Here is a 71,005-nt window from a genome sequence, read left to right on the forward strand (position 1 = left end):
GGTCCCTCCCAACTCAAGGCATTCTATGAGGGACATTCTATTAAGGGACATTCACTCAGTGCCTTTACAGAAGGGAGGGAGCTCCTGGAAAGTGACACATGATGCCAGGGGAAGTTTGAGCTGGAGGTGAGGACTAAGTTCTTCACTGAGGTGTTAGCCATTGGAATGTGCTGCCCAGGGAGGTGGTGGAGTCCCCATCCCTGGAGGGGTTCAAGAGGGGATTGGATGTGGCACTTGGAGCCATGGTTTAGTAGTCATGAGGTGTTGGGTGACAGGTTGGACCTGATGATCTTTGAGGTCTCTTCCAACCTTGGTGATTCTGTGTGATGCTGTAACTAAAGGCTGCATTCTCCTGCACAGGACAGAAGAAACTAAATAGAGGTTACAGAGATTGCCTGGTTTGTTCACAAACCTTGCCCCCCTTTAATAATATCCTTCTGCTGCAGTGTTCTGAATGCTGCTCTGTGATCTAGGTGCTGGTGGGAGACGAATCAATGAGAATCAATCTGCATCTGAAGAGGTTGCTTTCTCCCAGCTCTCTATCTCCAAGATGCATTTCAGGATCAAATATTTACGTCCTAGGGGGACTCTAATTATTTCTCATGCTTATGTCACAGTGAGGTATCACAAGCCAGAGAAATAAATGGGTTTCAACCTCTCCCCAGTTCAAAGGCTGCCTTCCCATTTGATGTGAAGCCTTTGCTTTTATTTCATACCAGCAATGCAGACTCTGCAGAGCATCTTCAAGGTGAAAAAAACACATCTGTGCAACCCACTTAAAAACAAACCCCCCAACAAAACCACACAGCATTAGGCTGCCCATTAATTCAAGAAGTAGGTTCTGAACCATATCCCTTGGAAAGGAGAAAAAAAAACCCAAACACATGAACCATTTCCCCCTGCCCCCCCCCCCCCCAAATGTCAAAGGCATTGCTTATTCTTCACTGCTAGCAAAATGTGACACAGAGGTTTGCTAATGTAATTTCCAAGCCATTATCTCAACAAACAGCCTAAGAACAAAGCAAGAAAAAAAAGGGAGGGGAAGAGGGGGGTGGTGATAAAAACAACCTCCACAGCTTATCACCTCCAGCTTCAGAGCTGCTGCGAGTTCCACCACCCAAGTGCCAAGCTCTCAGCAAACACACAGATGAGAAGAGCCACTCTGGATGGAAATGAACCTTTCATCTTTCTTCAGAAGGCACAAAGCTCAATTCCCAAGGACAACAAAGCCTACGTCAGCACAAGTGCTCCCCGCAAGGCAGACCTTTCCCCCTGCTCAAGAGTCTCCATTTATATGCAGGCACTTTCTTCATTTATTGCAGTATCACCAAGGTTGGAAGAGACCTCAAAGATCGAGTCCAACCTGGCACCACAGACCTCATGACTAAACCATGGCACCAAGTGCCACATCCAATCCCCTCTTGAACACCTCCAGGGATGGGGACTCCACCACCTCCCTGGGCAGCACATTCCAATGGCCAATCTCTCTTTCTGGGAAGAACTTCTTCCTCACATCCAGCCTAAACCTCCCCTGGCACAGCTTGAGACTGTGTCCTCTTGTTCTGGTGCTGATTGCCTGGGAGAAGAGACCAACCCCCACCTGGCTACAACCTCCCTGCAGGGAGTTGCAGAGAGCAAGAAGGTCTCCCCTGAGCCTCCTCTTCTCCAGGCTAAGCAACCCCAGCTCCCTCAGCCTCTCCTCACAGGGCTGTGCTCCAGACCCCTCCCCAGCTTTGTTGCCCTTCTCTGGACACCTTCAAGTCTCTCAATGTCCTTCTTAAACTGAGGGGCCCAGAACTGGACATAGAACTATCACAGCACTGACGTCATAAAACTTGCAGTGAGTGCCCTCCTGGTCATGGCAATGTGTGCTTTCCCCATCCAGTGTTTTCCCTATCTTAGGTCTATCCCCTCCAGCTAGGGGCTGCACAGCTGGGCAGATAGGTTGCACTAAGTGACCTTTAGAGGTCTCTTCCAACCCAGACCATTCTATGTCAACCTCAAGCAAACCACTGGAATGTGCTGGGCTGCTCATACCTGCACTATACAAAATGTGCTGCCCAGGGAGTCACCAAGCCTGGCTGTGTTTAAAGGTGGTTTGGATGTGGTGCTCGGGGATGTAGTTTAGGGGTGAACCTTCTAGAGGAGGGTTAGGGGTTGGACTTGGTGATGCTGAGGGTCTTTTCCAACCCAAATGTTTCTGTGGTGGTCTGGTGATGGACATGTTGATCCTGCACATTCAGCAAGACACTTCAGGTGAGGAAGTCACTTTGCAGTCTGAGTTGAGACTGCTGTAAGTCTGGGGCAGAGTGGCTGGGGGGCAGAGTGGCTGGGGGGCAGAGTGGCTGGGGGGCAGAGTGGCTGGGGGGCAGAGTGGCTGGGGGGCAGAGTGGCAGAAAAGGATCGGGGTTGCTCATTGACAGCAGCTGAACAAGAGCCACTGTGTGCCCAGGTGGCCAAGAAGGCCACCAGCATCCTGGCTTGGATCAGCAATAGCGTGGCCAGCAGGAGCAGGGCAGACATTGTCCCCTCTGTACTCAGCACTGGTAAGGCCACAGCTTGAGCCCTGGGTTCAGTTTTGGATGCTGCAATACTAGAGTCATTGAGGTCTTTCCAGCCTGAACGTTTCTGTGATTAAACCCCAACAAATCCTCTCAGTGTTCAGATCCCAGCAGATCCCACCAGCTCACAGACAAGGTCTGTGTCCAGTTCTGGGCTCCTCAATTTAAGAAGGACATTGAGACACTTGAAGGTGTCCAGAGAAGGGCAACAAAGCTGGGGAGGGGTCTGGAGCACAGCCCTGTGAGGAGAGTCTGAGGGAGCTGGGGTTGCTTAGCCTGGAGAAGAGGAGGCTCAGGGGAGACCTTCTTGCTCTCTGCAACTCCCTGAAGGGAGGTTGTAGCCAGGTGGGGGTTGGTCTCTCCTCCCAGGCAAGCAGCACCAGAACAAGAGGACACAGTCTCATGCCGTGGTGGTCAGGCTGCCCAGGGAGGTGCTGGAGCCTCCCTCCCCAGAGGTGTTTGAAGGCTGTGTGGATGTGGTGCTGAGGGACGCGGCGTGGCAGCAGTGGCTTAAGCAGTGGATTGTGAGCTCTGGGGTGAGTGGTTGGACGTGATGACCTCCAAGGTCTCTTCCAACCTCCACAGCTCTGTGACTGAAATCATTTCACAATTAAGAGGCAGTCAGAGCTCGTGTGTCATTTCAAGTTAACTCCTCAGAAATTCAGCAGCTGTTTTATTTTTAATGAGAGGGATGCAAGAGAAGGCATTGATCCGAGTAGCCTTCGCCTTCTCCCCTCCCCTTTCAGTGGAAGCCAATCTCCTCACATGGGTTGCTAAGCCCTATTTAATTTCCTTTCCCCCCCCCCCCCCCCCCCCAAGAAAAGCAAGCTCATTTTTCACTGCAATCATAACAGCACTCTGAGCAATACAAATATGCTGTGTTCCTGCAGTCTGCTCCTCACCAGCTTCCCTGACACGGAGAACGCCAAAGCTCCGAGCTGCAATCCTAGAGGCAGCCTCGCTGCACTCAAGGAGGGGGGGGGAAAAAAAGAGTCAAATCTACATTACACTCAATCATAAAAGCCCTGATTTGAAGATGACACATTTGGGAAGAGCTCATCAGCAGTGGAATGTGTTTGCAATTGATCTGCACCGCTCTTTGCTTTGCCTTGTCTCAGAGGGTTGGGGGTCTGGGGTTCCCCGCCCCCCATCATCACTTTCTAACTAACAGGTTTAAGTAGGGGGTAGGGAGGGGGTTCCAAGCACACATTTTGAGCACAAGCCCTGTGAGGAGAGGTTAAGGGAGCTGGGGTTGTTTAGAGGAGGCTCAGGGGAGACCTTCTTGCTCTCTACAGCTCCCTGAGGTGAGGTTGCAGCCAGGTGGGGGTTGGTCTCTTCTCCCAGGCACCCAGCACCAGAACAAGAGGACACAGTCTCAAGTTGTGCCACAGGAGGTTTAGGCTGGAGGTGAGGAGAAAGTTCTTCCCAGCAAGAGAGACTGGCCATTGGAATGTGCTGCCCAGGGAGGTGGTGGAGTCCCCATTGCTGGAGGTGTTCAAAAAACAATTGGATGTGGCACTTGGTGCCATGGTTTAGTTGTCAGGAGGTGTTAGGTGATAGGTTGGACTTGATGATCTCTGAGGTCGTTTCCAACCTTACTGATTCCCTGATTTCATGGAATGATAGAATCAAAGAATGGTGAGGGTTGGAAGGGATCTCCAGAGGATCTCCAACTCACACACATGCAGGTTGCATGGGAATACTTCCAGGTGGGTTTTGAAAGACTTCAGAGAAAAAGACTCCACAACCTCTCTGGGCAGCCTGTGCCAGGCCTCCAGCACCCTCACAGTAAAGTTTTTCCCTAAGATCAAGTGGAAACCTCCTGTGTTCCAGTTTGTACCCACTGCCCCTTGTCCTACCTCCAGGCACCGCTGCTGAGAGGGGATCTTACTAATATTTACAAATAGCTGCAGGGTGGCTGTCAAGAAAAAGGGACCAGGCTCATCACAGGATCATAGAATCAATAAGGTTGGAAAAGACCTGAGAGATCATCAAGTCCAACCTGTCACCCAGTATCTCATGACTACTAAACCATGGCTCCAAGTGCCACATCCAATCACAGAATCACCAAGGTTGGAAGAGACCTCAAAGATCATTGAGTCCAACCTCTCACCACAGACCTCATGACTAAACCATGGCACCAAGTGCCACATCCCATCCCCTCTTGAACACCTCCAGGGATGGGGACTCCACCACCTCCCTGGGCAGCACATTCCAATGGCCAAGCTCTCTTGCTGGGAAGAACTTCCTCCTCACCTCCAGCCTAAACTTCCCATGGCACAGCTTGAGACTGTGTCCTCTTGTTCTGGTGCTGCTTGCCTGGGAGAAGAGACCAACCCCCACCTGGCTACAACCTCCCTTCAGGGAGTTGTAGAGAGCAAGAAGGTCTCCCCTGAGCCTCCTCTTCTCCAGGTTAAACAACCAAGGCTTGTTTCAGTGAGGGCAGGCAAGAACTTTCTACACCAGAGTGTGTAGCTGGCAGCATCCCCTTGCACTGCCTGGGGATGTAGAAGCCAGATTGACCTCTGGACACACTGGTGGCACCAACAATCCAGTTTGCAAGCTTTGGGCTTTGTCTTTGAGATGTGCTAAAATCATAGCATCTTGCTCCAGGTTGTTGCTGCTCAAGGGCAGTAGTTTGAAATCAGGTTTCCAACTGATTCATCTGAATTCAAGCTTTATGAGCTTGATCTCACCTGGGAGCAGAGGCTTCCAGCGTCTTGGAGCTTGCTAGGGGAGCCCCCCCTGACGCTGCCACGTGCAAGGGTCCATCCCCAAAGAGAGCTGCAGGCCCCATTTTGGGCAACCAGGGACTCCACCACCTCCCTGGGCAGCCTGCCCTCACTCTTGGAGAGGTGTTTTCCCACAGATGAATGTAGTCCCTGAATAAAAATGGAAGATTATAAATTGCCAACATCGATTTCTCATCAGCGGTGAAGCCCAAGCGAGTAAAACACATCTGAGGTGACGCAGCCCGCTCGGGCAGGGGGGGGAACAGCAAACCATGGCACACTTTAATTGGCTCAGCAAGAGTTCATTTCCCTCAGATGAAATGCACCATTGGCCATTTTATTGCTCTATCTTAGGGCTGCTTTAAAAGTCAAGTAGATGACAATCTAGCAAAATGTTTCCTTTACACTCCCTGCTTTTTATTGCTGGGTGCTGGCTCCTTACCCTCCTTCCTCCCAGCTCTCATTTGCATCTGGAGCTCTTTGCATGATAAGAATTGCCTCTATCTATCCTTTTAAGCCAAGAGATGGAAGATGCCACCCATGCTCATTTCTGTACTGGAATTACAAAGGGGGAGGGGGGGGGGAGTAAAACCTAAACCCCTTAATTGAATGGCACCAAGCAGCTCTGTAAACACCTCGTTCAGGGGTAACGTGGCATTTATAGGAGCTTACTGCAAGCTAGAGAGATGTAATTTGACTGCTTTATGGCATTAGGAGGAGTTTTAAGAGTGTTAGTACTTTAAAAAAAAAAAAGAGAGAGATGATAAGTTGCTGCTCAAGAAGTAATTACAGAAAGCAGCTCACTGGTGGAAGGCTTGAAGGAACCTTGCTCCTTGCTTAGCTCCCCACTCAGGCTTCGGCGGGGAGTGCAGGCAGACCCTTGCGTCTTGCCGGCACAGGTTCAGGGCAGAGGTGGAAGAGCTGCAGGAGACACTGCGAGCATCTCAGCGAGGTCATAAGATGCTCCTGCAGAGATTCAGCCCCAGCACAGGCCCTGCAGCCAAAAGGTCCAAAGCTCCTGTGGAGGTGGAGCATCGCAGACACAAGATGAATCATAGAATCAACAAGGTTGGAAAAGGCCTCAAGGATCATCAAGTCCAACCTGTCAGCCAGCACCTCATGACTACTAAACCATGGCACCAAGTCCCATGTCCAGTCCCCTCTTGAACACCTCCAGGGATGGGGACTCCACCATCTCCCTGGGCAGCACATTCCAATGGCTAACAACCCTCACTGGGGAGAGCTTTCTCCTCACCTCCAGCCTAAACTTCCCCTGGCACAGCTTGAGACTGTGTCCTCTTGTTCTGCTTGCCTGGGAGAAGAGACCAACCCCCTCCTGGCTACAACCAAGAATAGAATAGAATAGAATAGAATAGAATAGAATAGAATAGAATAGAATAGACCAGACCAGAATAGAATAGACCTTCAAGATCATCGCATCCAACCTATCATCCAACACCACCTAATCAACTAACCCATGGCACCAAGCACCCTGTCAAGTCTCCTCCTGAACACCTCCAATGATGGTGACTCCTGGCACTTGTAGACAGCAAGAAGGTCTCCCCTGAGCCTCCTCTTCTCCAAGCTAAACAATCCCTGCCACCTCCCTGCCCAGGGAACAGCTCCAGAGTGGCCATGGTCAATGCCTCTCTACACCACTCAGGGACAGGGAAGCACCATCCCCTGTCACAGCAGAAAGGCAGCAGCAGCATCACATAATTGCTTAGGTTGGAAGAGACCTCCAGGATGATCAGGTCCAACCATTACCCTAGCACTGCCAAGTATCAAGGAGTTCCTCTGCACACTTTGAGCTGGGGACCCCTACGCCCAGACACCAAGCACAGTTTAAAAGCTGCTGAAGCAGCATGAAGACAGTTCCAAAAAGCCTTCAAGCCTCATTTCACCCATGAGGGGAAGGGCATCAGCAGGATTTAACTGCAGGGGAAAAACAACGAGAGGCAGGACACAGGGAAAGGACCTCAACCACATGAAACCTCCCACAGCTGCACCTTTCAAAGCCACACAGGCTGCAAACACAGGAGCAGCTGGAGACTAGGGACATCTCCTACCACACCTCCACAGATGTGCCAGCAAATTACTGCTAGCCCTCTACCAACAGCTTCTTCCTACAGCAGCCAACCTATGGATACCCAACATGGGGACCCTAGAGGGGACATCTCTGCATGGAAACAGAGATGGGAGCAGGAGAGGCTGTGGGTGTGCATTGCAGAGCTCAAGTGGGGATGCAGGAAAACAGCAGCAAAAACCAACAAGCTCCCTCCTTCAATGGAGGTGCCCCAAAGATGCACACCAAGCTCTCCATCAGCTGTGAGCAAGGGCTGTGTAAAGCTGCCTGAAACACAACAGCACTTCAGGAGACCAAGGGCAATGTGACCACTCAGGCACTGACTGAGACTGGGGAGAGGGAGCCCAGGCAAGGGGGAAGCCCCATACAGAACCATAGAATCAATAAGGTTGGAAGAGATCTTAGAGATCATCATGGAGGTGTTCAAGAGGGGATTGGTGCCATGGTTTAGTCATGAGGTCTGTGGTGACAGGTTGGAGTTGATGATCTTTGAGGTCTCTTCCAACCTTGGTGATATTGTGATCAAGTCCAACCTGTCACCCAACACCTCATGACTACTAAACCATGGCACCAAGTGCCATGTCCAGTCCCCTCTTGAACACCTCCAGGGATGGGGACTCCACCACCTCCCTGAGCAGCACATTCCAACGGCGAACGACTCTCTCAGGGAAGAACTTTCTCCTCACCTCCAGCCTAAACCTCCCCTGGCACAGCTTGAGACTGTGTCCTCTTGTTCTGGTGCTGATTGCGTGGCAGAAGACCAACCCCCACCTGGCTACAACCTCCCTGCAGGGAGTTGCAGAGAGCAAGAAGGTCTCCCCTGAGCCTCCTCTTCTCCAGGCTAAGCAACCCCAGCTCCCTCAGCCTCTCCTCACAGGGCTGTGCTCCAGACCCCTCCCCAGCCTTGTTGCCCTTCTCTGGACACCTTCAAGTATCTCAATGTTCTTCTTAAACTGAGGAGCCCAGAACTGGACACAGGACTCAAGATGTGGCCTGACCAGTGCTGAGCACAGGGCACAATGACTTCCCTGCTCCTGCTGGCCACACTCTTCCTGATGCAGGCCAGGATGCCATTGGCCTTCTTGGCCCCCTGGGCACACTTGTGGCTCATGTTCAGCTGCTGTCAACCACTACCCCCAGGTCCGTTTCTGCCTGGCTGCTCTCCAGCCACTCTGACCCCAGCCTGTAGCACTGTATGGGGCACCTGGCACTTGGACTTGTTCAATGCCATCCTGTTGGACCTCTGGCCATCTGTACAGCCTGGCAAGGTCCCTCTGCAGAGCTCTCCTACCCTCTAACAGATCAACTGACCCCAGCTTGGTGTCATCAGCAAATTTACTGATGGACTCAATACTCCCATCCAGATCACCAATAAAGCTATTGAACAGGCTGGGGCCCAGCACTGATCCCTGGGGCACACCACTGGTGCCTGGCTGCCAGCTGGCTGTGGCACCATTCACCACCACTCTCCAGGCTCAGCCTCCAGCCAGTTCCTAACACATCACAGAGTGCTGCTGAGCTTGGAAGAGACCTTTGAGATCATCAAGTCCAGCTGCTTGTCCAGAGGTCACAATCTCACCACCACTATTCCTAAGCCATATCTTGGGGTCAGCATTGTGAGGAGCACTGAGACCCATCCAGCAGACCTGGAGGCTGGCAAGCTGCACGCCCATGCCACGCTGGCAGCAAGAAGATGAAGGAGAAACAACAAAAGCAAAGCAAAGCTCTTTCCAAGACCTCCCCTCCCAGCAGCAGGCATGCCATGCAATACTTCCCAGCCCGTGGTTTATGCAGCTCAGGAGGGCAGTTTCATGCCCTAACTCGTGCATGATGGATCTTACAATTTGTTAAAGAAACCCATCCATCCTCAGCAGTCATTTTTAATGCCCATAGTCTCCACAGAACTCCTGCATTTTGCTGATTCCCCCCAATTTCAAATCATTTGAAACTGCTGCTGCTATTACAGCTCTGCTCCTAAAGCTAAAGCATTATAGCCCACTCCAGACTCCCGGCTTCATCTGCTAGCGTAATAAACAGATTAGCTCTGATTGATGAACAATAACTTCTGGTTATTTGAAAGGAAACATTACCTCCCTAGACCAATTCTGACAACCAGAGATCTCTCCTTCTGCAGCCCTCTCTTTCCCACCTGCCTGCAATCACTGGCTCAGAACATCATTATCAACCTGGGGAAACGTATCGCCGGCTTTCCACCAGGAGCTCCCTGCATCCAAAGCATCTGGCAGGAGCCGCTGCCAGAGGCTGAATACCAGCCTGAACTGACCCAGGGAGACAATCCCTCCTTTAAATACACAGTCATTCCAAATAATTAATTAATTAAAAGCAACACCAAACCAAGAGGTTTTGAGAAAGAACTGTCCCTGGGGGGAAATAGGTGCAGGGAAAGAGGCAGCTAAAAGAGCCCTGCCTCAGTCAGCCTTGCCGCTCTTTCTTGCCTGAGGGAATTTCTGGCACCCTGCTCTGAGTGCTGGGTTCTACACATTGGTCAGCAACCCCAGGCAGTGCTACAGGCTGGGGACAGTGGCTGGAGAGCAGCTAGGCCAAAAGGGACCTGGGGGTACTGGGTGACATTAGGCTGAACATGAGCCAGCAATGTGTCCAGGTGGTCAAGAAGGTAAATAGCATCTTGGCCTGGATCAGGAATAGTGTGGCCAGCAGGAGCAGGGAAGTCATTCTGCCCTGTACTCAGCACTGGTTAGGCCACACCTTGAGTCCTGTGTCCAGTTCTCAGCCCCTCAATTCAAGAAAGCTGCTGAGTTGCTTGAATGTGTCCAGAGAAGGGCAACAAAGCTGGGGAGGGGTCTGGAGCACAGCCCTGTGAGGAGAGGCTGAGGGAGCTGGGGTTGTTTAGCCTGGAGAAGAGGAGGCTCAGAGGAGACTTTATTGCTGTCTACAACTACCTGAAGGTGGGGGTTGGTCTCTTCTCCCAGGGAACCTGTGACAGAACAAGAGGACACAGTCTCAAGCTGTGCAGGGGGAAGTTTAGGCTTGATCTTAGAAGTCCTTCACAGAAAGGGAGATTGCCCATTGGAATGGGCTGCCTTGGGAGGTGGTGGGGTCGACATCCCCGGGGGTGTTTAAGAGGAGACTGGATGAGGCACTTAGTGCCATGGTTTAGTTGATTAGATAGGGTTGGGGGATTGGTTGGACTTGATCTTAGAGGTCTCTTCCAACCTGATTGATTCTGTGATTCTAGGCTAAACCAGAGGATTAATTAACAAGAGGAATTAGAAGACGACAGCAGAGATCTATTTTTGGTTCTTATTTATTTGCAAGGTGTAATTAGAGCTTTAATAATCTTTTCCCCCCCACACCAAAATTAAGTTATTCTGAGTCCACTCCAAAATGTCAGCTTTAATGTTTTATAAGCCCCCAAGCAAGGCTTCACCTTTACACAAGACACCTCACAGCTCTGAAGCTCACCACCCCCACCCATATCACACTGAACTACTGCTAGGATTCTGTTGGGGTGTTTTCCACATTTATTCAGCTAACTATTATCATAGAATCATGGAATGGTTTGAGTTGGAAGAGACCTCAAGGATCATCCAGTTCCAACCCCCCTGCCATGGGCAGGGACACCTCACACTAGCCCAGGTTGCTCAAGGACCCATGCAGCCTAGCCTTGTCCTCCCTGGGCAGCCTGTTCCAGTGTCTCCCCACCCTCACTGGAAAGAATTTCTTCCCAATCTCCAGTCTCAATCTCCCCTCTTCCAGCTCATTGTCTCTCATCCTGTCACTACAAGCCCTTGCCAAATGTCCCTCCCCAGCTCTCCTGTAGACCCCCTTTAGGTACTAGAGGCCTCCTTCCAGGTACACAAAAAGAGCTGTGCAAGAAGCCCTGCCAACAATCCAAGCCTGCACACTAGTTAAACATCCAAACCCATGTGCATACACTACAGCTGTGGCACTCTGGTCCCTAGGGCACATCTTCCTCTCTTCAGGGTTGGTTCAACTCCAAAACCTCCTGACTCTCAGCATCTCTCACCTCCAGTGCTTTATACGTCCAAAAATAGTCATTAACTCTCCAAGCTAAGAGACTTCTCCCAGTTGCCCTGTATCGCCCCCCTCACAGAATCACAGAGTGCCAGGGGTTGAAAAGGCCCTCTGGAGATCATCTTGCCCAACACCCTGCTAAAGCAGGGTCACCCAGAGCAGGCTGCACAGGAACACCATGTCCAGGTGCATTTGGAATCTCTCCAGAGAGGGAGACTCCACAACCTCTCTGGGCAGCCTGCTCCAGGGCATCAGCATCTTCAAAGTCAAGGAGCTTCTCCCTTAGTCCAATTGAAACCTCCTGGGTTTTAACTTGTGCCCATCGCCCCTTGTCCTGTCACTGGGCACCACTGAGAAGAGCCCAGCCCCATCCTCATGACCTCCACCCTTTAGCTATTGACCAGCATCGATCAGATCCCCTCTCAGGCTGCTCTTCTCCAGGCTGAACAGTCCCTCCCCACACTGCAAGTGACAGCCCTGCAGAACAGCGCAGTGAGGAAGCCCATCCAAAGCTCTTTCTTCTGCCAGCACCCAGAACACCTTCTTGCAGTGTCAGACTTAATTGGCTCAGAGAGGATGGAGCACTAAATCATGACAGAAGCTCTGCCATCAGTGGACTCTCTCCGATTAACCTGCAAAAACCTTCCCCCTCCACAGCCCATGGCTTCTCTCCTAATTGATGTCACATGCATCTCAGATTTACCCATGCATGGCATAATTAAAGGCAAAAGTGGGGTTTCTGTGTGTATATATATGTACTGAAACCTCTTTAATAGAGTAAAAGAAATCTCAACTCCCTCACCTTGACTGCGAAGTTGCAGCAGCAGCTCGTGGGGGGAAACAAAAAATGAAAAGCCTTGAAGGATGTGGAATAAGAAACTTGGAGAGACAATCGCTGATCTTTTATCTTCCAGACTTCAAGCAGAATCAAGTTCTTCAAAAGAAAACCCAATAAAGCCCAGACATTCTCATCATAACACAATAAATAATTCAGTCAGGCTTGAGAGGACTCCACCATTAGGATTGGCTATTTGATCCATTTGTGGCTTAGGTGCCTCTAAACTGATTAAAGATAACCTGATAGAAGCTTGCAATGTCAAAACCGCCTTCACTCCTGACAGATATGAATGGAGAGACTAAATAACTATAAATAACCTAAACTGCTACAACATTTAAGCCTAATGGGGGATTTACAGCCTGCAGAGCCACCTGGTAGGACCAAGAGTTACAGCTCTGCCCTTATCCTGCCCCAGCGTGCAGGGGGAGATGGGAAGTCATTGTGCCCCTGTGCTCAGCATTGGTTAGGCCACACCTTGAGTCCTGTGTCCAGTTCTGGGCTCCTCAGTTGAAGAAGGACATTGAGACACTTGAAGGTGTCCAGAGAAGGGCAACAAAGCTGGGGAGGGGTCTGGAGCACAGCCCTGTGAGGAGAGGCTGAGGGAGCTGGGGTTGCTTAGCCTGGAGAAGAGGAGGCTCAGGGGAGACCTTCTTGCTCTTTACAACTCCCTGAAGGGAGGTTGTAGCCAGGTGGGAGTTGGTCTCTTCTCTCAAGCAACCAGCAGCAGAACAAGAGGACACAGTCTCAAGCTGTGCCAGGGGAGGTTTAGGCTGGAGGTGAGGAGAAAGTTCTTCCCAGAGAGAGTTGTTAGCCATTGGAATGTGCTGCCCAGGGAGGTGGTGGAGTCCCCATCCCTGGAGGTGTTCAAGAGGGGATTGGATGTGGCACTTGGTGCCATGGTTTAGTCATGAGGTCTGTGGTGACAGGTTGGACTTGATGATCTTCCAACCTTGGTGATTCTGTGAGTCAACATCCTCCCCATAGAATCATAGAATTAACCAGGTTGGAAAAGACCTCAGAGACCATCAAGTCCAACCTGCTACCTATCACCCAATACCTCCTGACAACTAAACCATGGCTCCAAGTGCCACATCCAAGCCTTTCTGGAACACCTCCAAGGACAGGGACTCTACTACCTCCCTGGGCAGCACATCCCAATGGCCAATCACTCTTTCTGTTAAGAACTTCTTCCTAACATCCAGCCCAAACCTCCCCTGGCACAGCTTGAGACTGTGTCCTCTTGTTCTGGTGCTGCTAACCTGGGAGAAGAGACCAACCCCCACCTGGCTACAGCCTCCCTTCAGGGAGTTGGAGAGAGCAAGAAGGTCTCCCCTGAGCCTCCTCTTCTCCAGGCTAAGCAATCCTAAGCCTAAGCAACACTAAGCCATGTCTGCAAGAGCTATGCCTACACATCTTTTGAAGACATCCCTGCTCCTGCTGGCCACACTCTTCCTGATGCAGGCCAGGATGCCATTGGCCTTCTTGGCCACCTGGGCACACTGCTGGCTCTTGTTCAGCTGCTGTCAACCAGTACCCCCAGGTCCCTCTCTGCCTGGCTGCTCTCCAGCCACTCTGACCCCAGCCTGTAGCACTAAAGGGGGTTGTTGCAGCCAATAAGTAGGACTCAGCACTTAGACTTTTTCAATCTCATGCCTTTGGACTCTGCCCATCTGTCCAGCTGATCAAGGTCCCTCTGCAGAGCCCTCCTACCCTCTGACAGATCAACTCCTCCCAACTTGATGTCATCTGCAAACTCACTGATGATGGACTCAATCCCCTCCTCCACATCATCAATAAAGATGCTCCTGATATGCAACAGAGCTGCTGTCAGCTGAAAACCCAAGCTGAGGGGTGTAGCATGGTGGCGGCGGGGGAGGGGATGATAGCAGAGATCATAGAATCATAGAATCAACAAGGTTAGAATAGACCTCAAAGATCATCAAGTCCAACTTCTCTGCCAACACCACATGACTCCTAGACCATGGCACCAAGTGCCACATCCAATCCCCTCTTGAACACCTTCAGGGATGGGGACTCCACCACTTCCCTGGGCAGCACATTCCAAGGCCTAACAACTCTCTCTGGGAAGAACTTTCCCCTCACCTCGATGCAGCCTGTGACAGCAGAAAGCCCTGTCCTCAACTAAGATCTAAACTGCAGCCAAGGCAGCTGCAACCCATTTCATCCCTGTCAAATGCAGCCAGTTTCCAAAGGATTAAATCACTACTTAAATCATCTCCATAATGTTCCAAAATGCCTGCAAGATAAGACCAGGAGCTAATTGTACCATTTGACTTGAGTGGTTGGGACTTTTCCCTTCTTAACTGCAATAAAAGAAAAAGCCCAAGGGTCTAAAACTAATAATCTAATAAAACTTTGCTAAGTGAACATTGTAACAGATAGGCCTGGGTGAGATTGTCTGTAAATGCCAGACAATTCCCCTTGATCTTTATCAACAGAGATGCCACTCCAGCTTCTGCAGGGAGGAATTAAATTTGCTGCAAAACAATAACATCTGTGTGAGATTTGTGTTTGTCAGACCAGCAGCCCCTGCAGAGGCCAGGCTGAAAACATTGCACTTAACTGTAAAGGATTGCAGGGTTGACTGCGCTGTGAGGGGTTGGGACACCCATGTGGCCACCCTGCTCTGGGGAACGGTGCCATTACACATCCCCAGGGCAGCATCTCCAGCTCATGCCAGGATTTGACCCAATGCAAGGTCCACATGGAGAGCTCTCTCTTTGCTTTGGCAGGGGAGCTGGACTAGACATTCCTTCCCAGCCTTCCTGTAGGTCTCCTTCAGGTATTGAAATGCTGCTCTAAGGTCTCTCCCAGAGCCTTCTCTTCTCCAGGCTGAACAGCCCCAACTATCATAGAATAGAATAGACCAGACCAGACTTCCAAGATCGAGTCCAACCTATCACCCAACACCATCTGATCAACTAAACCATAGCACCAAGCACCCTATCAAGTCTCCTCCTAAATACCTCCAGTGATGGTGACTCCACCACCTCCCTGGGCAGCACATTCCAATGGCCAATCTCTCTCTCTCTGTAGAATTTCTTCCTAACACCCAGCCTAAACCTCCCCTGGCACAGCTTGAGACTGTGTCCTCTTGTTCTGGTGCTGCTTGCCTGGGAGAAGAGACCAACCCCCACCTGGCTACCACCTCCCTTCAGGTAATTGTAGAGAGCAATACAGAAGTCCTCTAGTCTCCTTCTCCACAGGCTTTCAAGACTTGTCTGGATGTGTTTCTATGTGGTCTGCCCTAGGTGACAGGGGGTTTGGACTCAATTTCCAGAGCTCCCCTCCAACCCTTACCATTCTTCCCTGACTGCTCCAGCAGCTCCCTTAGAGCTGAACACAAGCTGCACACCCCCAGGCACATGCCTGTGGTGGGCACCCTACACTCCAGAGAAGCATCTCCTCTTCCTGCCACCTGCCTGGGCCACCCCCAGAGCTCACCTTGGAAGACAGCAGCGTTCTGGATGACGAGGAACTTCAGCTCCATGCTGGTGGCCTGCAGGAGCTGCTCCAAGTTCAGGCGGGCTGTTGCCTGGTACTTCTCCTCCATCTTCCTCGAGCAGCACGTGGAGCCCTTGGGGATGCATACTTGCAGATCAGAGCCTGCAGGGAGACACAAGAAGGGCAGAAAAACCTGCATTAGGGAGTGCAGAGGAAAGCAGTCCCATTGCTAACACTGCAATTGCTGTTTGGGTACATGGAGAGCATCTCTGGGATTTGTCCTAAGCAAGCAGCTTGGCCAAAGGATCTGAGAAGGTTAGAGCTTGGAAGGGACCTCCAGAGATCACTGAGTCCAACAACCCCTGCAGGATCACCTAAGGTGGGCCACAAAGGAATGCATCCAGGTGGGTTTTGAAAGTCTCCAGAGCAGGAGAGAAGGATAAGAGTGATGTGGCAGAGCCAGAATTACAGAGAATCACACAATGGTGAGGGTTGAAAGGGACCTCTGGAGATCACCCAGTCCAACCTCCCTGCTAAAGCAGGGGCACCCACAGCAGGCTGCACAGGATCACAACATGCAGGTGGGTTTTGAAAGGCTCTAGAGAAAGAGATTCCACAACCTCTCTCTGGGCAGCCTGCTCCAGGGCTCCAGCACCCTCAAAGCCAAGAAATTTTTTTATGAAGTTCAAATCAAATCTCCTGGGTTCTAGTTTCTGCCCATTGCCCCTTATCCTGTCACTGGGCACCACTCAAAAGAGCCCAGCCCCATCCTCACAACAGCCACCCTTCAGCTATTGATCAGATCCCCTCTCAGGCTGCTCTTCTCCAGGCTAAACATAGTTTCATAGTTTCATAGTCTCATTCAGGGTTGGAAGGGACCACAAGGATCATCTAGTTCCAACCCCCCTGCCATGGGCAGGGACACCCCACACTAGATCAGGCTGGACAGAGCCTCATCCAGCCTGCTCTTAAACACCCCCAGGGACGGGGCCTCGACCACCTCCCTGGACAACCCATTCCAGGGTTTCACCACTCTCATGGTGAAGAACCTCCTCCTCACATCCAGCCTGAATCTCCCCACCTCCAGCTTCATTCCATTCCCCCTAGTCCTATCACTACCTGATATCCTGAGAAGTCCTTCCCCAGCCTTCCTGTAGGCCCCCTTCAGATACTGGAAGGCGACAATTAGGTCACCTCGGAGCCTTCTCTTCTGCAGACTGAACAGCCCCAACTCCTTCAGTCTGTCCTCATAGGAGAGGTGCTCCAGCCCTCTGATCATCCTCGTGGCCCTTCTCTGGACACGTTCCAGCACCTCCACATCCCTCTTGTAATAGGGGCTCCAGAACTGGACACAGTACTCCAGGTGGGGTCTCACCAGGGCTGAGTAGAGGGGGAGGATCACCTCCCTCGACCTGCTAGCCACACTTCTCCTGATGCAGCCCAGGATCTGATTGGCTTTGCGGGCTGCAAGTGCACACTGAGAGCTCATGTTGAGCTTTTTGTCCACCAGCACCCCCAAGTCTCTCTCCTCAGGGCTATCCTCCAGCCAGTCACTGCCCAGCCTGGATTTGTGCCTGGGATTGCCTCCACCCAGATGCAGGACCCTGCACTTGCTCTTATTGAACTTCATGAGGTTGGCCTGTGCCCACCTCTCCAGCCTGTCAAGGTCCCTCTGGATGGCCTCCCTTCCCTCCAGCGTGTCTGCTGCACCACACAGCTTGGTGTCATCAGCAAACTTGCTGAGGGTGCACTCAATGCCACTGTCCATGTCCCCCACAAAGATGTTGAATAAGATAGGTCCCAGGACTGATCCCTGAGGGACTCCACTTGTCCCTGGCCTCCACTGGGACATGGAGCCATTGACAGCCACTCTTTGGGTGCGGCCATCAAGCCAGTTCCTTATCCATCTAGTGGTCACCCATCACACCCATGTGTCACCAGTTTGGAGACCAGGATGTGGTGTGGGACAGTGTCGAAGGCTTTGCTCAGGTCCAGGTAAACGACATCAGTTGCTCGCCCCTCATCTATTAATTTTGTCACCTGCTCATAGAAGGCCACCAGGTTGGTCAGGCAGGATTTGCCCTTGGCAAACAGCCCCAGGGCTCTCAGCCTCTCCTCATAAGAGAGATGCTCCATGCCCCTCAGCATCTTTGTTGCCCTCTGTTGGACTCTCTCCAGTAGTTCCCTGTCTCTCTTGAGCAGGGGAGCCCAGAAATGGACACAATAGTCCAGTTGTGGCCTCACCAAGGCAGAGTAGAGGTGCGAGGAAACCCTCCCTTGACCTGCTGGCCACACTCTTCTTGATGTACCCCAGAACACCATTGGCCATCTTGACCCTGAGGGCACATCAATGGTCACAGTGAATTGGTCCACCAGCACTCCCAGGTCCTTCTTCTCAGAGCTGCTTCCCAGCAGGTCACCCTTCACTGTTCCTGCTGCAGGAGGTTGTTCCTCCCGAGGTACAGGACCCTACACTTGCCCTGGTTGAAATTCCCAAGTTCCCTCTGCCCAGCTCTGCAGCCTCTCTGAACAGAGCACAGCCTGGAGGCTGTTAGCCACCCCTCCCAGTCTGCTGCCATCAGCAAATTGATGAAGATGTTGAACAAGACTGGACCCAATATTGACCCCTGGTCAACACACCACCAGCTACAGGCCTCCAACTACAGCCTCCACCACTGATCACAACTTTCTGAGCTCTGCCATTTAGCCAGGTCTCTAAGCTCTAGCCCCCAAGAGCTTGCTCTGCATGCCTGCCAGTGTGCTGCATCTTCAGCTCACACCTCCCCCATCCACTGGCACAGGCTCCCCAGGGAGCTGGTCGAATCCCCATCCCTGGAGGTGTTGGAAAACAGCAGAGGTATGGTGCTGAGGGACATGGTTTAGCCCCAGGTTTGATAGTCAGAGTTGGGTTGGACTCAGTGACCTTAGAGGCCTTTTCCAGCCACAATAACTCCATGATTCTGTGAAGTTTTTTTTCCCCCCCTTCTCCATCAGAAACAGTTGGTAATTTACACCCCTGCTCTGGGAGGATTACATATCCTTCCAGCTTCACCTCTGCGCTCCTCAAGAGCCTTTTACCAGATCCACACTCACACTAATTAGTATAAAGTGTCAAAAGTCATTTTTGCTAGGGTGTTCTAGAGGAGCAGGTATAATATTAATGTCAGTTCAATCGTGTACCTGCAGAAGAAGAGCCATGCACACCGCCAAGGGAGAGCCAGGTGTCAGGGCTTGGGAGCAAAGACAGCCAAAACCTTCCTCCCCCCAGCCCTTCCCCTGGCACCCTTCATCTGCACCTGTGGAAAGGAGCTTTAAAGCTATGCAAGTCCTGCTCCAAAACAACACATGGCAAAGGAAGAGAATGAAGCTGGACCTACAGCACCATCCAGGTGGAGGGAAGTGATTCTCCCCCTCTATTCTGCTCTGCTGAGATCACAGCTGGAGCTCTGGGTCCAGTTCTGGAGCCTCTATTACAGGAAGGATCTGGAGGTGCTGGAAGGTGTCCAGAGAAGGGCCACGAGGATGAGCAGAGGGCTGGAGCTGCTCTGCTGTGAGGACAGACTGAGGGAGTTGGGGTTGTGCAGTCTGGAGAAGAGAGGGCTTCAAGGAGACCTAATTGTGGCCTTCCAGGATCTGAAGGGGGCTACAAGAAAGCTGGGGAGGGACTTTTGAGGCTGTCAGGGAGTAACTGGACTGGGGGGATGGAACAAAACTAGAAGTGGGGAGATTGAGATTGGATGTTAGGGAGACATTGTTCCCCATGAGGGTGGTGAGAGCCTGGCACAGGTTGCCCAGGGAGGTGGTGGAAGCCTCCTGCCTGGAGGTGTTTGCAGCCAGGCTGGCTGTGGCTGTGAGCAACCTGCTGTGGTGTGAGGTGTCCCTGGCCATGGCAGGGGGGTTGGAACTGGCTGAGCCTTGAGGTTCTTTCCAGCCCTGACAGTTCTATTATTCTCTGATCCCAGCTCCATCTCTACCCACTGCCTCAGGCACAAACTCCTTCAGCAAGCCCCTAATTGAGCCAGCACTGCTGACATCTAAAGACTGAGTTCAGGAACTAACCCACTACAGAGGAGCACACCAAGAGGGATTTCATGCTTCAAAAATAGAACAGGGACCCCAAAACCAGGTGCCAGCAAGACATGGCCTTAATTACAGGTAACAGAACAGTTTGGGTTGGAAGGGACATTAAAGATCATCCAGTTCAAACCTCCACTGCCATGGGCAGGGACACCTCCCACCAGCCCAGATTGCTGAAGATCTCACCCAGCCTGGCCCTGAACACCTTCAGGGAGGGGACATCCACAGTCCCCCTGGGCAACATGTTCCAGTGTCTCACCACCCTCACTGCAAAGGATTTCTTCCTCATCTCCAGTCTGCATCTCATCTCTTCCAGCTCAAAGCCATTGCCTTCATCCGGTCACTCCCAGCCCTAGTCAAAAGTCCCTCCCCAGCTCTCCTGTAGTCCCCTTCAGATACTGGAAGGCTGCTGTAAGGTCCCCCCAGAGCCTTCTCTTCTCCAGGTTGAACTCTGGCATCCTGTCTCCATAGGAGAGGTGCTCCAACCCTTTGATCATCTTTGTGGCCTTCTCTGGACCACCTCAAACAGTTCCATTGTCCTTCTTGTGCTGGGGGTACCAGAACTGGATGCAGTGCTGCAGGTGGGGTCTCAGCAGACCAGAGGGGGGAGAACAACAAAAGTCAAAAGGGGAGACAACATGAAGTCAAAAAGCCTTGTTCAAGTCAATTCACACTGCAAAAAGCCACAGCATGGTCCCTTTAACACAATAGAATAAACCAGGCTGGGAAAGACCAATATCGAGTCCAACCTATCATCCAACACCACCCGATCTACTAAACCATGGCACCAAGTGCCTCGTCCAGGCTCTTCTTAAACACCTCCAGGGATGGTGACTCCACCACCTCCCTGGGCAGCACATCCCAATGGCCAATTTCTCTTGCTGGGAAGAACTTTCTCCTCACCTCCAGCCTAAACTTCCCCTGGTGCAGCTTGAGACTGTGTCCTCTTGTTCTGGTGCTGCTTGCCTGGGAGAAGAGACCAACCCCCACCTGGCTACAACCTCCCTTCAGGGAGCAATAAGGTCTGCCCTGAGCCTCCTTTTCTCCAGGCTAAGCAACCCCAGCTCCCTCAGCCTCTCCTCACAGGACTGTGCTCCAAACCCCTCCCCAGCCTCATTGCCCTTCTCTGGACACCTTCCAGCATCTCAACATCTTTCTTAAACTGAGGAGCCCAGAGCTGGACACAGGACTCAAGGTGTGGCCTAACCAGTGCTGAGCACAGGGCACAATGACTTCCCTGCTCCTGCTGGCCACACTGTTCCTGATGCAAGCCAGGATGCTATTTGCCTTCTTGGCCCCCTGGGCACAATCCTGACTCATGTTTAGCTGCTGTCAATCAGTATCCCCAGGTCCCTCTCTGCCTGGCTGCTCTCAGCCACTCTGACCCCAGCCTGTAGCACTGCCTGGGGTTGCTGTGGCCAATGTGTAGAACCCAGCACTTGGATGTGTTCAATCTCCTGCCCTTGGACTCTGCCCATCTGTCCAGCCTGGCAAGGTCCCTCTGCAGAGCCCTTCTACCCTCTAACAGATCAATTCCTGCCCCCAGCTTGGTGTCCTCTGCAATTTCACTTGTTCATACAAAGCTGATTTCCTCCAACATTTATCCAACTGGGACATATTGCAAATTAACATTTCTTTTTAAAAGGGGGGGGAAAGAGAAAAAAGCCTTCCATGATTAATGGCAACACCAACAGAGCATGTGAGAGCTGGCAGTCAGGAGATCCATGCAAGTCAAAGCTAGAAATAGGAAGCAGCAAGGTCATCCCCTCATGTCCCATCCTTCATTTCAGCAGCTAGGCAAATTTCTCCCCTTAAATGGAGTTTTGGGTTTTGGTGAAGACAGACACATGCTGTAGCAGAGCAATCACAGAACAGGAGGAGGAGGGAAAAGCCTGAGAATTAATTCTGACAGCTTAAAATGTTTTAGAGAGACAGCCAGCTAACAGCGGTGACCAGAAACGTCACAGCGAGTGCAACAGGTCAGTAAAGGCAGGACAGGCTTTTGTCAGCTACCAGGGACAAGCTCCTTCTGGGTGCACAGGGCCAGGGAGTGGGGGCCTGCCTCCCATCTGCCAGCTATTTTGCAGATCTGGCTTTCCCAGATGGTGAGCAGATCCAAGCAGTCCCAGCTGTACATCTCAAGAGTAAGGAAAGGAGGTTCTGATGCTCAGGACCTCAGTCCCCCAGGAGCCATTAACCCACCCTGCTGACCCCAGCCCCAGCAGACATCAATGAAACAGGGACAGTGAACCACACAATTAACCAGGTTGGAAAGGACCCCTGAGATCATCAAGCCCAACCTGTCACCCAACACCATCTAATCAAATAAACCATGGCACCAAGTGCCTCATCCAGGCTCTTCTTAAACACTTCCAGTGATGGTGACTCCACCACCTCCCTGGGCAGCACATTCCAAGGGCAAATCTCTCTGGGAAGAATTTCTTCCTAAAACCCAGCCAAAACCTCCCCTGGCACAGGTTGAGACTGTGTCCTCTTGTTCTGGTGCTGGTTGCCTGGGATAAGAGACTGACTCTCTCCTAGTTACAACCTCCCTTCAGGTAGTTGTAGAGAGCAAAAAGGTCTCCCCTGAGCCTCCTGAATGCTTTTTGACCTGCAGATATGTTTGAGGTCTGGTTATGCTGTTGCTTGGAGAGGCTGATGGTTGGATTTGAGTCTTTTTAGTCTGGAGAAGAGGAGGCTGAGGTGGAAATCTCATCAATGTTGGTCAATACTTCAAAAGGTGGATGTCAGGAGGATGGGGCCAGGCTTTGTTCAGTGGTGCCCAGTGACAGGACAAGGGATAACAGGCACAAACCTGAACATAAGAAGTTCCATCCAAACTTGAGGAGGAACTTCCATAATTCAAGGGTGCTGGAGCCCTGGAGCAGGCTGCCCAGAGAGGTTATAGAGTCTCCACCTCTGGAGCCTTTCAAACCCCTCTTGGTTGTGTTCCTGTATGACCTGCCCTAGGTGACCCTTCTTTGGCAGGGGGGGTGGACTGGATGATCTTCAGGGGTCCCTTCCAACCCCTGGCACCCTGTGATTCTGTGATCCTCGGGATCTTTTCCAACCTCAGTGATTCTATGGCCCTCTTCTGCCCTCCTGCTGCAGCACCACCTATGAGACCCAGATCCTGCAGCCCAGGAGCAGTGCAAACCCCGAGTGCTCCAGAAGCAGGGTGGAGGCAGACCCAAACACACCACAAGGCTACAGACCAGGCACCAGCACAGATTAAACTGCCACACATTTCTGGCTCTGTAAGTGCAAAGGAAAGGTTCCTGTGAGTCATCAAATCCTACCCCCTGCCTCCCAAGCCACCCCCTTAAAGCATTTTATCTAACACAAACACCTCCAGTGATAGCTCCCACTTGGGAGATAGCAAAGTCCACGCTGCTGCCTAATGGCCCTTACTGCTGAGGCTGTTTTTATCTCCCCAACCAACACACCTCCCTTTTTCTCCAAGTTTCAAGCCATTACACCTTGTAATGCCCTTGCAAACAACCTCCTCCTCTCATTATCAATCAGTACAGATTCCTTTTTCAGGGAGGAAAGTGTCTCACATATTACTCCAAGGCTTTATTAGATGGCATTGGGATGCTCACATACCAATCTACGCAAGATCAGCAACAGCAGAGAATTAGTTCAGTTAGAAAAGATCTTTAAGATCATCCAAGTCCAACCATTAATATTGATGCAATGCTATGCATGGGAGCCTGACCCTCCAACATTCAACTGTCATGGAGGAGGAGCTGGATTACACAGTCTCAAGCTGTGCCAGGGGAGGTTTGGGCTGGAGGGTAGGAAGAAAATCTCCCCAGAAAGAGAGCTTGGCCATAGGGATGTGCTGCCCAGGGAGGTGGTGGAGTCACCATCACTGGAGGTGTTTAAAAAGAGCCTGGATGAGGCACTTGGTGCCATGGTTTAGTTGATTAGATGGTGTTGGGTGATAGGTTGGACTCCATCTTGAAGGTCTTTCCCAACCTGGTTAATTCTGTATTCTGATATAGGAGATTCAGCCCTTTCCACAGGCACCCCCATGTTGTTGGCCACAACAACCCCATGCAGTGCTACAGGCTGGGGTCAGAGTGGCTGGAGAGCAGCCAGGCAGAGAGGGACCTGGGGGTACTGGTCAATGGTAGGCTGAACATGAGCCTGCAGTGTGCCCAGGCAGCCAAGAGGGCCAATGGCATCCTGGCCTGCATCAGGAAGAGTGTGGCCAGCAGGAGCAGGGAGGTCATTCTGCCCCTGTACACTGCACTGGTTAGGCCACACCTTGAGTCCTGTGTCCAGTTCTGGGCTCCTCAGTTTAGGAAGGAGTTTGACTTGCTGGAAGGTGTCCAGAGAAGGGCAACGAAGTTGGTGAGGGGCTTGGAACCCAGCCCTGTGAGGAGAGGCTGAGGGAGCTGGGGTTGCTTAGCCTGGAGAAGAGGAGGCTCAGGGGTGACCTAATCACTCTCTACAACTACCTGAAGGGAGGTTGTAGACAGGCAGAGGTTGGTCTCTTCTCCCAGGCACCCAGTATCAGAACAAGAGGACACAGTCTCAGGCTGCACCAGTGGAGGTTCAGGTTGGATATTAGGAAGAAGTTCTATACAGAGAGAGTGATTGCCCATTGGAATGGGCTGCCTGGGGAGGTGGTGGAGTCACCATCACTGGAGGTGTTCAGGAGGAGACTTGATGGGGTGCTTGGTGCCATGGGTTAGCTGTTTGGGTGGGTTGGATTGGTTGATGGGTTGGACACGATGATCTTGAGGGTCTCTTCCAACCTGGTTTGGTTTATTCTATTCTAAATAAAGGTTTATTCACCATCAAGCACTGACCTGGACAGGCTGAAGGAGAGGGCTAGCAAAAGCCTTGGGAAATTTAACAGGCAAAACTGTAGGGAACATATAACCCAGGAGTGCAGCTCAGCCTGAAATCCAGCTGGCTGGAGAGCAGCCCTGTGGAAGGCCCCCTGGGGAGTTTGGTGGACAACAAACTCAGCGTGAGTGAACAGTGAGCTGCAGCAGCAAAGAAAGCCAGCAGGGTGCTGGGCTCCGTCCACAAGGGCATCAGCAGTAGAGATAAGCAAGTCATTGTCCCACTCTGCTCAGTGTTGGTCAGCCCACACACTGCAGGGAGTTCTGATCCCCACTGTGCCAGAAAAAAAAAAAAACATAAGGGCATAAGGGCAGGCTGGAAGGTGTCCAGAGAAGGGCCACAAGAATGATCAGAGGACTGGCAGTCCTGACACATGAGGGAAGGCTGAGAGCTGGGGTTGTTCAGCCTTGAGGCTTAGGGGAGACCTTCTCACCACAAACCAGTACATAAAGGGTGGCTACCAGGAGGGTGGAGTCTCACTGAATTGTCAGGGTTGGAAGGGACCTCAAGGATCAGACAGTTCCAACCCCCCTGCCATGGCCAGGGACACCTCACACTACAGCAGGTTGCTCGCAGCCACAGCCAGCCTGGCTGCAAACACCTCCAGGCAGGAGGCTTCCACCACCTCCCTGGGCAACCTGTGCCAGGCTCTCACCACCCTCATGGGGAACAACTTCTTCCTCACATCTAATCTCAATCTACCCATTTCTAGTTTTGTTCCATTTCCCCCAGTCCTATCACTCCCTGCCACCCTCAAAAGTCCCTCCCCAGCTTTCTTGGAGCCCCCTGCAGATACTGGAAAGCCACAATTAGGTCTCCTGGGAGCCTTCTCTTCTCCAGACTGAACAGCCCCAACTGTCTCAGCCTGCCCTCACAGGAGAGGAGCTCCAGCCCTCTTATTCCTTTTTACAAGGAGTCTCATGGAAAAGACAAGGGGTGATGGGGACAAGTTACTCCTGGGGAGATTCCCACTGGAGTCCAGAAGAAAGTGTTTCCCCATGAGACCATTCAGATGCTGGAATCATCCCTCAAGGGAAGCAGTGGATTGCTATCCATTGGGCAGCTTTATGACTCAGCTTGCCAGGGTGCTGGGCCAGCTCATTGCAACTTCACTATTACCTAGAAAGGTTGGACCAGATGATCCTTGAGGTCCCTTCCAACCTGGCATTCAGAGGTTCTATGATTCACTGTACCATTTATGCCTTCTTGGGGAACAGCCCCGTAAATGCGCCAGTCATTTTGCATATGCTCCTAGTTGACAGAACAGATCCCTTACAGCTGCAGTAATTCCAGCAGCACTCTGCCTTCTTCCTCCTGACACAGGAATTTTCACTGAGGACTGTCTGGAGAAGAGAAGATTCCCAGGAAACCTTCTTGTGGCCTTCCAGGATCTGAAGGGGGCTCCAAGAAAGCTGGGGAGGGACTTTTGAGGGTGTCAGGGAGGGATAGGACTGGGGGGATGGAGCAAAACTAGAAATGGGGAGATTGAGATTGGATGTTAGGAAGAAGTTGTTCCCCATGAGGGTGGTGAGAGACTGGCACAGGTTGCCCAGGGAGGTGGTGGAAGCCTCCTGCCTGGAGGTGTTTGCAGCCAGGCTGGATGTGGCTGTGAGCAACCTGCTGCAGTGTGAGGTGTCCCTGGCCATGGCAGGGGGGTTGGAACTGGCTGAGCCTTGAGGTCCCTTCCAACCCTGACAGTTCTGTGATGCTATGACTGTGTGGCAGTCAATTTCAAGCATCACATTTGACTTTGATTTACAATTATCCTCCCTGACAGGTGGCTGGTACAACAGAAGTGGAAACAATTCCAGGGGATTAAATGTCAAAAAACCCCAAATGATCAACCAAACCAACCAACCCTTGAGGTCATCTGCAGGCAGTTGTGAAGTCCTTCACAAGGCTCAAGGATTGTATTAGGATTTTAAGCATTGCAGGATAGCTCAAATCCTGTTGTAAGCTACAGGGACAGTGAGGCTGGGGAGACACTGGCACAGGTTGTCCAGGGAGGTTGTAGATGTCCTCTCCCTGGAGGTGTTCACAGGCAGGTTGGATGAGGCCAGGAGCAACCTGGGCTGGTGGGAGGTGTCCCTGCCCATGGCAGGGGGGCTGGAACTGGATCATCTTGAAGGTCCCTTCTAACCCAAACTATTCTATGCACCTATGAAGACATGCAGGCATGCAAGCCTGTCCCCAAAACTCCAGCAGCAGCTTGAATCAGATTAACATCCCCCTCTAATTTGCCCCAGGCACTGCCAGAGTAAGAGTCTGTCCCTGCTTAATGTGCCATTACTGCAGCCTCCTGCCCACCGAACAGGAGGGCTCTGCAGCCCCACGCAGCATCACCCTTCACCTTCTGCAGTCTGAGAGTGTCAAAGGGCTTCCTCCCATCCTCTTGCCTCACTGAGCTGCTAATGTTACCCATAAGAAAGCTGCTGCTTTGTGATAAGAGAGAGATGAGAGAGAGAAGGGCCACAAGGATGGTCAGAGAGCTGGAGCTCCTCTGCTATGGAGACAGATTGAGAGAGTTGGGGCTGTTCAGTCCAGAGAGGGGTCCCAAGAGACCTAATTGTGGCCTTGCAGTATCTGAAGGGGGCTCCAAGAAAGCTGGGGAGGGACTTTTGAGGGTGTCAGGGAGTGGTAGGACTGGGAAAAAAAATAACTAGAAATGGGTAGATTGAGATGGATGTCAGGAAGAAGTTGTTCCCAGGAGGGTGGTGAGAGCCTGGCACAGGTTGCCCAGGGAGGTGGTGGAAGCCTCCTGCCTGGAGGTGTTTGCAGCCAGGCTGGATGTGGCTGTGAGCAACCTGCTGTAGTGTGAGGTGTCCCTGGCCATGGCAGGGGGTTGGAACTGGCTGATCCCTGAAGTTCCTTCCAACCCTGACCATTCTATGATTCTGTAACTTATTTTCTCTCATTGTTTCACAGTCAGCATCATGCTTTAAACAGCTAAAAGCAGTGAATCAGCCTTTAAATACAGTGGGCTTTCCCCCCAGCTATTTCAATATATGGGTTTTCATTAAAAACCTTTTAAGTTATGTGACTGGGGGGGGTCATGCATCTGCCACAGGCTTTTAAAGCTCAGCATCTGGGGGAGGAGGGAGGAAACACAAATGTTCAGAACCCAGGTTAAGTGCTGATCTTTGTCGAACCTAATTAAAGAGATAAATTCTAAACCAACCCCCATCAATAGGTGATTAAAGTTGGAACAGGATGGGTCATTCAGGGGATATTTATGACTGCTCTAATAGCCTCTATTTTTCTATTCCATCTTGTGTTTCACCAGGCCATCTGACTTCTGCAAACTCCTGGCCAAGCTGTCAGCCCCTGGCTTGGACAGCAGCACTCTGTGCAGAGTCAGGCACTGGCTGGAGGGCCAAGCCCACAGAGTGGTGGTGAATGGTGCCACATCCAGCTGGCAGCCAGGCACTAGTGGTGTCCCCCAGGGATCAGTGCTGGGCCCCATCCTGTTCAATATCTTCATTGATGATCTGGATGAGGGGATTGAGTCCATCATCAGTAAATTTGCAGATGACACCAAGTTGGAAGCAGATGTTCATCTCTTAGAGGGTAGGAGAGCCCTGCAGATGGACCTTGACCAGCTGTACAGTTGGCCAGAGGCCAACATGGTGGCATTCAACAAGTCCAAGTGATGGGTTCTACACATGGGCCACAACAACCCCAGGCAGTGCTACAGGCTGGGGTCAGAGCAGCTGGAGAGCAGCCAGGCAGAGAGGGACCTGGGGGTGCTGGTTGACAGCAGTTGAACATGAGCCAGCAGTGTGCCCAGGTGGCCAAGAAGGCCAATGGCATCCCAGCCTGCATCAGGAATAGTGTGGCCAGCAGGAGCAGGGAAATCACAGAATCACTAAGGTTGGAAAAGACCTCAGAGATCACCAAGTCCAACCTGTCACCCAACACCTCAGGACTAACTACATCATCCAGTCCAACCCCCCTGCCACAGCAGGATCACCTAGAACAGATCACACAGGAACTCATCCAGGCAGGTCTTGAATATCTCCAGAGAGGGAGACTCCACAACACCCCTGGGCAGCCCATTCCAAGATCATCAAGCCCCCATCAATCTAAGACCACCATGGCCACTCAACCATGTCCCATAGTGCCATGTCCACAGGTTTCTTGAACACCTCCAGGGACAGCATCCACCACATCCCTGGGCAGTCTGTCGCAATGCCTGACCGCTCCTTCCACAAAGAAACTCTTCCTCATCTCCAACCTAAACCTCCCCTGGCACGATTTCAGGCCGTTTCCTCTCAGCCTACCACCTGGTGGAGAAAACAGAGAGGTTTCACCGAGCAAGTTTCCTCCTAGCAGAGGTTCAAGTGCGTGAACAATCCCGCCCTCAGAAACAGGAGAGTTAATTTGGGGGCGCCCATTTCACCGGCCGCATTTGTTCCGCTCACAAGCACACAGAGCCTGGGAAAGAACTCTCTCTCCTCAGGATGTTGTTAAAATTAACCCCTGGGAAGAAAAATAAAATTAATGATCTGGCTATAAAAGCACTGCCTGGGGAGGCTGCTGTGGTTTAGGGGTTCTGCTCCTCCACTCACAACTACCAAGAGAGCAACTCGCAGACCTGAAATAATTAAGAACAGAAAACTCAATTATCTGGCAAACTAAGATCTGAAGCCACCACACTAAGCTGAAGGGGAAGGCTGCACAGGGAGGAGTGTTATTAGTCTCACTCAGGAAACCAAAACACAAAGCCACCCAAACCAGCATAAAAGAGAAGCAGCACAAAGGGAGCCTGCTCCTGAGGCCAGTGGGAAAAGTTGGGATATTTTAGTTTTCCAGTTGTATCTTGGCCCTCATCAGCTGGAACAGAAGGGAGAAGAGGAGAAAGCTTGGCACACTCAGCCAGTCAGTTGTAAAGCTTTACACCTCAGCTCCAAAAGGAAAAGGTTAAGGTCCTCTGTTTTCTTAGGGTTAATCCATACTTGCTCCCATCAAAGAGAAAGCACCAAAAAAGTGCTGGAAACCTCACTCTGCAGCAGGAGGAGGAAAACTGACTCACTGGCAGGTATTTCTGCTGAGAAAATTATCCCTCAGCTTCCACACAGCCAGAGACAGAGACATCTATTCCCACTCCCTGTCTTGGCAAGGTGACAACTTGCCCCTTCCCCTCTACCCACACCCATGCCATTACCTGGAGCGTCACCACAAGCTCGGAGAAATGTGGATGGCAAAGAGGAGAGAGAAAACAGACCAGGGGGAAAAAAACAGGAGGAGAGGGGTGGAAAGAAAAGGAGAGAGAGAGAAAAGGAAATTCCCATTAGTGTTTATATATAAAAAAATTATTCAGGGGTGAGACAAAAGAAAGAAGAAACCCAAGACAGGCAGCACAAGAAAAGGAGAGTTCAGTTATTAACAAGTCATTATGCCAGCAGGGAAGCAGGGGCTGAGCTCATGAGCTGGCACCCAGTCTCAGCTTCAGGAAAACCCATGAGAAGCACTCTCCCATCACCCTGTCTTTGCTCCTCTCCAGCACAAGCCCTTTCATCTAGCTCCAGTCAATCTGTTGCCATGAATTACATCCTCCCACCACTCCAGAGAGTCAGCCACAGCTGACAGTAGTTAGGTCGTGCTGCTCCCCAGCTCCAAGCGTGCTCCTGCACTACAAAAACCCAGTCCCCAGGCTGCAGGATTGGAGGAGACAATTTCTGCTTGGTGCACACCCTCAGCTAGAATTACTCCTGGACCGTTAATACTGCTCATGAAACAGCATGCCACATCCCTCAGATCCATCAGAACTGCCTTTCCCCCCCCCCTCCCATCCCTGACTCCACTGCAGGCAGGGAGCGCTCTGCCCATGTCCCCCCTCCCCCTGCACCTCTGAGCCAGTAAAACAGAGCCATGGGACATTTCTCCTGCGTGGATGGCAGCCCAGCAGCTTTTCTGCTGCTTCCACCTTCAGGCCCAACTGAAGATGTGGCTTTCAGGAGTGATTGCTTCCTGTTTGTGTCAAAAAACCAAAACAACCAACCAACCCAACCCACCACATTTCCAGTAAGCTGTTTCAACCCTTAGTTTCTCCAGGGTGGTATGATCTATAGGGAGAGGTTTTCAGAATTGATTCCACGGTGATTTGTGGCTGGGAACGCCAAAACTTTTCTCTTTTTTTAATTGACAGATGTATGAGAGGAAGAAAAGCAATAAACAGAAGCCTGGAAAATAATCTTTGAGTGATGTTCCCCTATTACAGAGATTTATGCCGCTGCTACCAGGAGAAGTGAGCGCTCTGAAGTGTAATTACCACACAGAGTCACGCAGGATGGGCCAGAGCCAAGGTATAAGGCAAGCAGTCACTGCTTTAATTATGATCAAGTTTATGTACTTAGGCAAATGCAAAATCCACTTTCGGTTTGATATGTGGCAACTTTATCACCATAACAAGCTGGAAGCATTCACTTGAAACACCAGCCCTGTTACAAGATATTGATCCAGCTACCCACAGGCTCTGCAGAGAGACGAAGGGCTCCTTGCTCCTCCTGAGGATCACGGATGCAGCTGGAGCTCCCAGTGGAGCAGGAATACAAACCGAGCAACTCCAGCAACCCGAACCCTGCTGGGTGAGGCAAATGCACCGGCCAAGGCACCTGCTGCAATCACTGCCCGGGATGGAGGATGCCACCAGCATCACGATGCAGCGCAGACAGCCCAGCAGTCCCTCACAGCAGAGCCTGCGGGAAGCACCCCGGCTGCCCGCCCCTCCGTCACCCTCCCCTATGAAAACGTGCCGCAAGAAATTTACACAGAGATCAGAGCAAACATTTCAGGGGCTTTCACGGAAGAAGGGAAAACATTTCCTCCTTTGATGACAAGCAAACAACAGAATTTGTCATTTCAGTGGTGATAAGAGCAGCTCCTTCCCCTCCCTTCAACTCTCCATAGAAACATTTCATCACAAACTACTTCCAGTGCTGACCAAGAGATCGAGGCCCCACGGAATTGAAAGAAAAAGAGATGCTGCTCCTGCAGCTGCTCTGAAGGGAGTATTGAGCAGATAAAAAGTTACATGCAGAGGGGATGCAAGGATAGGAAGGGCCAGGGAAGGTCTTCCCTCCATCAGGACTGATATCCAAACTCTCCCTCTAGATCTCCCAGCTGTTGGTAAGCTGAGGCATTGCTACAGTCCTATACACCAAAGGATTTGGGATTCGCACCAGCAAACAGAGCGTGCAGTCCTAGCTCTATGCATCCTGCTTCTCCTCTTCCTCTCCGGAGCTGCAGCAGATCGTGGCCAGTGGCCAACTCCCGTGGCCAGTGGCCAACTCCCGTGGCCAGTGGCCAACTCCCGTGGCCAGTGGCACACTGAACGCAAGAAACAGAACTCAGCACAGCGAGAAGCAGCTCCTGCTTCGCAATGATCTCACTGCACCTCCCCTGCCCGTCACGTTTCCCTGTTACCTCTGCCTTTTCATACTTTGATCACCAGCTTTTCGGGTCAGGCGTTTGCTGCCGCGTATTTAAGTCACCGCGGCAGCTCCCGAGCTCTCCGGGCGGCTCCGGAACGCGACTACCAAACCCATCCCTCTGGGCTCTCATTCCCGGCACACAGCACCCACACGGAGGGACCCACGCTTCCTACTTCCCCAAAAGCTGGAAAAGGCAGGGAATTCACTTATTTTGCTTATATGTAAGGAGAGGAACGAGGCACACCTGCTGAAGGAGCCTTGTAGGGCGGAGGGTGGGGAGGCATTACGCGGGAGGCCACCTGTAACACTAATTGCAAAGCAGCTGCACCTTGTTCAGATCATTTACAAGAGGCAGAAATGCGGTGCTGAGGGAGATGTGTTAGCACCAGACTTGGTAGAGTTAGAGAACAGTCGGACTTAATACTAAAGGTCTTTTCCAGCCCAAACAATACACTCCTGCTTGGATCATCGCACCGACAGCTCAGAGAACCCCATGCCACGTTCTTCCAGACCCATTTTCGGGGGGTTGTAACAGCCTTTGAGGCTGGGGGGGGGGGACACTGTAGAGTCTAAGGGTGGCTTTACAGAGCGGGACCGCCTTCAGGTGGCAGCTCTGCTGATGGTACTCGTGCCAGGCAGGCAGTGCACTGCCTCGATGATCTTAAAGCTTATTTGCAGCTGTAACGTTTCCGTGGTTCTATGAAAGCGGCACCGGCAGTGGCTCCGCGTTCCCCCTGGCACCTCGCACCGGAGCTCCGGGCAGAGCAACCGACTGGGGCTGCCCTGCAGACCGCCTTTGCCCTTCGGCCACCTCTAGGCAGCAAGACACCCCCCTATCCTCCCTAAACATAACATAAAAGATCCGTTAATCCAGAAGGTTTCCACCCCAAGGACGGAACCGCAAGGCTCCATTTGACCCCAGCGGGATGCAACCGGGCGCACCCTTAAGTGCGAAACCCGGCAGCCGCCACCACCACCACTGAGCTACCGGGAAAGCACAGCTGCCCGCACCCGGCTCGGCAGCCGCACCGTTTCGTCCAAAAAACCCAAGCGGCCCCCACTCCGAGCACGGCGCATCCCCAGCGAGCCCCGGGAGGGAACGGCAGCAGCCCACGGGGCCGGACGGTCTCACCTGGCACAGGGCTTTCGGGCACCCACTTGGCTCCGGGCTGCAACACCTGGAAAGCGGCACGGACCGGGCGGCAAGCGGCTTCCCCCGCCGGCTGGGCGCCTCCCGGGGCACCGAGCAGTGCAGCCAGCAGCAGCAGCAGCGCTCCGCCGCTCCCCGACATCCTGCCGGGGCACCCCGCTCTACACCCCTGCGGCAGCCATCGCCCGCCGGGCCGCACAGGGACCGGGCTGCGGGAGGGCAGTTCAGCCTGGCCGAGCAGCGCAGTGACCAAGCTGCGCGAGTGGACCTCGGCTCCGCGCTCCCGGACCACCGGGACCAGACTAGCTCCGCCCCACCCCGCCCTCATTGGCCCCCGCCCAAACGGCCTCCAAGCTGATTGGTTATTCCCCACACACACACCCCGCCTAACTAAGCCCTGAGCGCTGCCCCGCCCCGGCCCTGCTCGGCTGGCAGGGGTCCGGGTCCGGTCCCGGCCGCGCTGCGGGTTGCGGGCAGTGTTTGCACTTCGCGGGTACGCGAGGCTGGGGGTTGGTTGCTGAGACCACAGACAGCATGGGGGGTGTCACAGAGCGGAGATGTGGCGCTGAGGAGCAAGGGCTTAGTGCCAGGCTTGGTAGAGTTACAGAATGGTCGGGATCGTGATCTTAAAGATCTTGTCCAACTGAAACCCTTTAATGACTCCATGGGGAAAAAAAGTTTAGAGTGGAAAAGACCTTGAAGACTGTCGAGTCCAGTTGTTAACCCAACACTGCCATGTCCACCACTAAACCATGTTCCTCACCACCCCATCTGCATGGCTTTTAAATCCCTCCAGGGCTGGGGACTCAACCACTGCCCTGGGCAGCCTGTTCCAGGGCTTGACAATCTTTTCAGGGAAGAAACTGTTCCTCATGTCCAACTTAAACCTCCCCTGGTATAACTTGAGGCTGTTTCCTCTTGTCATAAAATAGTTTTGGTTGGAAAAGGTCTTTAAGATCATTGAGTCCAAGCTTCTCTAACCCTAACAAATCAGGTGTTAAACCATGTCCCTCAGCACTGTATCTCTGTCCCTTTGAAACACCTCCGGAGATGGCAATTCAGTCACCTCCCTGGGCAGACTGTTGCAGTCTTTGAGAAGCCTTTCAGTGAAGAACTTTCTTCTAATGTCCAACCTAAACTTACCCTGGTGCAACCTGAGGCAATTTCTTCTCATCCTATCACTTATTCCTTGGGAGAAGAGACCAACCCCCCACCTGTCTCCAACCTCCTTTCAGGGAGCTGTATCACAGTATCACCACCACCACCAAGGTTGGAAGAGACCTCAAAGATCATCGAGTAGAGAACCAGAAGGTCTCCCCTCAGCCTCCTTTTTTCCAGGCTGAACAACCCCAGTTTCCTCAGCCACTCCTTGCAAGACCTGTCCTCCAGACCCTTCACCAGAGAAGCAGCTACCTAATCCAGCCCAGCATTTTGCACGTGGAATATCTCTTAAGCCAGTTTGAGCTGCAAGGTAAGGCTCAGTTGCACACACTGCAACCAGCCCCATGTCCCTTCACCCAACAGACAGAGAGGGACCTCACCTACAGTGACAGCAAAGCAGTGCTCAGCACAATCCCCCAGAGATGATAGTGGAGCCCTGGACAACCTGGTCTCTGAGAAGGCTCCGGGGTGCCCATGGGTGGGCACTAGACACATTACCAGAGTGGTCACTGGAGACAGAGACATCCTTGGGCAGACTGTATTGGTCCACTGGGGCCATTTCCCCATCAGATCCTAGCTGGAGTTGTTGGGAACCCCTTACTCAGCATGATGAAGCCCCCACAGGATCTGGGTCCCCCAGCCACAGCGATATAGGAACCCTTGCTGCAGCCAGGACAGCCCAGCTCCATCCCCCAGCAAAAAACTCTTCTATCTATTGGTGATGCACACTCAGGGGGAAGGGCCCACACTGCTTTTTGCCCAGCAGGCAGCTCTACAAAGTGGGGCACAGGCAGTGAGGAGTGAGGGAAGGCTCCTTTAAAACAGCAAGGACCAGATATGAAAAACTGCCCAAACTGGGCTTGTCCAGGCTGTCTCTTCATTGCTCACCCCCAGCCTGCACGATGCTGCTGCTGCAGAGGAGAAAAGTGAGGGGAGAGAACATTAACAGGATAATGGGGGGGAGGGGGTCATAATATTTATAATTTCCAGTGCAAATCCAGGATCAAATTATTGCTGGTGGCTCACTACCAGCTCTTTATCACTCTGAAGTTTTGAAAGGGGGGTGTGTGTGAAAAATGAAAGCCCAACCTGTGTGTTTGCTCTAAGAAAAGGCCTGCCAGGAAAGAGCCTGTTGAAATATATTATGGTTATGAGACTAATAAGCTGGAATGAGCACCATGTCCTGTTGGGTAATGCATTGTAGAGTTAAATGTAGAGTTAGATAATGGTTGGACTTGATGGTCTTGAGGATCTTAATCAACCACACCGATTGCCTTGCACCTGGGTCAGGGCAATCCCAAGCACAATTATAGGCTGGGTGGAGAATGGCTTGAGAAGAGCTTGTGGGTGTCAGATGATGACAAAGTCCCCAGGAGCCAGCAATGGTTGCTGGCAGCCCAGCAGGCAGCTGTGTGCTGAGCTGCAGCCAAAGCAGAGAGAGCAGCAGCACAGGGAGGGGATTCTGCCCCTCTGCTCTGCTCTGTTCTGCTCTGCTCAGACCCCACCTGCAGCACTGCCTCCAGTTCTGGTGCCCCCAGCATAAGAAGGACCTGGAGCTGTGGAATCATAGAATCATAGAATCAGCCAGGTTGGGAAAGACCTCAGAGATCATCCAGTCCAACCTATCACCCAACATCATCTAATCAACTAAACCATGGCACTAAGTGCCTCATTCAGGCTCTGTTGGAAAGGGTCAAGAGGAGGCCACAAAGATGATCAGAGGGTTGGAGAACCTCTCCTATGGGGACAGGATGCCAGAGTTCAGCCTGGGGAAGAGAACAAGAGGACACAGTCTCAAGCTGTGCCAGGGGAAGTTTAGGCTGGAGGTGAGGAGAAAGTTCTTCCCAGAAAGAGTAATTGGCCATTGGGATGTGCTGCCCAGGGAGGTGGTGGAGTCCCTGTCCCTGGAGGTGTTCAAGAGGGGATTGGATGTGGCACTTGAAGCCATGGTTTAGTTGTCAGGAGGTGTTAGGTATTAGGTTGGACTTGATGATCTCTGAGGTCTTTTCCAACGTGGTTGATTCTGTGACTCTGTGGTCCGTGGCCAGGGGGGGTTCTTGTGCTGTTTATCAATTGTAAATCCCTGTCAATATTGCCAGTCCTGTGTATTTTGTACATATTCATTGCATCCCATTGTAGCTTGCTTGTAAATACAGCTTTCATTTGCTTCCAGCTGAGCAAATCTGACCAACTGAGCTGGTCTGGCAAAGTTAATGTTGGGGGGGTGGGGGGGGGGAGGGTAAATTTCAACCCACCACAGATATTCAGTGATACAGATGAGGATTTTAGTGGCTGTGGTGGTGTTGGGTTGGCAGTTGGACTCGATGACCTTAGAGGTCTCTTCCAAGCAAAGCAATTCTCTGACTCTGTGATTTCTTTCCCCCCACATTTTCATCTCTCCTGGTCCCTTGGATGGGAAGCTGTCACACGGGTGAGCTGCCTCTCACTGCAGAGTTTGCCTCCCTGCATCTCCTTTCTTGACTTGGTGATGGATTTGTTATGTTTATGCAACAGCTTGGGGCTTTGGTAGAGGATTGCTTTAGGAATCGGTGGAACTGAATGGCAGAACACAAAGGGTGGTGCTGGAAGCGCTGCTCTCCATAGGCTGCTGCAATCTACATTAAGTTTATGGTCTGAATTACAGTTGTCTAAAAGGCACTCAAGCAGCTCCTGTGGTCATCTTCAAACCTGCTATGTGTATTTCATGTAAGTGCAGGAGGCTTTTACTGTTCCAGGTAAGTACACAGTTACTGTCAAGCATGTCATTACAGCAAAGAACTGCATCCAGGGCCGAATAGGTGGCTGTGAGGAATCTCTGCTAAGATGAGGGGGTCCCTTTTCAAACCAAATTAGAAAACATCATTGCTGGTCTTTACTGGATCTGCCTTCGTGATGGAGTCTGTCATTATCTTGACAAAGGCTCCTTGCCAAATAGAGTTTGTTTATCAACAAGGAGTTATGTCAGAAGCAAGTTCCTGAGCCCAAAGGACGCTCTCCAGCCTGTGCCTGCAGTGGCATTCCCCTCCAGCAGGTGATGATTGCAGATGGTCTGCCCTCCAGCAGGGTTACACCCAGCCCAAAGAAAGTCTGAAGCCCTTTTCCTGCGTGCTGCACATCCCTGTGGCTTGTCCCTTTAATGTGGGAGGATAGCAAGTGCAGGTTTGGCCTGGAGGAGAAAGCAGACGACTTGCTCCAAGATCAGAGGCAAAGTCACTGCGTTAGTTATCTGCCAGCAGATGCAGCGAGAGCCAAGTCATTGTCTCATATCCACCTGATAATTTCCCTTGTTACAACTGCTCACACCATAAAAATCTCACTTAATCATCTACCTGCCTCCAGCCTGTAAGTAATGAGCGGCAGGATGGCGTTTAGCTGATTTTATCAAATGCTCTTCTGGAGTTCTCCAGTGGGAAAACCCTGAATCAATTAAAAAGCCAAGGAGAGGCGGAGAAGAGGGATTGGTACTCCCCAGTAGACAGTCACCAGGTTATCAACACATTGCATTTGCACTACCAAAGGGATGGATAAGCTCCATGGGGACAAGGTCAACTGAGCTGTGCCTGTAGCAGAGGAAATCATAGAATCATAGAGTCAATAAGGCTGGAAAAGGCCTCAGATCAACATGGGGCAGGGGATACCAAAAAAAACCCATCCAAAAAACCCAACCAAAACCTGCAGCATCTCTTGACACATCTGCATGTTTTTCAACAAGCACCTGGCAGCCTACATGGGCACATTTGGCTTGGCTTCCTCATCCCTGCTGTGAGCCCATTGCGCTGATGACCATGGCCCAGCTGCAACCCATGTGTCAGAGAATCATAGAATCATGGAATTGGCAGGGTTGGAAGGGACCTCAAGGATCAGCCAGTCCCAACCCCCCTGCCATGGCCAAGGACACCTCACACTGCAGCAGGTTGCTCACAGCCAAATCCAGCCTGGCTGCAAACACCTCCAGGCAGGAGGCTTCCACCACCTCCCTGGGCAACCTGTGCCAGTCTCTCACCACCCTCCTGGGGAACAACTTCTTCCTAACATCCAATCTCAATCTCCCCATTTCTAGTTTTGCTCCATTCCCCCCACTCCTATCACTCCCTGACATCCTCAAAAGTCCCTCCCCAGCTTTCTTGGAGTCCCCTTCAGATCCTGGAAGGCCACAATTAGGTCTCCTTGAAGCCTTCTCTTCTCCATACTGAACAGCCCCAACTCCCTCAGTCTGTCCTCAGAGCAGGGCAGCGCCAGCCCTCTGCTCATCCTTGTGGCCCTTCTCTGGACACCTTCCAGCCCCTCCAGATCCTTCCTGTAATACAGGTTCCAGAACTGGACCCAGAGCTCCAGCTGTCATCTCAGCAGAGTGGAGCAGAGGGGCAGAATCCCCTCCCTGGCCCTGCTGGCTCTGCTTCTCTTGCTGCAGCCCAGGCTCTGCTTGGCTCTCTGGGCTGCAAGTGCTCACTGCTGGCTCCTGTTGAGCTTTTCATCCCCCAGCACCCCCATGGCCTTTTCTCCAGGGCTGCTCCTGCTGAAAACAAGAGCTGCAGGCAGCGATGGCTTCTCCTTGCCAAAATGACCCTTTCCATCTTACTCTTCGTCCCCCAAAAGCTGCATTTGCAGAGTCTCTTAACTGTTTGTGGAGGAGGAGAAGGGAGAAGCTCTTTGCTGTGTAACAGGCACTTGCATGTTGACTGATGGGGGGAAAAAAGAGGAGTGCATTTGCCATCGGGCACCGGGAGGAATGATGGATTGCCAGGCAGCAGGCATCCCTCCCTGCCTTGGCAGGGTATTGTATTCCATGTGCCACAAAGGAACGCTGATAGATCCATAAAGCACTAGCCTTCTCCTCACCCCAGCAAGCAGGGGCTGACAAATCTCTAGCGCTCTGGAGGTTGGTGGGAGCAGGAAGCAGAGAGCAGCATCTCTTAAAGATGCTGCAGAAGCCAATGGAGCTGCACATCAAGAGTGCACAGACAAATCACTTCACCTATCCAGAAAGGAGCTACTTCAGAATGGGAAGGTTGTGGTGTTTGGTTTTCTTCTCAAGTATGTGCTCATTTCAGTCACACTCACATTGGAAATGTCTCCCAGAGCCGTGGAAAATCTCTGCCCTCCACTCCTATGGATCTCCCTGGTCGATGGTAGGCTGAACATGAGCCTGCAGTGTGCCCAGGCAGCCAAGAGGGCCAATGGCATCCTGGCCTGCATCAGGAACTGTATGGCCAGCAGGAGCAGGGAGTCATTCTGACCCTGTACTCAGCACTGGTTAGGCCACACCTCGAGTCCTGAGTTCTGAGCTCCTCAGTTTAAGAAAGATGTTGAGATGCTGGAAGGTGTCCAGAGAAGAGCAACAAAGCTGGGGAGGGGTCTGGAGCACAGCCCTGTGAGGAGAGGCTGAGGGAGCTGGGGTTGCTTAGCCTGGAGAAGAGGAGGCTCAGGGCAGACCTTCTTGCTCTCTCCAACTCCCTGAAGGGAGGTTGTAGCCAGGTGGGGGTTGGTCTCTTCTCCCAGGCACCCAGCACCAGAACAAGAGGACACAGTCTCAAGCTGTGCCAGGGGAGGTTTAGCCTGGATGTTAGGAAGAAGTTCTTCACAGAGAGAGTGATTGCCCATGGGAATGTGCTGCCCAGGGAGGTGGTGGAATCACCATCACTGGAGGTGTTTAGGAAGAGCCTGGATGAGGCACTTGGTGCCATGGTTTAGTTGATTAGATGATGTTGGATGATAGGTTGGACACAATGATCTTGAAGGTCTCTTGCAACCTGGTCTATTCTATTCTATTCTATTCTATTCTATTCTATTCTATTCTATTCTATTCTATTCTATTCTCTCTTTTTGCACAATGTGTTTGAAAAGGCTTCTCTCCTGCTGGAGGACACAAAAATTCTGAAACTGCAGAATATTTATGGGATAAAATCCCAGCCTGACCCAAACCCTTTCCAAACCAGCTCTTAACTGCGGATAAGACCCAGGATTTGGAAGGGATGCCTAGGTACACAGAATCCCAGCATGGTGGGGTTTGGAAGGGACCTCAGGGGATCTAGTTTGACCCCCTGCTGAAGTAGAGTCATCCAGATTAGGTTGCCCAGGATCACAACATCCAGGTGGGTTTGGAATCTCTCCAGAGAAGGAGAAGCCACAAGCTCTCTGGGCAGCCTGCTGCAGTGCCCCAACACCCTTCAAGGAAAGATTTTTCCCTCATGTTTAGATGGAGCCTCTTGTGTTCCAGTTTGTGCACAGCTCACCACTCAGTTACCTGAAGAATTCTGCTGCCTTTGTACAACCAAAAGCACACAAACACATGATGAGGCTTAAAAGCTCTTCCCCACACTCCCCATCTCTGGAGGACCCTGGCAACAGCATGAGGGGGTGAAACACGCAGCATGAAGGGGTGAAACCCTCAGCACCCCAGAGCACGTGGCATCCTGCTCATGAGCACGTGGCAATCAGGGAGGAAGGATGCTCATCCCACTCCTCACCACTGCCCAAGTTACAAGCCCTGTCTCTTCTCCAGCTGGCAGTGAGTGGGGCTGAACACCACCCGAGCTCCTGAGCAGGAGAGAATCGCCTGAGCTGCAGCTGTACAGAGGGAATCGAAGCAGAAGAGGTGGGAGAAAGCTATTCACCGTGCACTGCTGCCTCTGCTGGGAGCACAGGGCAGGCATTCCTCAAGCTGGTATTTTCATTTATCATCTCCCAGTGATTAATCAACTGAAGAGACACCGCCAGGAGACAGCCCAGAAAGGATCAACCCAGAGCACTCGCCTATGAAAATGAAGTGCCGCTGACAATTACCAAGCCAGGGCTGTCACACCGTGGACATCCTGCTTGCAGGGGGACCTGGGATGTAAAATCACAGAGCACTGCTGTGAACCAGCCCTGCATTGAGTGAGCAGCCTGGCAGCTTCGGAGGTGCCTCAGCATTTAGCTGCGGAGAGGTGCTGCACCCTGGCTCTGCCTGAGAGAAGGTTGGAGGCAGGTAGGGGTCAGTCTCTTCTCCCTAGGAACAAGTGGCAGGATGAGAGAAAATGACCTCAAGCTGCAGCAGGGGAGGGTTTGGATGGATATCAGGGAAAATGTCTTTGCTGACATTTTGCAGAGTGGTGAGGGATTGGCACAGGCTGCCCGGGGAGGTGGTGGAGTCCCCATCCCTGGAGGTGTTCAAGAACTGTGTGGCCATGGCACTTGGGGTTTAATAGGCATGGTGGTGATGAGTTGATGGTTGGACCTGAAAATCTTAGAGCTCTTTTCCTCTAAGATCCCTTAATGACTCTATGATTCTATCCCTCTTCTCACAAGAACCTTCCTGGAAAACACATTTGAGACTTTCTGGCTTTCTACAACTCCCTGAAAGGAAGTTGGGATGAGGTGGGTGTTGGTCTCCTCTCCCTAGTCACAAGTGACAGGAGAAGGAAATGGCCTCAAGTTGCCACAGGGGAGTTTTAATTTGGACATTAGAAGAAACTTTTTCACTGAAGGGGTTCTCAAAGCCTGGCACAGGCTGCCCAGGGAGGTGCTTGAATCCCCATCCCTGGAGGTGTTTCAGAGAGGCAGAGCTGTGGTGCTGAGGGCAGTGGTTTAGCACCAGCCTTGGCAGAGTTAGAGAATGGTTGGACTTGGTGATCTCAGAGGTCTTTTCCAACCAAAACCATTTTATGACTCTGTGATTCCCAGCACAGGCTCAACAGCACAGAGCAAGTAGGTGAAAGAATCACAGAATCACCAAGGTTGGAAGAGACCTCAAAGACCATCAAGTCCAACCTGGCACCACAGACCTCATGACTAAACCATGGCACCAAGTGCCACATCCAATCCCCTCTTGAACACCTTCAGGGATGGGGACTCCACCACCTCCCTGGGCAGCACATCCCAATGGCTAACAACTCTTTCTGGAAAGAACTTTCTCCTCACCTCCAGCCTAAACCTCCCCTGGTGCAGCTTGAGACTGTGTCCTCTTGTTCTGGTGCTGCTTGCCTAGGAGAAGAGACCAACCCCCACCTGGCTACAACCTCCCTTCAGGGAGTTGTAGAGAGCAATGAGGTCTCCCCTGAGCCTCCTCTTCTCCAGGCTACAGAACAGGCGGTGTGGAGCACAGGGCTTGGTCAAAGTGCAAAGCCAGACTGTATCTTTGCAGACCAGGTGGGCCAAGTAAGGGTGATGAGGCTCCACACCCTGATGAAGTCACAAAATCACAGAATGGCAGAGGTTGGAAGGGACCTCACTGAGCCCACCCCCCCCTGCCAAAGCAGCATCACTGAGGATAGTCCTCACTGGAATGCATCCAGGTGGGGTTTGAAAGTCTCCAGAGAAGGAGACTCCACAACCTCTCTGGGCAGCCTGCTTCAGGGGTCCAGCACCCTCACTGTAAAGAAGTTTCTCCTCATGTTGAGCTGAAACCTTCTCTGTTCAAGTTTTTATCCATTGGTCCTTGGCTTATTCCTGTGCACCACCAAAAAGAGCTTGGCCCCCTCCCACTTGACACCCACCCCTCAGATATTGATAGACATTGATTGGACCCCCTCTCAATCTTCTCAAGACTGAGCAGCCCCAGGGATCCCATCCTACCACAAGCTTTGAGACGAGATTTGAGGCAGAAGCAACAGAACTTGCCCTGAATACAGAAGCTGCTCCCTTTCCAAAGGAGGTCACAAGGTATTCAGGTGCCTTTCCAGGAGTGCTTTTATCTTGTGCAGTAGCACCACAGTAAAACTTGATTTATGCCTTGTTAAATTATTTTAATGCTTCATATTGTATGCAAAAAAGCTCTGTGAAGAGATATAACAGAGGAGTATTTCTGCTGGGCTCATGCAGAAGCTGTCTCCAGTTGCATGGTAATGAGGTGCTGCCAAAGGTGTCAGAAGCATTAGGCTGCTCCTCAAACACTGCTTTGAGAGTGGAAGAGTGAATGGGTGACTTACTGCAACTTTCATCTCCAATAATTGAGGAAATTGTAGGGACACAGCACTCCTCCCCCTCGCTGGCACAGCTCGGGAGTCAGAGCTGGAGCCAGTGGCTTTGGAGTGATCCCAGCGGGCAAGGAGCCCTGGCAGGGGAGGAGACTTTGGAACAAAGCAATCTGAAGCAGCATGAAGAGCTTCCACCAGCAACAGGGTGGCTCTGGGGCCAGTGATGGACTCCTGTAGCGTGCAGCAGGATGGGCAACATCTCCTGTGTCCAGTTCTGGGCCCCTCAATTTAAGAAGGACATTCAGACACTTGAAGGTGTCCAGAGAAGGGCAATGAGGCTGGGGAGGGGTCTGGAGCACAGCCCTGTGAGGAGAGGCTGAGGGAGCTGGGGTTGCTTAGCCTGGAGAAGAGGAGGCTCAGGGGAGACCTCATTGCTCTTTCCAACTCCCTGAAGGGAGGTTGTAGCCAGGTGGGGGTTGGTCTCTTCTCCCAGGCACCCAGCACCAGAACAAGAGGACACAGTCTCAAGTTGTGCCAGGGGAAGGTTTAGGCTGGATGTTAAGAAGAACTTCTTCATAGAGTAATTGGCCATTGGAATGTGCTGCCTGGGGAGGTGGTGGAGTCCCCATCCCTGGAGGTGTTCAAGAGGGGATAGGATGTGGCACTTGGTGCCATGGTCTAGTCATGAGGCCTGTGGTGACAGGTTGGACTGGATGATCTTTGAAGTCTCTTCCAACCTTATTGATCTATGATTCTATGTATAGCAAGTAAGGAAGGTACTGAGGGAGCCAATACCTTATTCCTCCCGCTCCATCCTTCCCTCCCTTTGGAGCTTCTCCCTTCTTTCCAATTAAGGTAAAGTCACTGCTCATAGGGGGTGGGGGGAGAGGAGATGTGGAAACTGCAACCTAAAGGAGCTTCTGTTTTCACAGACACTTTCTCCAAGCTTCCACCAGACTCATGGGGTTGTTGTGAGCATCATCCAGCAGCTCACAAGGAGCACAGAACCCATTTGCCCCTCTTTGCAGGTACCTGTTGTTCCTCAGAGGCTCTCTTGGCCTCTTTGGGCTTTTAATGCTCCAGGTCTCCCAGTGCAGACGTGATGTCAATGGTGAGTGTGGCTGGCTGTATCCCAGAGCCCTTCTCTGTCTGTCAGGTGAGAGTCCCACAAGCTGTGCAGAACTAACCTTTGCCATCAGCAGCTCCCTTGGCCTTTGTCCCAGCTCCAGTCCATCACACTGGGAGACCTGGCACTGATTAGCTCTTTTCAGCTGCATTCATGGCCTGATCCTTCCCAAACTGATGGCAGCAGCAGCTGCACAATAAGCTCTCCAAGCACTCCTCCCAGCTAGCTGAGCTCTGAGCTCAGCATATATTGTGCTTTTTGTTACCAGCATTCTCACTTGCATCTGTGAAGACATTAATAGATCTCAGGGTGCTTCCCAGCATGGTGGAGATTGGAAGGGACCTCTGGAGATCATCTAGTCCAACCCCCCCTGCTAAACCAAGGTCACCCAGAGCAGGTTGCATAAGAACACACCCAGGTGGGCTTGGAATCTCTCCAGAGAAGGACACTCTACAATCTCTCTGGGCAGCCTGCTCCAGGGCTCCAGAACCCTCACAGCAAAGAAGTTTCTCCTTAAGTTCAAGCAAAACTTCCTTGGTTCTAGTTTGTGCCCATTGCCCCTTGACCTGACAGTGGGCACCACTGCAAAGCACCCAGCACCATCCTCTTGCCCCCCCCGTAGCTATTGATCAGCAGTAAGAGCACCTCTCAGGCTCTTATTCTTCAAGCTACAGAGTCCCAGGTCTCTCAATCTCTTCTCATAAGAGATATGCTCCAATCTTCTTGCATGAGGGAAATAATCAAAACCAAACCAAGCCAAAGAGTGGCTGTCAATGGGTCCATGTCCAAGTGGAGGCCAGAGACAAGTGGAGTCCCTCAGGGATCAGTACTGGGGCCAGTCTGGTTTAACATCATTGTGGGTACCATGGACATTGGCATTGAGTGCTCCCTCAGCAGATTTGCTGATGACACCAAGCTGTGTGGTGCAGCAGACAGGCTGGAGGGAAGGGAGGCCATCCAGAGGGACCTGGACAGGCTGGAGAGGTGTGCCCATGACAACCTCATGAGGTTCAATAAGACCAAGTGGAAGGTCCTGCATCTGTGTCGGGGCAACCCTAAGGACCAATATAGGCTGGGCAGGGACTGGCTTGAGAGCAGCCCTGGAGAAAAGGACTTGGAGGTGCTGGGGGATGAGAAGCTCAACAGGAGCCAGCAGTGAGCACTTGCAGCCCAGAGAGCCAACCACAGCCTGGGCTGCAGCAAGAGAAGCAGAGCCAGCAGGGCCAGGGAGGGGATTCTGCCCCTCTGCTCCACTCTGCTGAGACCACAGCTGGAGCTCTGGGTCCAGTTCTGGAGCCTCTGTGCCAGGAAGGATCTGGAGGTGCTGGAAGGTGTCCAGAGAAGGGCCACAAGGATGAGCAGAGGGATGGAGCTGAGGAGACGAGGACAGACTGAGAGAGTTGGGGTTGTTCAATCTGGAGAGGAGAAGGCTCTGAGGAGACCTAATTTTGGCCTTCCAGGATCTGAAAGGGGCTACAAGAAAGCTGGGGAGGGAATTTTGAGGATGTCAGGGAGTGATAGGACTGGGGGGAATGGAGCAAAACTAGAAATGGGTAGATTGAGATTGGATGTTAGGAAGAAGTTGTTCCCCATGAGGGTGGTGAGTGGCACAGGTTGCCCAGGGAGGTGGTGGAAGCCTCCTGCCTGGAGGTGTTTGCAGCCAGGCTGGCTGTGGCTGTGAGCAACCTGCTGCAGTGTGAGGTGTCCCTGGCCATGGCAGGGGGGTTGGAACTGGCTGATCCTTGAGGTCCCTTCCAACCCTGACAGTTCCATGATTCTATGATTTAACACTTGTGCATCTGAAGGCATGTTGGCAAACACCTCATTATCCTGCTGCTTTCACCTCCCCACGGAGGAGGACAAAGTATTGACAGAGGGGAACGTTTGCTTTTAAAAGGAGCCTCACAGGACGTCCACATTTGTCTCGCTCCCAATCAGTTAGAATAATGAATCACCTTAGAGAGAGAGAGAGATTTATTTTGTTTTGAAATGCTAAATCATTCCTGCATGCAATGCATAAATGTCAGGCCTCTCAGCTCTTTGGAGATTTGGGGGGGGGGATTGTGAATGTAGTTATCTCAAACATTAAGCAGAAATTGAGAAGTGGAGAGGTGTGAAGCAGAGCTGCTGGTTTCTCCTCACTTCTTCTGTCCTCTAAGACTGCAACACCCCCCCAACCTGAGCTATGGGTGCCTCAAGCAGAACTTCTCCCCCTGCATAGAAACCTCTCTGAGTGGGGGGGCAGGATGGGAAAGAAAGGGGGAGAGAGCCACTCTGCTCCATCACCACCTCGTGACTCCGGTGTAGGGCACCTCAAAGATGCTCCTTAAGCTCAGGGATTAATGCAATTAGGTCAAAATTCCACTTTAATGAAGACAGGATAAAGCTGCTGCCAAGTTTCTCCAGAGGGCTCGGAAAGCAATGGAGAAAGCAGAGAGAAACGAGCCTGAGCTTGTTGTTTTCAGTGCTTTGGGCTGCTGGAAAGCAGGCTGAAGGCACAGGAGATGCAGGGGACATGGCTGGGCAGCACTTGCAGGTGGCACTGCCCAAACACAGCATCTAGAGCCGTAAAACATGGGAGAGGAGAACAGAGCTGCCAGGACCAAAGCACTGCTGGGACTAGTGGGGCATCTCCAGAGCAACCTGAGCACAAGTGGTATTTTAGGACTTCATTTTAACCTCCCTCTAAGTGCAGGCATTTTGAAATAAAAGTGACCACGATGCATTATTCAGCAGGCTGGTTTAGGAGAAACTGAATAATTTAAACACATGCTTAAAGCCAAGTGGTTTTCCTTCCCTGTGCCCCCCTCCCTTGCTCTCCCTGCACCTTCTCCGAGGCCAGCAGCAAACGTCCTGCTGATTTTGGCAGAGTGAAGCGAGCAGAGTTCAGACCTTACCCAGGACCTTTCAGGGGTTTGCCCCCATTTGTGACCTGAGCAAAGTAGGAAGGAAGCACTTGGGTTAAAAAGAGGTTTGGCTCTGCCAGAAACCGCTCTAACAAACGAGAACTGTTGAGTTAGATGGAACCAGCCCAATGCTGTCAGGGACCAGTACTGAGTACTCACGGGGTGAGTGGTGGTGGTGGTAAAGGTGGAGCTTTGGTTTAGCTTCCCCTGGAAAGCAAAACCCTGATTCATCTATAAAGTGGTTTGCTCTGAGAGCAATATCATAGGACCATGCAATGGACTGGGTTGGAAGGGACCTCTGAAGGTCATCTAGTTGCATGACACAGAATCACACAATGGGAGGGGTTGGAGGGGACCTTTGAAAATCATCCAGGCCAATCTCCCTGCCAATGCAGGGTCACCTAGGGCAGGTCACAGAGGAACACATCCAGACAGGTCCTGAAAGTCTCCAGAGAAGGAGACTCCACATCTCCTCTGGCCAGCCTGCTTCAGCGCTCTGTCATACTCAGCAAAGCTTTTCCTCATGCTGAAGTGGAACTTCCTGTGTTCCAATTTGTATCCCTTGCCCCTTGTCCTATCACAGAACAACACTGAAAGGAGCCTGGCTCCTTCTTCCTGACAGCCACACTTCAGGTATTGGTATTTCAGATATATGTATAAGATCCCCTCTCAGCCTTCTCTTCTCCAGGCTAACCAGCCCCAGGCCTCTCAGCCTGTCCTCATGACACAGATGTTCCAGTCCCTCCACCATCCTCATAGCCTCTGTTGGACTCTCTCCAGCAGCTCCCTGTCCCTCTTGAATTGAGGAGCCCACAGTGCCCTCAGCAGGGCAGAGTAGAGGGAGAGGAGAACCTTTCTCAACCTGCTGGCCACACTCTTCTTAATGCCTTCTTGGCCACAGGGACACATTGCTGTCCCATGGATAACTTGCTGTTCCACAGATTGTTGTCCCATGGATAACTTCTTGTCCCATAGGTTGCTGTCCCATGGATAATTTACGGCCCCATGGATTGCTTGCCTCATGCATAACTTCTTGTCCCCTGGATTGCTGTCCTATGGATAACTTCTTGTCCCATGGGTTGCTGTCCCATGGATAACTTCTTGTCCCCTGGATTGCTATCCCCTAGGTAACTTCTTGTCCCCTGGATAACTTCTTGTCCCATGGGCAGGTTGGACTCGATGATCCTCGAGGTCTCTTCCAGCCTTAGCTATACTGTGATACCTTCTTGTCCCATGGATTGCTATCCCATGGGTTGCTGTCCCCTGGATAACTTGTCCCATACATTGCTGTCCCCTGGATAACTTCTTGTCTCCTGGATTGCTGTCCCATGGATATCTTCTTGTCCCCTGGATTGCTATCCCATGGATAACTTCTTCTCCCATGGATATCTTCTTGTCCCCTGGATTGCTATCCTATCATAGTATCATAGTACCATTCAGGGTTTGGAAGGGACCACAAGGATCAGCTAGTTCCAACCCCCCTGCCATGGGCAGGGACACCCCACACTAGATCAGCCTGCCCAGAGCCTCATCCAGCCTGGGCTTAAACACCTCCAGGGACAGGGCCCCAACCACCTCCCTGGACAACCCATTCCAGGGCTTCACCACTCTCATGGGGAAGAACTTCCTCCTCACATCTAGCCTGAATCTCCCCACCTCCAGCTTCATTCCATTCCCCCTAGTCCTATCACTGCCTGAGATCCTGAGCAGTCCCTCCCCAGCCTTCCTGTAGCCCCCTTCAGATACTGGAAGGCCACAATTAGGTCTCCTCGGAGCCTTCTCTTCTCCAGACTGAACAGCCCCAACTCCTTCAGTCTGCCCTCATAGGAGAGGTGCTCCAGCCCTCTGATCATCCTCATGGCCCTTCTCTGGACACCTTCCAGCACCTCCAGATCCCTCTTGCAATAGGGGCTCCAGAACTGGACACAGTACTCCAGGTGGGGTCTCAGCAGAGCTGAGCAGAGGGGGAGAATCACCTCCCTCGACCTGCTAGCCACACTTCTCCTGATGCAGCCCAGGATCTGATTGGCTTTCTTGGCTGCAAGTGCACACTGAGAGCTCCTGTTGAGCTTCTTGTCCACCAGCACCCCCAAGTCTCTCTCCTCAGGGCTGCTTTCCAGCCAGTCACTGCCCAGCCTGGATTTGTGCCTGGGATTGCCTCGATCCAGCTGCAGGACCCTGCCCTTGGTCTTGTTGAACCTCATGAGGTTGGCTTGTGCCCACCTCTCCAGCCTGTCAAGGCCCCTCTGCATGGATCCCTTCCCTCCAGCCTGTCTGCTGCACCACACAGCTTGGTGTCATCAGCAAACTTGCTGAGAAGATATCCCATGGATAACTTCTTGTCCCATGGCTTGCTGTCCCATGGATAACTTCTTGTCCACACACAAACAAACAAAAAAAAAGCAGCTAATCCCTGTGGGCTGCACTTGGGCTGCAGCTGCCACACCAACCTCTCCCCCCACCCCAGGTGCTGAGAACCCCAAAGGTGCCATCTTCATTTCCACATGGATTTCCACATTTATTAGCTCCCCCTTGATAGAAATGTACAAGCAGAGACAGATCCAATTAGTTTGCCTAATAGCCTGGCATGATGAGATTGGCCTGACTGTCTGAGGGGAGGACTCTGCACAAATGAAAGAGCATTTCCATAAAATTGAAAAGGTAATTTAGCAATTTGGAAAGAAAACCCAGCAATCTTCTGAGGAAACTAATAGCTTTTTGCTCTGCAATATCAGCTAATCTGTCTGGGGTGGGGGGAAAAAAACCAACAGCCCACACCACCCGACAACACATAAGGCATTAAAGAGACAACCCTACCACTAAATGTAATAACAGTAATAATAATAATACTAATACTAATACTAATAATAATAATAAAAGCTCCTCAAATTCTGTCTTATTCCCCAGCTTTGTTCATTTTCAGACTCTGCAGAAATAAGGAGTCTCCCCGTGCTCCTCTCTGATCAGCAGCAGCAGCATTTCCTCTGCAACAACCCCCCTGTAAGCTGCCACCCCCCCCCAAAAAAAAAGGGACATTTCCTGCTCTGTCATTTCAAAGTCAGCCCCAGGGCACAGATCATGGAAGGTGGGAATTGGCCAAGCTGCGAGAGGTTTCGTGGCACCACTAGGCTGATTCAGCCAAGGAGGGCTGTAGTGATAGGGCAAGGGGCAATGGCTTCAAACTAGAGAAGAGTAGATTTAGATGGGATGTGAGGAACAAGTTCTGCACCATGAGGGTGGTGGAACACTGAAACAGGCTGCTCAGGGAGGTGGTTGGAGCCCTATCCCTGGAGATATTCAAGGTGATGCTCAACAGGGCTCTGGGCAACCTGATCTAGTTGGGGATGTCCCTGCTGACTGCAGAGGGGGTGGACTGGATGAGCTTTGGAGGTCCCTTCCAGGCCAGACCACCCTGTGATTTTATGGCTCTCTTCTGGAAGTATTTGGAATCACCTGAGGCCTTTTTTCAGGGGGGGAACATTAACTCATAGTGTCCAGGATCAGCAGCATTAGTTGGATTTTTCTGACCTCCTGTAGAGCACAGCTTCAAACTATCTCTTTGTTGCCACTTCCCATCACTCCTGCACACTGGTCTGAGGCATCTGGATTCAACCTGAAGACATCACAAGATGAAGACCTCAGGGTTTGCCTTCACACTTCCTTCCCTCAGTGTCCTCTGCTCCAAAAACTCAGCTCTCTTTTCCCCACTGCACATGCACTGCAAAACAGTGGCTCTGGCTGCACTGACTGACAGCCAGGGAAAGATAAGCTAGGGTGTGCCCAGGTGCCCAAGAAGGCCTCCAGCATCCTGGCCTGGGTCAGCAATGGTGTGGCCAGCAGGACCAGAGCAATGATTGTCCCCCTGGACTCAGCACACCTTGAGTCCTGGGTTCAGTTTGGGGCCCTCACTCCAAGAAGGACATTGAGGTACTGGAGCAGGTCCAGAGAAGAGCAACCAAGCTGGGGAAGGGTCTGGAGAACAGGGCTGGGGAGAAGCAGCTGAGGGGTTTGGGCTGAAGAAGAGGAGGCTGAGAGGAGACCTCATTGTTCTCCACAGCTCCCTGAAAGGAAGCTGGAGCAAGGTGGGTGTTGGGCTCTTCTCCCTACTGACAAGTGAAAGGAGAAGAGAAAATGGTCTCAAGTTTAAGTTCAGGGAGATTTAGGTTGGATCTTAGGAAAAATGTCTTTGCTGCAAGAGTGGTCAGGGGTTGGCACAGGCTGCCCAGGGAGGTGGTGGAGTCCCCATCCCTGGAGGTGTTCAATAAACCTGTGGCCATGGCACTTTGGGACATGGTTTAGAGGAACATGGTGGGTTTGGGGTTGGATTTGATGATCTTAGAGGTGTTTTCCAACCAAAACAATTCTCTGAGTCTAACTCTCTAGCACACAGACAAACTCCCCACAGCCCCTTTACAAACCTGCTGAGAAAGGCTGCTTTAGCAGGCAGCTAGAAATACAGCTGCAGATGGAATCCCTCAACATTCCAAGGGTAGCTTTGAGCAGGAATAACTTGACATTTAATTCTGGGACAACAGTGAAATGACAACATCTGCTGTGGAAACACAGAACAATTATTAAATTAACACCACTTGCAGCTTTTAAGCATACAATAGAGTAACCTCACACCAGGATGAGCTTGGACAAAACCATACTGAGCTTCAGGGCTTGACCTAAAGACCACAACTGCCTGGGCTGGACCACATGAGGATCAGGACCTGCTCTGGGTGGCAGGGAGTCACAGAATCAACCAGGTTGGAAAAGACCTCAGATATCATCAAGTCCAACATATCATCTAATACCTAACACCTCCTGACAACTAAACCATGGCACCAAGTGCCACATCCAGTCCCCTCTTGAACACCTCCAGGGATGGGGACTCCACCACCTCCCTGGGCAGCACATTCCAGTGGCAAATTACTCTTTCTGGGAAGAACTTTCTCCTCACCTCCAGCCTAAACCTCCCCTGGCACAGCTTGAGACTGTGTCCTCTTGTTTTGGTGCTGGGTGCCTGGGAGAAGAGACCAACCCCCACCTGGCTACAACCTCCCTTCAGGGAGTTGTAGAGAGCAATGAGGTCTCCCCTGAGCCTCCTCTTCTCCAGGCTAAGCAACCCCAGCTCCCTCAGCCTCTCCTCATAGAGCTGTGCTCCAGACCCCTCCCCAGCTTCGTTGTCCTTCTCTGGACACCTTCCAGCATCTCAACATCCTTCTGAAACTGAGGAGCCCAGAACTGGACACAGGACTCAAGGTGTGGCCTGACCAGTGCTGGGCACAGGGCACAATGACTTCCCTGCTCCTTCTGGCCACACTATTCCTGATACAGGCCAGGATGCCATTGGCCTTCTTGGCCCCCTGAGCACACTACTGACTCATGTTCAGCTGCTGTCAACCAGTACCCCCAGGTCCCTTTCTGCCTGGCTGCTCTCAGCCACTCTGACCCCAGCCTGTAGCAGTGCCTGGGGTTGTTGTGGCAAATGTGCAGCACCTGACACTTGGATGTGTTCAATCTCCTGCCCTTGGACTCTGCCCATCTGTCCAGCCTGGCAAGGTCCCTCTGCAGAGCTCTCCTACCCTCTAACAGATCAACTCCTGCCCCCAGCTTGGTGTCATCTGCAAACTTACTGATGACTGACTCAATCTCCTATCCAGACCATCAATAGAGATATTAAAGAGCATGGGTCCTTAGAACATGCCTTAGGCCTTGCACAAGCTTCACTCTGTCACAGTAGAGCAAACCAAAGCTCCTTTGGTATTTAACTATAGGTCTGAAGTTTCTTGCAGTGCTTTATTAAAGGGTTGTACCTTTTGCTTCCTCTGATCATGAAGCAGGCTGCATGTCCCAAAACCCCAGGATGGTGGGGGTTGGAAGGGACCTCTGGAGATGTAGTCCAACCTCCATGCTAAGGCAGGGTCACCCAGAATGGGTTGCACGGGATCATGTCCAGGAGGTTTTGGAAGTCTCCAGAGGAGACACCACAACCCCTCTGGGCAGTCTGCTCCAGGGCTCCAGCACCCTCAAAGACAAGACTTTTCTCATTAAGTTCAAGCAAATCCCCCTGGGTTCCAGTTTGTCCTCATTGCCTCTTGTCCTGTCACTGGGCACCACCAAAAAGAGCCCAGCCCCATTCTCTTGCCCTTCACCCTTTGGCTGTTGATCAGCATTGATCAGATCCCCTCTCAGGCTGCTCTTCTCCAGGCTGAACAGCCCCAGGTCCCTCAGCCTCTCCTCACAAGAGAGATACTCCAGGCCCCTCAGCATCTTCCTTATCATGTCCTGGCCTAAAACCTCTTGTGATCTTGCTCTGTTGTCTTCTAAGTGAAACATTTCCCCATGCCATGAGAGAGAAGACAAGGTGACATACTTGGAAGTGTTTTAAAAGAGACTGGATGAGGCACTCAGTGCCATGGTTTAGCTGATCAGATGGTGTTGGGTGACAGGTTGTCTGTCTTCTGTGAGACCATACAGAAGCTGAGAGAGTGGCTGGAAAGCAAAAGTCTCCTAAGGCTCAGCAGGCAGAGGAGGGTAGCAACAGGAGCTTTGCCATTCACAGCTTCTCCATACCACCACCAAGCAGCTAGCAGCTGCAGGCAGCCAGTAAATATGGCAGCCAAAAGCAGCCTGGGAAAAGTGCAAATAGAGGTGCATTTGGGGCAAAAGACTCCAACCCCTGTGCAGCAGTCAGTCCCAGCCAGGAGCAGGGCTGGGCAGCACATCCTGTTTGTAGGACTGTGTCCAGGAGGCAGCCAGGGCTCCCCTGTGCCGCTCACAACCCCAAGTGGTACCAACCTGGGCAGCAGCTCACCTTAGCAGTTCAGTATTGACAAGGAGACCTTGTGGCAGCCTGCCAGTTCCTGAAGGGTCCCACAAGAATTCTGGGGAGGGGCTGCTTAGAAGGGCTTGTGGTGGTAGGACAAGGGGCAATGCTTTGAAACTGGAGCAGGGGAGGTTTAGATAGGATATGAGGAAGAGATTCTGTCCTTTCCTGCTGTAAGGAGACCTTATAGCAGCCTGCCAGTACCTGAAAGGTCCTACAAGAAATCTAGGGAGGGGCTGCTTAGAAGGGCTGTGGTGGTAGGACAAGGGGCAATGGTTTGAAACTGGAGCAGGGGGGATTTAGATTGGACATTAGGAAGAGATTCTTTCCTATGACAGTGGTGGAACACTGGAACAGGTTATCCCATCCCTGGAGACATTCACAGTCAGGCTTGGTGGGGCCCCACACAACCTGATCTGGTTGGGGATGTCCCCACTGAATGCTGGGGGTTTGGAGTGGATGACCTCTGGAGGTCCCTTGCAACTCAGTGCATAGTATGAATTTCTGAAATCACTCCTCCCCATCTTGGCTAGAAGGAGCTGGAGCAGCATGAATTTGGCACTGAGAGAACGTTTGAGCTGTGCTTTATGAATTGGCCTGAACATAGGCCAAATCCCACAGTACTCAAGGACGTTGGTGCTATAGATGTATTTATTTCATCTGAAGGGAATTCACTGTATTTAACCATGATGGAGAGATGGTAAGAAAAATGGTTGCTAGAGCCAGCATCAAAGGGGCAGCACATGAGCCTGGTTTGGAAAGCAATCAATACAGAAACTCTCCTGGTTTGCTCCCTCCCCCCCATGGTGGTTATGTGTCTATAGATGTGTTAAACAAAATGCCTAAGTCAGCTGGTCTCTCTCCTTGGACATTATATGCTATTCTGGAGCAGCCTTTTGAGTGCTCACAGGGTTGGATCCAGCAAAGTGCTGAGTCTTAAAATGTAATTGCAGCTCTCTTAAAGGAGGCCAGATTTGCAGCAGAGTGTTGCAAAGCAGTAACACTGCTTGGCATCAAGCTGAGCCTGCTGAGGGCAGCCCACAGAGAGGGACCCAGAGGGGTCACCAATGTTCCCAGACTAGCAACAAGAAACCCAGGTCTGTTTCCATACCCAGCTTCTTGACTGGGCTGAGAGATGGGGAAGGAAGCCCAGTGCATTACCTGTAAGCCTACATCCCATGGGAAGCAGAGATCAGCTGTGAGTGGGGACAACCTGTGCCAGAGTGGCTCAAACACCTCATGCATCACTTCAGCTCCTGTGCCAACCACAGCAGAAGATGTGCAACAAAAGAGCTCATTTTAATGCATCCAAACACTACTGAAATACAGTTTAGTCCTCAGGGCTCTGGTGCTGGAAATAGGATGGTGGAGCCTAGCTTGGCATCACTGCTTTGAGCCTTTAACCCCACTCACCCTGACCCAAACGCTGGCCCAGCTGAAGTTGGTGGTAATTTTCTGGTTGACCTTCAGTCCCTGCATGTTGTCAGAGACCCAGGGTTTCCCACAGACTCTCTAGAAAGTTCTCCACTTCTACCAACTTTCCACAAGCCTGCAAAGAGATTTGCTCTGGATTTAGGTATCCAGCACCTCCACATCTCTCCTTCATTGAGGTGCGAAACCCACCCGGATGTGTTCCTGTGTGGCCTGCCCTGGGTGATCCTGCTCCAGCAGTGGGGTTGGACAGGATGATCTCTGGTGATACCTTCCAACCCCCTACAGTTCAATCAACTCCATTCTCTTTAGACATCACTGGAGCCGAGTTAACACACAGCAGCCAGCAGCTTGGTGAGACAGCGGTGGCAAATCCCCGTGGGGCTAGGTGACAGCATTGTGACACTGCCAAGAGCATGCCTGCACTGGGGAGGATGCAGGTGCCAGGGTAATCAAAGGCCACTAACCCGAGGCTGGCACAGCAGCAGGCTGAGAAAAGACATTTATTATGCAGAACTGATGCCACCAGAGTAAATGGAGTTTGCCCAGAGGAATAATGAGGCAGGGGTATAGTTACAGCAAATGCTGAAGTGATTTCCTCTCTGAAGGGAGGTTGTAGCCAGGAGGGGGTTGGTCTCTTCTCCCAGGCAACCAACACCAGAACAAGAGGACACAGTCTCAAACTGCACCAGGGGAAGTTTAGGCTTGAGGTGAGGAGAAAGTTCTTCACAGGGAGAGTTGTTAGCTGTTGGAAAGCGCTGCCCAGGGAGGTGGTGGAGTCCCCATCCCTGGAGCAGTTCAAGAGGGGATTGGATGTGGCACTTGGTACCATGGTTTAGTAGTCATGAGGTGTTGGGTGACAGGTTGGACTTGATGATTCTTGAGGTCTTTTCCAACCTTACTGATTCCATGATTCTATCCCTTGAGTAGGGGTCATGATGATGATGATGTTCAGGTGGACTTTGCACGTGCAGGCTGCAGGCACGTTCATCCTCATTCACCACAGCTCATTAAACCATAGGTTGGAATAATTAATTGGAAAAGACTAATGGAAATTGGAAAAATTGTTGGAAAGTTAAGGTTGGAAAAGAACTGTAAGATCATGCAGTCCATCCTTCTGCCTAACACCACCACGGCCACTAAACCTCATCCCACAGTGCCACGGCCACAGGTTTCCCGAACACCTCCAGGCAGAGTGACTCCACCACCTCCCTGGGCAGCCTGCTCCAATCCCTGACCAGTCTTTCATTTTTCCAAATATCCAATCTAAACCTCCACTGGTGCAACTTGAGGCAGTTTCCTCTCATCCTGTCACTTGTCACTAAGGAGGAGAGACCAATCCCCACCTCACTGGAACCTCCTTTCAGGGAGCTGTAGAGAGCAATGAGGTCTCCCCTCAGCCTCCTCTTCTCCACTCTAAACACCCCCAGTTCCCTCAGCTGCTCTTCCCCAGCCCTGTTCTCCAGACGCTTTCCCAGCTTCGTTGCCCTTCTCTGGACACACTCCAGCACCTCAAAGTCCTTCTTGGAGTAAGTGGTCCAAAACTGAACCCAGTTCTCAAGGTGTGGCCTCAGCAGTGCTGAGTCCAGGGTGATAACCACTGCCCTGCTCCTGCTGGCCACACCATTGCTGATCCAGGCCAGGATGCTGGTGGCCTTCTTGGGCACCTGGGCACACCCTGGCTCATCTTTCCCTGGCTGTCAATCAGTGCAGCCAGAGCCAGTGTTTTGCAGGGCAGGTACAGTGGAGAGCTGGATTTTGGAGCAGAGGACACTGAGGGCAAACCCTGAGGTCTCCACCTTGTGATGTCTTCAGGTTGAATCCAAGTGCCTCAGACCAGTGTGGATGAGTGAGGGGAAGTCAGCTGCTGACCAACACCCCCCAGGTCTTTCTTTGCTGGGCAGTTTCCAGCCACTCTGCCCCAAGCCTGGAGCAGTCACGGGGCTGACCCAAATGCAGAACCCTTGGAGCGTGGGGACTGAAGCTGTGCCAAGGCTTCAGTACCCAGTCCTGCCCGAGCAGGAGAGGCTGGGGCAGCAGAAGCTGCCGGCTGGATGAGCTGCCGTCCTTGCTGCAGTTCGCTCAGCAGCAGTCTGCCCTCATGTGGTGAATGCGGAACCAGGAGGCTGAAGGCTTCGGACTGAAGCTGTCCAGGGAACGTGCCGGGACCGGGACCAGGAGTCAGAATGGTCCAGGCTGGAAGGCACGTCCCAAGCTCATCCAGTCCGACTTCCCTGCACTGAGCAGGGACATCCACAACTCGATCAGGCTGGCCAGAGCCCTGTCCAGCCTCACCTTGAATATCTCCAGAGATGGAGCCTCAACCACCTCCCAGGGCAACCTGTTCCAGTGTTCCACCACCCTCACAGTGAAGAACTTGTTGCTAAGACCCAATATAAATCTGATCAGGTCTAGTATGAACCCATTTCCCCTAGTCCTGTCCCTGCCAAGCACCAGATGCAAGAAAGACATCTTTTCCCCACTTACCCAACTCAGGGGATTAAATCAGTGATCTGCACAAATCCTCCAGTTCAGTGCTGAAGACCCAGCCATGATGCAAGACCAGGCTGCATGGAGCATATACACATAGGTATATTAAAGGCCATTTATTAACTAGGATAGCAAAAGCAATTGGCTAACATCTACATCAAAAGCACAACGCTTACATATATACTGTCAAGCCCAACAGATACAAGAGTACACAGCAGAGCATAATCCAGGCTCTGAGACAGCAAGGCACCAGCTCTGAGTGGCTGCACCCCAGGACAGCCACAGTGGGCAAATGGTTGCCACACTATATCGCAGCTCCCAATCTGTTCCATCCTGAGATGCATCCTGCCACGTGGGGCCAGTCCGTGCCAGGAGGCAGGCAGGCAAAACACTCCCCTTGGTTGTGTAATGGAAAAGCACCACTATGCTTGCACTGGGATAGAAGGGTGGCCATCTTGCACCCCTAAGAGTCATTACTTCAGCTTCCCTCCTCTTCATCACAATGACCTCCCCACCCTCCAAGGTCCAGTGGCACACAGCCCACTCGCACAGCGTGGGTGGAGATCCATTTTGCTGCAAGGAAAGGTATTCTTTTACAGCAGGCTGAGGCACGCTTGAAGATGTACCCCAAAAGGCAGTCTTTATTGGAGAGGTATCCCCCCTTTTCCATCACATCTAATCCACCAGCCCAATAGATGCCTGTGACTTAAGGATCAGAGGCAGTGGGAAAAATGTATCACTGGACTCAGAAAGAGATGATGAGCTCTTTTCCATCTCCCCTGTAATTCTCTGGCTGTGATTCCTTCTGGTGCGCACACAGAGAAATGGACAGGAGGCCGCAGGCTGGGACACAGGCATGGGGGGAGCAGGCATCTCCATGGTGACCCCCATTGTGATGCAGGGCCCATGGCTTCAGCCAGGCCTCTGCCACGGACTGTCCCCACCAATTCCAGAGGCCATTGTGATGTCATAACCAGGGCTGTGGCCAGGCCACTGGCATGCAGCGCCCAGGAGGGTATTTCAGGAGCCCCAGCTCCCTGGGGTGGCACTCCCAGAGGAGCAGCTCTCTCACGAGGCAGCACTTCCCCTGGGTTGCTCGTAGGCACGAGACACTGAAGATGCCCATGGAAGGCGAAGGCAAAGCGAATGCCCCCTCACAGCCTGACACAAGGCTGCTGAGCCGGCGGCACAGGAGGAACAGCGCGGAGAGGGATGAGGCCGCTCTGCCAAGGCAGCTGCCTCCATCCCACACCGCCTCCTCCAGCACCCGCCTGCAGGTTTCCCACAGGCTGGTGCACACTCCCCAGCGGGGCAGCCAGAGCTGGAACTCTGTCTTCTATGGAGACCGGCTCCCACCGCTGCCCTGCTCGACTTCACAGGACGCTGTCAGACAACCCACACAGGTATGGACCCCAGAAGGCCACACGGTGGGCAGGCAGGAGGGTGCGGGAAGGGAACAGGGATGCATGGGACCTGGGGGGACACCGGCAGTGGGGAGTGGGTTGCAGGTGCCCCAGGGAAGCACGTGTGGCCTACAGTACCTCTTCCACCTGGGGCCAGGACCCAAGGAACCACACTCCTCACACCAAGCTTCTTACCTTCTCTTGCAGACCGACAGCCTGGCACCGCCAGTACGACTGCCCGCCATCGCAAGCAGCACGCTGATGCGGGACAGCGTGACCCCTGCGACAACCTGGCTGCCAAGCCAGGCAGTGGCACCCTGGGACACACCCGGGGCTCCGGCACGGCCACAGGCTGGCTCTTATGGCCAGCTGCCACCTCTGCCACCACTCTCTCCATCATCTGCCAGCAGCCAAACCTGCAGGGAAAGGGCTAGCGGCTCAGCACCCACCGCCTACCGACAGCCGGTGCCACCTCCGTGGGACACTCGCCCTGAGCCTGGCACAGCACCAAGAGTGAGGAACAACCGGAGGCTGGTCCCATACACACACAGAGGCACAGCCTGCCATGAGGACACAAAAGTAGCGCTCCAGGACCTGGTGAAGGATGTCCTGACTAAGGTTCGCCCAGGCATCCAGGGACATAGCCAGCAGCCAGTGGCACACAGGGAGGAGGAGCCACACAGGGACCACCCAGCTCTCTCCTTGCCTGAAGCCAGCACACCTCGGCGCTCTACCACAGCATCCACCAGGAGGGATGCAGGGCCAGGGCAGCAGGGACGAGCTGCAAAGCTGGGAGCACCAGTGCTGTGGATCCGCTGCTACCCGGTCAGCAGCAGGACACAGCAGCGGGCGCAGGATCAGGCTGTTGTCAGTTGTCACACTCTCCTCTCCATTGTGAATAGGCCTAGGAGGGAGCAGGACACAGGCACCCTGGTCTGCAGTGGGTACAGACGGCCACAGCTCAGGATAAGACTCACCTTCTGGCAGCAGCGGCACAGCTGGCAGCAGCAGCACAGCCAGCAGCAGTGGCACAGCCAGCAGCAGCAGCACAGCCAGCAGCAGCGGCACAGCCAGCAGCAGCACAGCCGGCAGCAGCAGCACAGCCAGCAGCAGCAGCACAGCCAGCAGCAGCGGCACAGCCAGCAGCAGCGGCACAGCCAGCAGCAGCACAGCCGGCAGCAGCAGCACAGCCAGCAGCAGCAGCACAGCCAGCAGCAGCAGAACAGCCGGCAGCAGCAGCACAGCCAGCAGCAGCAGAACAGCCGGCAGCAGCAGCACAGCCGGCAGCAGCAGCACAGCCAGCAGCAGCAGCACAGCCGGCAGCAGCAGCACAGCCAGCAGCAGCAGAACAGCCGGCAGCAGCAGCACAGCCAGCAGCAGCAGCACAGCCGGCAGCAGCGGCACAGCCAGCAGCAGCGGCACAGCCGGCAGCAGCGGTACAGCCGGCAGCACAGCCAGCTCCTCCGGCAGCTGCTTGAACCCACCCAGATGACAGATGAAGCTACCTGGGTTCAGCCATTCCAGCTCGGCTCCGCTGCAGCTCTACCATCTTCCCCATCCCTGTCCCAGCTGCTGCTGTTGACAGTCCCATCAGATCAGGAGCAGGCATACACAGAGGACACTACTACCAACGAGGAGCTGCTGAGGCAGCTGGAACCCAACAGCAAGAAACAGGAACAGGGCACAGACCAGAAGCTAGTGCCACATGAGGACATGCTGGGGGCCTCGACCCACATGCAGATATGCGAGGATGACAACAACATGGAGCTGTCCCCAGACTTCAAAATCTTTAGCATCTGGATCAACTCTGCATACAAAGACCTCTTCCAGGACCAGATTCCACCCTCTGGAACCCAGGACTTGCCCAGCTCATTCACCATGGAGCACTCACAGGCTGAGTCAGCAGCTTCATTTCCAGAGGGAGCTCTTCAAGATCGGCAACAAGAAGCCCTGGCACTGGCAGCCCCTCAGGACACTGAGTCTCCCGATACAATCATGGAGACTGCTGAAGGCATTGACAGCAGCACTGTGCGCCAGGCTGTGGCCATCGTCCAGCAAGAACTGATGCAAGACAAGAACACAACACCAGAAACCACAGCAGTGCCTTCTCAGGACACTGAGTCCTCCTTGGCTGGAAGCCCACAGGGGGAAGCCAGCACAGCCACCGTGTCCCCAGCAGCACACGAGGATGAGCTGTCTCCTTCACCTCCTCCAGACACCATGGCAGATGCTGGCACGGACCAGCTGGCCCTGGCCCGGCACAAGCGGCCCTCCATCTTCAGGAGGACACTGAAAGCTCTGCGCAGAGCTTTCCGTGCTCTCACCTCCTGCACGAGGCCACAGACAGATGACTAGGATCTGCTGCCTCCAGGGACGACCTGTCCCTGGAGACAGCACCACCGGGCCCTGAGCCTGCAGCATCCAGGAGCTGACTATGTAACAAGTGCCATCTGCACTCCCAGAGGAGCGCCTCCCAGAGGCACCATCCTACCCTGAGCATCTGCAAAAGCTCTGAGGCACAAGATGCTGAAGATGCCCATGGAGACAGAAGCCAATAGCCCATTATGGCCTGACACAAGGCTGCTGAGCCGGTGGCAGAGGAGGCACCGCCAGGTTTGCCACAGGCCGGAGCACAATTAAGTCCCTGCAGGACAGCACCAGACCTGGGACTCAACCTTTTAGGGGGAGCAGTTCCCACTGTTGCCTCCTTCACAGGGCACCGTTGGACAACCCCACACAGGTAGGGAGCCTGGGAGGCCAAATGACAGGCATGCAGGAGGTGTGGGAAGGGACAAGGGATGGGTGGTCACTGCTGCTGTGGGCAAAGGGTGATACTGTGGCAGGAAAAAATAGGGGGGTGCAGTTTTGTGGGAGCCAGGGAAGCCCAGCTGCAGGAGCTCTTCCGGCCTGGGGTGCCAGGGACAAAGGGACCACACTCCTCACATGCAGACGCTTCTTGCCTTCTCTTGCAGACCAACAGCCTGGCACGGATGGTACCACTGCCCTGCTGCTGCCCCATGATGTGGGACAGCTGGACCGAGGGCCAAACGGGCAGCCAGGAGGTGCAGGAAGGGACACAGAGACACAGGGAGAGGTAAGCATTAAGCATGGCTGCTCTGGGGGAGGGTAACATTAGAGCTGAGGGGTACGAGTGCCAGCAAGGCACACTGGTGGGCAGGGGAAAGGGCCACCACACTCTTCACAAACAACCTTTCTCATTGCCTTCTCTTCCAGACTCACAGCCTGGCACGGATGGCACCACTGCCCCACATCAGAAGCGGCAGAATGATGCGGGACAACTGGGCCAAAGGTCCTGAGCAAGTCCCTACACAGTAAGGGTAAGCATGGCAGCTCTGGGAGCAGCATGACACTGGAGCTCAGGGGTGTGGGTGCCAGGGAGGCACGATGCAGGGCAGAGGAAAGGGCCACCACACTGCTTACAAACCACCTTTCTGATTGCCTCCTCTTCCAGACTGACAGCCTGGCACAAATGGTACCACTGCCCTGCTGCTGCACTGTAATGCACGACAGCTGTGCCGAGGTCCAAAACGGCAGGCAGGAGGTGTAGGAACGAGACACAGGAACACAGCTATGGGTAAGCATTAAGCATGGCTGCTCTGGGAGAGGGTAACATTAGAGCTCAGAGGTGCGGGCTCCTTGGCATCATGCTGGAGGCAAGGGAGAGGGCCACCACACTGCTCACAAACAACCTTTCTGATTGCCTTCTCTTGCAGACTAACAGCCTGGCCTGGATGCTATCAGTGTCCCGCATCAGAAGAGGCAGGATGATGCCAGGACAGCTGGGACGAGGGCCCCTAGCATGTCTCTGCACAGTGATGGGTAAGCATGGCAGCTCTGGGAGAGAGATGACACTGGAGTTCAGGGGAGCTGGTGCCAGGGAGCCACGCTGCAGGGCAGAGGAAAGGGCCACCACACTGCTCACAAACAACCTTTCTGATTGCCTCCTCTTGCAGACCAACAGCCTGGCATGGATGGTATCAATGTCCCACATCAGAAGAGGCAGGATGATGCCAGGACAGCTGGGCTTAAGGGGCCCTAGTGTGTCCCTACAGAGTCAGGGGTAAGCATGGTGGGATGACACCGGAGCTGAGAGGTGCAGGTGCCAGGGAGGCATGCTGCTGGGCAGGGGAAAGAGCTACCACACTGCTCACAAACAACCTGATTGCCTCCTCTTGCAGACTGACAGCCTGGCATGGATGGTATCAATGTCCCGCATCAGAAGAGGCAGGATGATGCCAGGTCAGCTGGGCCAAGGACCAAACTGGCAGACAGGAGGTGCAGGAAGGGACACAGTGACTGCCAACATGTCCCCAGCACCATGTGAGGATGAGAGATGTCCTTCCCCTCCTCCAGGCACTCGGGCAGATGCTGGCTTAGACCAGCCAGCCCGGGCTTGCCAAAAACGGCCCTCCATCTTCGGGAGGACACTGAAAGCTCTGTGCAGAGATATCTGTGCTCTCACCTGCTGCACCGAGCCAGAGAGATGAGTAGGAACTGCTGCCAGCACCTGGCAACAAGTCCCCACCTGCCCCTCAGCATCCAGAAGCAGCACAATGGGGAGGGCCAGGGGGGGACGCCAGAGCCCACGAGATGGGATGGGGGCACGGATGGTGCCACAGGAATTCTGCAGGCCCCCAGGACATGCTACTGGCTGTGCTGCTCGGCCCTGCACTGGACACTTTTTGGTGTTACTACAAATGTTAATGCTGGTGCTGACCTTAAATAAAGGGTACAACTTTACAACTGTCCCTACTGCTTCTTTCTGCCCCATCCATTCTGTGGCCCATGGGAGCTGCTCAGCTGGATCAGATCACAGAATGCAATCTACATCTGCCCTTGTCTTCTTCCAAACCATTACCCCTCCTCCTGCTCCATGCACTTGTAAACAGTCCCTCCCCAGGTATCAGCTAGGCTCCTTACAGGCACAGGAAGGCCACTACAAGGGCCCCATAGCTGGACACATTACTCAAGGTGAGGTGTCGACTCACGTCCCTCTCCTCCATGTGCCTAATGAATCCTTTGGGAAGGATCTGTTCCCTGCCCAACATCCACGCCAGACCCATGTCTTTGGGAAAGCTTCTGCATCCCGGCACCCTGGTTGGTGATGGGAGGGGAAAGCTTCCTTTCCTGGTGCAGCCCTCATCAAACTGCTCTTCTTACTGCTCACCTTTCAGCAAGCTGCAAGATCATCACCTGTGCTTCCCCTTGAAACCACAAAGCATACGTGTACAACCAGGAGAAGAATACCAAGTGAATTCCTTTGCCCAGTTCTTAATGCCTTGGATAGGGTGTTTTCCCTTCAGAAAGCCATCAATTCTCTCCCCAAGAAAACAGCCTTGCTAATCCAGGTGAAGATACCATTGCCTCTGCTTTCTCATCCCTCTACCAGCTGCACCTGTCACAGGAGAACAGAGTAGAGTGGAGTAGCGTGGAGTAGCGTGGAGCAGAGTAGACCAGACCAGACCAGGTTGGAAGAGACCTTCAAGATCATCGTGTCCAACCTATCATCCAACACCACCTAATCAACTAACCCACGGCACCAAGCACCCCATCAAGTCTCCTCCTGAACACCTCCAGTGATGGTGACTCCACCACCTCCCTGGGCAGTCCATTCCAACGGGCAATCTCTCTTTCGATGAAGAATTTCTTCCCAACATCCAGCCCAAACCTCCCCTGGCACAGCTTGAGACTGTGTCCTCTTGTTCTGGTGCTGCTTGCCTGGGAGAAGAGACCAACCCCCACCTGGCTACAACCTCCCTTAAGGTAGTTGTAGAGAGCAAGAAGGTCACCCCTGAGTCTCCTCTTCTCCAGGCTGAGCAACCCCAGCTCCCTCAGCCTCTCCTCACAGGGCTGGGTTCCAAATCCCTCCCCAGCTTTGTTGCCCTTCTCCGGACACAGTCCAGCAAGTCAACTTACTTCCCAAACTGAGGGGCCCAGAACTGGACACAGGACTCAAGGTGTAGCCTAACCAGTTCAGTATACAGGGCAGAATGACCTCCCTGCTCCTGCTGGCCAGACTGTTCCTGATGCAGGCCAGGATGCCATTGGCCCTCTTGGCTGCCTGGGCACACTGCAGGCTCATGTTCAGCCTACCATCAACCAGTACCCCCAGGTCCCTCTCTGCCTGGCTGCTCTCAGCCACTCTGACCCCAGCCTGTAGCACTGCATGGGGTTGCTGTGGCCAGTGTGCAGAACATGGCACTTGGATGTGTTCAGTCTCATGCCCTTGGTCTCTGCCCATCGGTCCAGCCTGTCGAGGTCCCTCTGCAGAGGCTCTCTACCCTCCAGCAGATCAACTCCTGCCCCCAGCTTGGTGTCATCTGCAAAGTTACTGATGATGGACTCAATGCCCTCATCCAGATCATCAATAAAGATGTTAAAGAGCATGGGATCCAGCACTGATCCCTGGGGCACACCACTGGTGCCTGGCTGCCAGCTGGCTGTGGCACCATTCACCACCACTCTCTGGGCTCGGCCATCCAGCCAGTTCCTAACCCAAAAGCAGCACACTAAGGGGATGCCTACATTGCCACTCACCATTCAGCACTAAGTGTTACATGAGGTTGATACACTAGAACAAACAAGGGAAATGCAGGGAACACTGTTCAGAGAGGTTTCCTACCTACCACACCACTCACTGACAATAGGCTGCACACCAGAGGTGAATACTGGAAAGACTGGAAGTGACTGCCAGGGGAGACAGGAGGGGTGGGGACAAAAGGCGCATGAGAACTGGCAGAAGATTAGGGAAGAGCCAAGCTCTGCCAATACAATCTTTGCTCTGTTAGCTTGGAGGTTATTTTCTCCAAAACTTGTTTTATTTTCTCCTAAAGAATTGGGGTTGATGGGTCTGGAGAGGAGGAAGCTGAGGGGAAGACCTTCTCACTCTCTACAACTGTCTGAAAGGGGTTTGGAGACAGGTGGGTATTGGTCTCTTCTTAGTAGCAAGTGGCAGGATGAGGGGAAACTGCCTCAGGTTCCACCAGGGGAGGTTTAGTTGGACTCTAGAAGTAATTTCTTCATTAAAAGGGTTCTCAGGGACTGGAAGAGGCTGCCTAGGGAGGTGGTTGAATCCCCATCCCTGGAGGTGTTTCAAAGAGGCAGAGATGTGGTGCTGAGGAACAAAGCTTAGCACCAGGCATGGTAGAGTTGGAGAATAGTTGGAAGTCAATTGTCTGAAAAGGTCTTTTCCAAACAAAATGATTCTATGAGTCTCTAAAGCACTTATCATGAAGTCTCCACAAGGGAGACTGAGCAGCCATCTCACCCTCCTTTCTGCACTGCATCATGATAAAGAGAACTAAAACATCACTAATCAATCAGTTAAGCTGTCGTGTGCAGCTCTGGGATTGAAGGGTAACCCTCGGGCACAGCATTCCACAGCTCTGAGGGCTGATTTGTAAGGTTTTTATCCTCATCCTCATCATAAACAGTTTGGTTTAGCAGAAATCCCATAACAAGGACTTGGAGGGGAAAGAGAAAGCAAAGACTAAATTTCTCTCCCACCTTTCTGTATCCTTTTTCCACAGAATGGTGGAGGTTTGTGGTGGGTTGACGCCTTTTCTGAAAACAAAAGAAGAAAGCAGGGTGGAGGGCTTGCGGGTACTTTACACTCCCTGAAGGGCGTTTCCCCCCTGGGAAAGCTGAGTCTGTTCCACTCCCCCCTCCCTGCCCAGCTAGGGTATAAAAAGCAGGACATCATAGCTGTTGGATCTCCTTTTTGGCTCCTGCCTCTGCTGGATGAGAGCTACTGCAGCTGCCCTCCTGCTCCTCAGCCACGTGGCTGGACCTGATCCTTTTCCCTGCTGTCTCTGCACCTCCTCAGAGAAAGACTGGTTTTGTATTATTTTTTTTCTGTCCCCCTCCTTCTTGTTCCTTGCCCTTGTGAACTTTTTTTTTTTTTTCCTGTTATTGTTATATATATAATTAGAAGAAAAAAAACTTTTCTAACATAGGAAACTTTCCTGAAGCAAGTTATGAAACCAATGGTGTAGATAAAAGTGCCTGTGATGGAAAATTGCTCTACTTTGCAATATGCTCCATATGGCTAAATGTAATCCTTATAGTGGCATTTGCTGGGACCCTGTTGGGTGGAGGACTAGCTAACCCATTAAGAGCTGTTTGGAGGGTGATAACCCACTCCTTTGTGCTCTTTAATGACTGGGGGCGTGTCTGCTGTGGGCATTGTAAGCACTCTGTAGGCACAAAGAGGGAGGGGTCGGGTTGTAATGACTGTGCCAGCTCTCAGCCTGAGCCCCAGGCACAAGGGTTTGCCCCACCACCAGCAGTTCCACAGTTGACCCCTGATGCTCCTGCCAATGCAGTCTCTCTAGCACCGGTCACCACACGCAGGAAAAGAAATCAAAAATCATCGCCAAGCACAGATGGTGAGGAAGGAATCTCAGCAGGCCCCAGCACCTCACAGAACCCATCGGTGGATGAAGATGATTCAGACCAGGAAATAACTGTTACATCGCTGCCCAGAAAGGAACTAAGGCAAACTCGTCTGGACTATGCAAGGAAAGAGGGTGAGCCAATACTAAGCTGGGCCCTGAGATGCTGGGACGAGGGGGTGGACACAGTAGACCTGGATAAGAGGGAGGCGAAGCTTTTAGGCTCCCTGACTCGTGATGCTGGTCTGGACAAAGAGTTAGCCAAACTTGATGGAATACACACTCTCTGGGCCCGGATTCTGAATTCCATCAAGAGCCGGTACCGCTCAAGAGATGACCTGCCCTGGGCCCCAGTTAGATGGACAACTATGGAACAGGGCATTCGGTATCTGAGGCAGATGGCCGTGATGGAAATAATTTATGGGGATGGCCAGCTCCCTTTGGACCCAGATGAGGTGCCCATGAGACTGCCCTTTGTAAAGAAACTCACCCAGGGTGCTCCTCAGAAATATGCTCACACATTAGGAGGGATACTCTTGACTGGACAGGATGGAAATCCTAAAACTGTCTGTGAGTTTGCCAATGATTTAAGGGAATATGAGGACAGCGTAAATCAGAAACCCCTGATCTCAGCCATAGAAACTATGGCTAAAGACATTGTCAAAGAGATCAAGACCTCCATGTCTGAACTGAAAAAGGGGAGCGATGCCTCCTTTCCCCCTTCTCCTTCAGAATGGGTCCAGGTTTCAGCAATCAGGAACAGGCGACCTTCCCCTAGGAGATCACCCCAAGCCAATCGGGGAATGTCAAGGGGGTCTCTGTGGAGGTTCCTCTGTGACCATGGAGAGCACATGGACACCTGGCATGACCAACACACCTCTGCCCTCTGGAACAGGGTGCGGGAACTGCAAGGTGGGCACCACGGGGATAACTCATCCAGGAGAATAGCTGCCCCAGTTTCCTGGAGTGGTCCCTCTCGCTCAAGAGACCCTTCCCCTAGTAACACAGGACCATGTGACAAGTGTGGACATTGCCGCCAGCATTAGAGGTGCCCTACCTCCAGCCAGGTGGAGGCCAGGGATAACAGAGTATACTGGGATGTGTACGTGAAATGGCCTGGCACTTCAGAAGCCCTGAAGTACCGAGCTCTGGTGGACACAGGGGCTCAATGCACCCTGATACCATCGGAGTACAAAGGGGCTGAGTCCATAAGCATTCAAGGAGTCACAGGAGGCTCACAAGACTTGACTGTACTGCAAGCTGAGATAAGCTTGACCGGGAATGAATGGGGAAAGCACGACATAGTGACTGGTCCAGATGCACCTTGCATTCTTGGCATTGACTTTCTGCGGGAGGGATGCTTCAAGGACCCTAGGGGGCACAAGTGGGCATTTGGGGTGGCAGCTGTGGAGACTGCAGGCAAAGAACAGCTGTCCACCATGCCCGAGCTTTCGGATGACCCCTCCGTAGCGGGCAGCCATAAGGTGCAGGATTTGAAGTTACCTATTGCCTCTCGCATAGTACATCGCAGGCAATACAGGACCAACAGAGACTCTCTGCACCCCATACACCAACTGATTCGACGACTGGAGAGCCAGAGGGTGATCAGCAAGGCTCACTCCCCCTTCAACAGCCCGATATGGCCAGTGCGGAAGGCAAATGGGGAATGGAGACTGACTGTGGACTACCGTGGCCTGAATGAAGTGACTCCTCCGATCAGCGCTGCCGTGCTGGACATGCTGGAGCTCCAGTACGAGCTGGAATCAAAGGCGGCCAAGTTGTATGCCACAATTGACGTTGCTAATGCCTTTTTCTCCATTCCCATTGCAGAAGAATGCCGGCCACAGTTTGCTTTCACCTGGAGGGGAGTACAGTATCAATGGAATCTGTTACCTCAGGGCTGGGTCCATAGCTCAACCATCTGCCATGAGGTGATCCAGACTGCCTTGGAGAAAGGTGGAGCTCCTGAGCATCTGCAGTTCATCGGTGACATCATTGTATGGGGTGAGACAGCAGAGGAAGTTTACCAGAAGGGTAAGAGGATAATTGACATCCTGCTGGAGGCTGGCTTTGCCATCAAGAGAAGCAAGGTGAAAGGGCCTGCCAGGGAGATCCATCCAGTTCCTGGGTGTTCAATGGCAGGATGGCCGTCGCCACATCCCTCAGGAGGTGGTGAACAGGGTAGCCACTATGGTGCAGCCCACAAACAAGAAAGAGACACAGTCATTTTTGGGGCTTGTGGCCTTCTGGAAAATGCACATTCCCGGGTACAGTCAAATTGTGAAGCCTCTCTTCCATGTAACAAGGAAGAAAAATGATTTTGTGTGGGGACCTGAGCAGCAGGTGGCGTTTGACCAGATAAAACGAGAGGTGGTCCATGCTATGGCTCTGGGACCTGTTCGAACTGGGCCAGAGATCAAGAATGTGCTGTACACTGTGGCTGGTGAGAATGGTCCTACATGGAGCTTGTGGCAGAAGGCTCCTGGTGAAACCAGGGGCAGGCCCCTAGGTTTCTGGATTAAGGGGTACAAAGGCTCTGAGGCCAACTACACCGCAACAGAGAAGGAAATCCTAGCTGCCTATGAGGGCGTCCGGGCTGCCTCTGAGGTAATTGGGACTGAGTCACCTCTATTTCTAGCTCCAAGACTTCCAGTCCTGACCTGGATGTTCAAAGGGAGAGGCTCAACCCCACATCATGCCACAGATGCTACCTGGAGTAAGTGGATGGCCCTGATAACTCAGCGAGCTCGGATGGGGAACTTCGAACACCCTGGCATAGTGGAAGTGATCACCAACTGGCCAGAGGGTGCTGACTTTGGAATGCCAGCAGAGCAGACAGTGACCCGTGCTGAGGAGGCTCCCCCATATAACGACCTCCCTGACAACGAGAAGGGCTATGCTCTATTTACAGATGGGTCCTGCCGGCTTGTAGGAAGCAAGCGGAGATGGAAGGCAGCTGTCTGGAGCCCAAAAAGGCAAGTGGCAGAAGCAAGGGATGGAGAAGGTGAATCCAGTCAGTACGCAGATGTAAAAGCTGTCCAGCTGGCCCTGGATATAGCAGAACGAGAGAACTGGCCAGTGCTGTACCACTACACTGACTCCTGGATGGTAGCCAATGCCTTGTGGGGGTGGCTGAAGGAATGGAGG

The 71,005-nt window shown here is 52.5% G+C and overlaps 1 protein-coding gene across 1 annotated transcript; it reads right to left on the bottom strand.

Annotated features, from left to right (window-relative positions):
• Window positions 1-12,303: 12,303 nt before the first annotated feature.
• Window positions 12,304-33,481, bottom strand: LOC137448057 (glypican-3-like). Its single transcript, XM_068152209.1, has 3 exons — window positions 33,202-33,481; window positions 15,700-15,861; window positions 12,304-12,330 (listed from the first exon to the last, which is right to left on the bottom strand). The coding sequence occupies exons 1-3, from the start codon at window positions 33,359-33,361 to the stop codon at window positions 12,314-12,316; spliced, it is 339 nt and encodes a 112-aa protein (XP_068008310.1). The 5' UTR covers window positions 33,362-33,481; the 3' UTR covers window positions 12,304-12,313.
• Window positions 33,482-71,005: the final 37,524 nt, after the last annotated feature.

This window comes from Melanerpes formicivorus, unplaced genomic scaffold, assembly GCF_026170545.1.
Source record: "Melanerpes formicivorus ecotype bairdi unplaced genomic scaffold, bMelFor1.0.p_v2 SCAF_22, whole genome shotgun sequence".
Classification (NCBI taxonomy): Eukaryota; Metazoa; Chordata; class Aves; order Piciformes; family Picidae; genus Melanerpes; species Melanerpes formicivorus.

Bases quoted from the DNA above. Each gene is read 5' to 3' on its own strand.
- LOC137448057 (XM_068152209.1), bottom strand. From the start codon at position 33,361: ATGTCGGGGAGCGGCGGAGCGCTGCTGCTGCTGCTGGCTGCACTGCTC. The intron at 15,862-33,201 runs GTGAGACCGTCC...GTCTCCCTGCAG, and splicing joins GCCCGAAAGCCCTGTGCCAG to GCTCTGATCTGCAAGTATGC.